The sequence below is a fragment of the Varanus komodoensis genome, unplaced genomic scaffold (assembly GCF_004798865.1).
Source record: "Varanus komodoensis strain SLA01 unplaced genomic scaffold, ASM479886v1 scaffold39, whole genome shotgun sequence".
Taxonomy (NCBI): domain Eukaryota; kingdom Metazoa; phylum Chordata; class Lepidosauria; order Squamata; family Varanidae; genus Varanus; species Varanus komodoensis.
Genome location: NW_025335922.1, coordinates 2,829,978 through 2,901,408, shown reverse-complemented (window position 1 = coordinate 2,901,408; position 71,431 = coordinate 2,829,978). Strand labels below are relative to the sequence as shown.

At 43.5% G+C, this 71,431-nt stretch overlaps 2 protein-coding genes and 1 non-coding gene across 3 annotated transcripts; 2 read left to right on the top strand and 1 right to left on the bottom strand.

Annotated features, from left to right (window-relative positions):
* Positions 1-2,543: 2,543 nt before the first annotated feature.
* On the top strand, positions 2,544-12,268 carry HMOX1 (heme oxygenase 1). Its single transcript, XM_044441282.1, has 5 exons — positions 2,544-2,690; positions 2,963-3,083; positions 8,415-8,906; positions 10,200-10,308; positions 11,668-12,268. Exons 1-5 carry the CDS (start codon positions 2,671-2,673, stop codon positions 11,793-11,795), a joined length of 870 nt encoding a protein of 289 aa, XP_044297217.1. The 5' UTR covers positions 2,544-2,670; the 3' UTR covers positions 11,796-12,268.
* A 3,883-nt stretch (positions 12,269-16,151) lies between these two features.
* Positions 16,152-38,776, top strand: MCM5 (minichromosome maintenance complex component 5). Its single transcript, XM_044441306.1, has 17 exons — positions 16,152-16,250; positions 17,031-17,206; positions 17,381-17,507; positions 17,881-18,009; positions 18,666-18,838; positions 20,194-20,349; positions 21,064-21,230; positions 21,890-22,061; positions 23,015-23,126; positions 26,203-26,346; positions 28,533-28,598; positions 28,943-29,119; positions 29,933-30,045; positions 34,617-34,745; positions 35,978-36,120; positions 37,325-37,452; positions 38,363-38,776. The coding sequence occupies exons 2-17, from the start codon at positions 17,040-17,042 to the stop codon at positions 38,462-38,464; spliced, it is 2,205 nt and encodes a 734-aa protein (XP_044297241.1). The 5' UTR covers positions 16,152-16,250; positions 17,031-17,039; the 3' UTR covers positions 38,465-38,776.
* Positions 38,777-45,806: 7,030 nt separating this feature from the next.
* TRNAE-UUC lies at positions 45,807-45,878 on the bottom strand. Its single transcript has one exon. It is a non-coding gene; the product is annotated as a tRNA-Glu (tRNA).
* Between the last annotated feature and the right edge of the window lie 25,553 nt (positions 45,879-71,431).

The following is a 71,431-nucleotide window of genomic DNA, read 5'->3' as shown; positions in this document are numbered from 1 at the left end:
ATGGGTGACATCAGTGACATGATTGGGATAACATCGTCACTGCTTTCTATGAGGTAAATCAGGTTTTGGAGTGTGATTCAAGAGACTACTCTGTGGAAGACAGTCTCCTGAAGGATTTCATCTGTGCACCTTCGAAGAATTCCTTGGTAATAGACCTGCACCATGGTCATCACATGGAACAATTAAGCAGTCATCAGCATATCTGGTGCCTTGCTGTATCAGCTGATGAGAAGAAGATTCATCAGCCTGATGAAAGTACACACAGGTAACAGCTTTGTGTGATACATCAGAATAAAAATGGCATAAGTGCTGGCCTAGTACTGCAGTATTTATTCATTTATTTTACTTATTTATTTAAAACTTTTCTAGACTGTCCCATTACTGAAGTCTTGGGATGGTTTAGCACTACAAAATGTAAAAATAAAACACAGTGTCCTAAAAATTCAACTAACAATAAAACCCCAATTAACATAGTCAGGTCTTAAAACATTGGACAAATAAAAAGGTTTTGGCCGGGCACCAAAAAGAATAAAGTGATGGCATCAGGTGAACCTTCCTGGGAAGCGGATTCCACAATTGGGGAGCCACCTCAGAGAAGACCCTTCTCTGGGTCGTCACCCTCCTAATCTCCTTCAGGGAGGGCACCTGGAGAAGGGTGTCTGCCCCAGATCTTAGGGAAGGAGACGCTTCCATATGCGTAGTAGTAGAGAGCAGCAGAGTAAAGGACATTTGCAAGAGTGCTCTGGAACATTCTGGTGGCTTTGAGAGAAGAGAAGTGAACTTGAAAAAAAAACCAAACGCTAAGCTGAGTCAGTCACACTGGATGGGTGCTATTGCAATCATATGCTGCTTGTAGGCTTGCTGTTGCAGCAGCTGGTTGGCCACTATGGAGGAACATTGGATTGGACTAGAGAGCCTTTGACCTGATTCACTAGGACTCTTCTTATGTTTCTCCAGCTGACGTGTTATCTTTCCTGTATTTTCAGTCACTTAACATGTCTGCCTCTTTAAGATAAAACAAATGGAAATGATTGCAATCTACTAGCCATTGTCTCCGTGTATCTTTCTCATTCTGGCATGATTTTCTCTTTCTCATTTCTTGATATGAATTTTCTCCTACCTTCTTCCTTGCCCAATGGGCTACCAGAAGATGAGAGATTGCCCATGGCCAGAGGCTGGAGCTGACCACTTAAAAGTGGCTTTGGGGATTAGAGTGCAGGTCACAGGTTGCTCAGTCCTGTTGTAGATGAATTAATTTGTATCAGGATTCCTCTTACCACACTATTATTCCAATTATTGATTTTTGCCTTGCATTGCCAACTTTATTCACTGCCCGTGCTCTTGAGATTTCCACAGTAGTTTGTTCTGCCAATAGTGGTATATGATACTAATATGTCTATGTCAGGGAAAACTGTTGATGATTTCTAAGAGAAAGTTGAATGCAAAATAGCTGTGGTACAACAGATTCAAGGTCAATCTAGCACAATGTTCCATGTTCAACAGTTTCCCACCAAGTTCCTCCTAAAAGCCAACAAGAAGGTCATGAAGGCAACTGGTTTTTCCCTTGGATTGACTCCAGCATCTGCAGAGGTATCCTGCAACTAAACATGGAGGTTCTATTTAGCTATCATAAGTGCTATTTCTATAGATTTTCCCTGTTTCCATATGGGCTCCTAACACAACCCATCAAAGGACGTTGTACAGCTGTTCTATCTTTTCTTCCGTGGTAAGAAAGAAGATAAATGAAGCAGTGAGAAAACACAAAAGGATTATTAGTAGAAGACAGCTATGTCTCAACCTCCTGTAAAACTCCATGAATGAGGCATAGTGAAGGCACCATAAAATTCTCATCTGCAAGCACCCCAGACCGTAATAAAAAAGTTCAACTGATCATTTTATTCCTGGTCAGCTGACAACCCCAACCCTAACTTTTTCCAGAGGGTCAAATACAAGGTACCATTTTCAGATAGGGTTGCAGCTGGGGGCATTGAGGGTAATCCACAATAGGTACTTTCCCAGACAACCCCTGAGGGGGAATACCGAGGGGCCTCCATACTAGGGGGTCCTCCGGTGAAATGGTGTTGCCCCACCAGTTCAGTACCAACAACCAATATGGACGTTGTAGGGTCATTCAACTGGCTTTCAATCAGCAACGGGACTGTACTCTAAATCTATGAACAGTAGTGTAATAAACTTTCTCCTTCATCTGCTGCTTTTATAAAGCAAAGGCATATTCCAACCAGAGCTGCAATTTCAAATAATATCCCGTCCTCGAGATTATTCCTTGTTGCAAACCTCAGCCTAGGCACAATGTTCAGCATTCTTCACAAAGACGACTCTTGACCTCCTGTTGTGCTTAGTTGCCAAGCCGCGTCATGTGACTCCCCCTCCCTTCCCAGAAGAGGAAGAAGAGGGAAGGGCTGAGCTTTCTCAATGAGGGTAGGAGAGAGGAGAGGGAGGGGGGAAATCCATGCGTGTTGCAAGGCAATGGCACGGTGCGGTCAGATGTCTTTCTGGCACGGATCACGTGATCACAGGATAAAAGTATAAAGAAAGATGCAGAGCCGGAGCTGCCTAACTCAGAAGCTGGTCATTCTCAGGAGAGAAGGAAACGAGAGCGCGAAAGGGAGAAGAAAGATCGGCTGAAGTGCCGCAAGGAAAGAGGCAAGGATGGCACAGCGCTCGGAAGGGTGAGTGTGGCTTTGGAAACAATCATTCAAAGAAATCAAACCCTACTTTCTACTTTTCACGCCCGTTGAGCATCACTGTCTACGAGCTCTCTCTCTCTCTCTCTCTCTCTCTCTCTCTCTCTCTCTCTCTCTCTCTCTCTCTCTCTCTCTCAATCTCTCTAGTGTGTGTATGTGTGTTCCTACATACACACACACTTCTGCCACTTGAGGTGAATATGCGAGGCGCTGGTAAGGAGCCCCTGATGTTTACCTGCCGTCTCTGCTCCCAACAGGATGTCTCGGGACCTGTCCGAAGCCCTGAAGGAAAGCACCAAAGAGGTGCATGCGGAGGCAGAGAGCACAGAGTTCATGATGAGCTTCCAGAAAGGGAACGTGTCGCTTCATGAATTTAAGGTACCCAAGAGCTGGATTGAAGCAGAGGTGGAGGGAAGAGGGCTTTAAGATGCAATTCCGACACAGGACGCCGCCTTAAAGTCGTCCCAGTTTAATACCATGGAAACATTTGTCTCAGTCAGGCTTCACCAACTTGGCTCCCTCCAGATGTGCTGGACTACAACTCCTATCATCCCAGGCAGCATGGCTGTTGTAGTCCAATGCATGGGGGGGTAGGCTGGAGAAGGCTGATCAAATGTAATATAGTACTCATAAACAGACTTGGAATTTGTGCTTTAACTGTTTATCTGCACAGATATTATTCACCATTTCTACTAGGAGTGTAATATTCAGCTGATGGAAGTAGAGCAGCTTTCCCCAATCTGGTCCCCTCCAGAAGTTTTGGACTTCAACTCCTATTAGCCCTAGACAGTATGGTCAGGTGTATTGGGAACTGTTCAGATGGTCCAGGTCGGAGAAGGCTGAATTAGAGCCCATTACAGCCCATTTAAAATCACTTTGAAATAAACTAAAATGTTGCCACTAAAGAATTGGAATGCATTTTTTTAATTAATAAAAGCTGTGCATGATGAGTATATCTTATAAGGAGCTTTCCCCACTAAACAGGAAAGTATTATTATTTGCATTTATACTGCACCCTTTGTCCAAGGAGCTCAGGGTGGCATACATCCTTCACTCTCCCACACTTAACCTCACAACAACCCTGAGAGGTAGGTTAACTTGAGAGAGTATGGCTGGCCCAAGGCCACCTAGTTGGCATAGTAGCTGAGCAGGGATTTCAGCATGGTTCAAACTGTAGTCCTGGTTCAACAATCTAACCACAACACCACTTTGACACTCAAAACTACTTTTTTCCATTTAATGCATATGGAAATGCTTCAGTTATGACTGTTCTTCCATGCATCAACTAAAAGTAAATTGTGTAGATATTAGTATTGCTTTTACTTCTATACAACTTGCATTTTTAATTAATTGACTAAAACTGATACAATTAACTAAGATTTTGTTAAGTGGCTGATAATTCTAATTCTTATGCTCAATGAGTTAAAATTTTCATGGTAGGTAATTTCATGGTGATTTCCACTTACATGTGTCATCAAACAGGAAGATAAAAGGAGACATGGAGAAATTTGCACAAGCAAATTTATATGTCTAGATTGAGATTTAGAAAGAATTACTCTCATTTAAAAATAAATGCCATAAATCTCACCATAGAGGAGAAGACTACAAGCAGGTGACCTGTACTTCTCTTCAATCCACTGCTGTTCAGGCACTAATTCTTGGTGGGCAGCTTCAGGGCCCCTGCTGACTTTCTCCTCTGATAGCTCTTGATCTTTAAAATGAACTTGGCCAGGACAACCTTTCACACAGAGGGCTGTCCTCTATAACAGAAAATGCGGCCACCCTAATTCAGGACTTCCTGGTGACTGGGATCAAGAGAACAAGTTTGTAAGGTCTAGCCTGTGTCCTCTCTAAGTTTTGTCATTTAACTCCCAAATGGGCAGAAGGGATCAGGTCAGATCTCTAGGTGGTTTGCAGTTGGTCAGCAGGGGCTTTGAAGTCCCCATGGTTTAACAAGAGCAACAATGAAATGGTTCTCTCCATGCAAATTCATTCCAATGTGTAGGCTGCTGAAGTAAAAACCAAAAAGAACAAAACAAAACAAAAAATGCTTGGGAGGAACATCCGGCATAGATGTATGTGTGAAAAGACAGTGAGGTCAGTTTTGGATGTGAAATCAAATTCTTCGGCTGAATATATGTTCACAGGCACTCCTCTGAGCCACTCTTGCACCTGGTGTTCATTGGCAGACTTTGCTGTTTCCGCTCGTTTATCAGTCTGTTCTATTGTATTTTATTCTTTTAAATATTTGTATTCTGGTTTACATTTTAACTTGTATGAGGCATTTTAGATTCTTAACTGTTTGTAATCTGCCCAGAGCACATTACAAAAAAAATAGAAAAACAAAAACTGAACAAAATAAATAGATATGTAAGCCAGAAAACTTTCCACTTCTGACTTAGCTCCTCCTCTATATTATGATGGAAATAGACTTGATTCAACCAGTGTTCAATGTATTTAAATTCTACTGATTCCTAAGTGAGAGTTTCAGTCATGCGCTTTGTTTAACCCTACCTCAGGTATCAACAGAACTGGGATGTGAACCTTAAACATGTTTATTCAGAAGTAAATGGGAAAATAATAAATGCACTTAGCACTGGAGCCCTAGAAAGTTTAATGTTGCCTGGATTGTATTCATTATTTGTGACCCCAAAAAACACATAGCCCAAATCTATACAACCCTGAGGGCAGAATTAAGGGGCTTGCCAGGGCTGGTCACAAACTGGACTTTATATACTTAAGAAAAGTGAAAAGGGCAGGAATGAATAAAGATAATGCAGAATAAGTAATGACTACTATTTAAATAATAGTAATCAAATAATACCAACACAAGAGAAAGGAGCCGCATGATAAATGGGAGCAAACAGAAGATTCTGGTAGATGTAAGATTTCTTGAGAATCAGAGCTGCTGCTGCTCAGAGCCCCAAGTGTTAGAGTCATTCACACATTACACAATAGCAACCCTGGAATTACCACCAAGGGTTCATGTAACAAGGAGCCACAGTAAACCAAGGCTTTCTCACAGGTGCACCTATATAGCATTTGTGCTTTCAAATATGTGCTTGTTGCATTCATTTATTATATTTCAAAGGTACACTTAAAACAAGGGGCAGCACAATCCAATGCGGGTACCTGCACCCTCCAAACACAGCCGGTTATGGGCATCCTACTTGGGACAGATGCCTCTACACTTGCCTTGTACTGCAAAAAAAAAAAAAAAAAAAGCTTAGCTGAATGACTTTGGCCACCTATGTCTTTTGCCCCTGGAGATCAGGATGGGCTGAAGAGCTGCCTAGATGCCTTGTATCCTAGTGGGGTCTCACGCCTCTTCTCCCTAACCCCGCAACACCCCCTTTCCAACACCGGCCCTGAGATTGGTCTTTCAACCTCAAAGTCACAGCTGGGGCAGTACTTTCCATGCCAGCTGCAAGGGTGGAGGAAAGGTGCTCCAAATTTGGGGGACATTTCCGGTGTTGGGGTTCTGAACCTTCTAGTAGTTGTCAACACTATCTTGGAGCCATAGGATGCGCCCAAGTAGCTGTGGGGCAGGGTGGGTGGAATGTCTTCTTTTGTAATCTCAGAATTACATAACACTTCCTGTCAGAGGTGAAGCAAAATTCCTAGGTACAATTTTGGATTTTATCAATCACTGTCAGAACTGTGGCAGATCTGAAGGTAGCACCTAATTATGCAAATTAGCTGTGCATTTTTTGCTCCATCCCTGTAGAACCTGTTAGAAATAATGAATAGGTATAGGAATTGAATGGAAAATAGGGTGCATAGTAAGCAGGAACTTGCATCTAAGGAAGTCAACAGGAAAAGAAACAGAAAAAAAAGGATGTTGTTTTAGAGAGACTAGTTCAGGTGGTTAATATTTTACCAACCAAGCAAATGTTTAATATTGCTTGGAAATTGCTGTTTTGCTAATTGGCTGGAGAACAAAAGCACAATAAGTCATAATACTTAAAATTGGTTTAATAATCCGTTGCTGTCAGGAGCAGGGGAAAAGGAGGCAGATACTGAAGAGGAAGAATCAATATTTTTTAAGATAATGAAAATCTGGTTCAAAACAGACCACAGAGTTAATATATATATAAAAAGAGCCATGCTGAATTAGACCCTTCAGTTCACATGGTGGCCAACCATTGCTTGCAGGGAGTCTGCAAACAGGACAAGGGCAACAGGCCTTGTTTTCCCAGCAACTGATAAACAGCGGCATACTGCCTCTGGTACTAGAAGTAATATAGAGCCTTCCAATCACCTAGGCATTGATAGACTTAACTTCCATGAATGTGTGACTATTCCCCTTTCAAAGTCATCCAACTTGTTTGCTATCATGTGCTAGTGAATTCCATAGTTTACCTTTGTGCTGTGTGAAGGAGGGCTTCCTTAACCTGTCCTGATGCTCCCACCAACTAGCTTCCTGGGATGACCCCAGGTTCTAGTTCAGGAGAGTGGCAGTGATGGGAGTGGGGGACTTCTCCCTATCTCCAGTTTCCATACCATGCAAAATTTTGTACAGTCTGGTTATGTCTCTCCATGCTTGATTCACAGAAGATGGCAGCCTTCTCATTATGTGGGGCCAGACTGTTGATGCTGCATAAGTCAAATTGCATACCCATTTCTTCCCTGAGGGTATCATCACAGACAAATGCTGCCTGCACTGCCGGAATGCTGAAGTGCATGAAGGAATGAAGGGTGTGTCCAGGAAGCAGTTTTGGACAGGCTTAGATGTACTGTGTGCATTTGACTCACAAACAACACATACTGTTGTCCCACATCACTTGTGCTGCTCGCTTACCCAGCTGTCAGCCAACAACGTAAGGTGCAGTGATGTGACATGAGTTATAGTGGTCCAAACTGCTAAAACAGTGCCAGAATTAAGCTAAAGAAAAGGAAAAAGGTGGCTTAATCTTCTTGCTTGCACTGGTGCCAAGCTAAGGCCAACTGCTGTGAGGATATGCTATTAATCACAATTTAGATGGGATGGATGGAAATCATGCTGACATCTCCCTTCCTTGCCATCTTGCATATTGCAACAGTAGTCCAGTTCTATTACATTAGGTAAAAAATGTCTTTATTTCAGGGAAACTCTGTCCTATATGAGCACTTTGGATTGTGGGCCCATAATATATCCCTCAAATTGTTGAGCAATACCCTGGATGGTTCACTGCATGTAAACCGATTTCTCCTTGAACTCAGTTAATATTTAAAATGTATCCAGTTCTGTTTTCCTTGAGCAATGCAACACAGTTTGGGACAGAAAGTACTTTATTAGGGTGAGTGAAGTGGGCACATGTGGAAAGCAATGTTGAAGGGGAAAGGTCACCATGATTTGCAAAGCATATGCAGGACATACAGAGAGTCTCACACCTAACAAATCAAAAGGACCTAAGGCAGGAATGCCAGGAGATGCCTCTACCAGGTAGCTGTTGCCAGTCAGAGTAGACAAGGGGTTCCCAAACTGTTTGGGTCAGTGGGCACATTCAGAATGTTGTGAGTGTTGTGGGAACTCTCACAAAATGACTGTCATGATGGGGCACTATTGTTTGTTTGTTTTTTCAAAAAGAAGAGTGGGATATAAATCTCTGTAATAAATAAAATGTGCAGAAATAATTATGTGGGAATACAAGGGATAATATTACCTGGTGAAAAGGAGACCTGGGAACGAAGCTTTTATCTTTCTGCCTCTTCCATTGTTTGTTTCAGCTTTACTTGGCATCTCTGTACTACATCTATTTGGCTTTGGAGGAGGAATCTGAGCGGAATAAGGACAATTCAGTCTATGCCCCCGTTTATTTCCCAGCTGAGCTGAATCGCACGACTGCTTTGGAGGAAGACTTGGAGTATTTCTATGGCCCCACATGGAGGAAAGAGATCCAGTGCCATGAGGCAACTCAGAAGTATGTGGACAGGATTCACCATGTGGGCCAGTATGAACCTGAGCTTTTGGTGGCCCACGCTTACACCCGATACCTAGGAGATTTGTCTGGGGGGCAGATTCTGAAGAAGGTTGCCCAGAAGTCTCTCCATTTGCCCAGTACTGGAGAAGGACTATCTTTCTTCAATTTCCCTGGGGTCACCAACATCAGCAAGTTCAAGCAGCTTTATCGGGCCCGGATGAACAGTCTACCCATGGACTCTGCAACTGAGGAGAGAATCCTGCAAGAGGCCAAGACATCTTTTCTGCTGAACATAGAGGTGAGTAATTACTTGGCTATATCTTCCCACCATGCAGTCTACTTGAAAGTCAATATGATGTTTCTTTTGACAATCCTAGGAGATGACAAAGATTTATAATAGTTACCATGAACTTGGACACTCATTCTTGTATATTGAATCAGGGACATTGAAATAATACCTTGAAGTTCACTGGGGTGACTTTGGACCAGTTGCAGACTCCCAGCCTAACCTACTTCACAAGGTTGTTATAAGGATAAAATGGAGAGAAGGACCATGTAAGCTGCCTGGGGTCCTTACAATAGAAAAGTCAGGATACTAAACAAAAAAATAAACAAATGCAGGAGAGGAAATTCCTGGAAAGACAGCATGGCAGAAGTCAGTTGGCCATTTTTGAAAGGCTTAAGATGAAGTTCACCGAATGCAAATGGAGGAAACCATGTTGGTCAATTAGCAAGAAGCTCTAAACATATCTAATATCATACTGTTCTGTCTTAAGATGGAAATTCAGAAAACTCTTTGCATACACATTAGATTACTTCTTAAGACCAGATGACCACAGGTTGCATTAGGCATGAAGTATGTATAGCAAACAGATGCTGAGTGCAACTTCCATCAGACCTAACTAGTATAGCTGATGATGAGAGTTGCTGGGAATTGCAATCCAACAACATCTGGAAGGAGTTCTTCATCTCTAAGTTACTTTTGGGGGGTAAAAATGTGATGAACTCTCCTGTTGAAAATATAAAAGTCAGTCTGTTAAAACTGTTAAACTGATATTTGGACTTGGAATATCAGTTAAAACTGGTATTTCCTGTGATTTATTGACAGTCTGTCTACTTTTCTGTTTGTATTTAATTGAGCTTTGCTACCCTCTCAATCCTGATTTGTATCCAAAATCAACATTTGTTGGTGAACAAGCTTAAATACATATGTAACCAACATTTGTATAGTGGCCTATTTATTTTGAAGAAAGTTTAAATTGTATTGTTAAGAATAAAAGTGGGTGTAGCAGCTTGAACTGAAACCCTCTATGGACATGCACAAGGAAAAATATCCACACTCTTTGCTTACACACTAACAGATGTGCTTTGTTTCACACTTTTTGTCTTTACACTAGCAGATGCACAGTGCTTCCCTACTGGGTGTTGCATATTAATAACAGAAAGCAGATGTTCATGTGTCAAGATGAAGAGAATAGGAAGCTTGGCAGATGAAAGGACTTTCTAACTTGGTTTCTTAAGAAATAGTCCATACAAAATCCTAATGAAAATGCTCCTTAATGAGAAACTTCTCTGTGATCCATCTTCTTAGGTGTTCAAGGAGCTGCAGAGGTTGGTGAGTCAAGGACGACTCTTGGAGAATGGCCACCTTGACCAACACGAGCCAGAGCTTCACGCAAGAGCAGTCAACAGAACACACAGTAAGAACTTTTCATCAGAGCCACTCCTGCCGTTGTTTTCACTTTTCCCTTGGTTCATTAAATAATGGAAAGAGGGGCAAACCCTTAATTTCCCCTGAGCTTTTGTGATTTATGCTTTCGTTGACCAACACTCTGGGTATGCTGAGTAGGTTGCATCTGTGTGGCACATATAAGCTACCTTGAAACCAACTGTTTCAAGCATTTCTCCTAGTCAACCCCATCATATCCCATTTACGAAGTAGCCAAAGAACTGTCATTTAGTAAGGGTACACACAATTCCCTGGCTGACATCCCATCTCCCTCTCCCTCTCAAAACTATAATACTGATGGCTCTTTGGGTAAGAGACATGACAGATAAACAGAAACTTGTGTGTAGTATACAGCAGTTCCTTTTACCACACAGTTGCAACTGATACATGGAAAACTCTACCCATCACTTGTTAGATGATAAAAATGGCCCAGATCAAGAGCTCACTAAGGTGTAATTTGGTCTGTTGGGTTGCACCCAATGTTTATTTAACATAAGCCCATTCATTTCAAAGGATCAGCTCCAAGTAGGATTAACATTGGATATTATGTGAGCTCACAGAGGCATTAAAAGACAGGAACATTGTAGAGCAAGAGAGGGAAATTAGTGGCCCTCCAGATGGATTAGCCTACTGCACCCATCCTCCCTCACCATTGGATATGCTGGCTAGGACTGATGGGAATTGTCCAAAATATCTGGAGGACAGCAAGTTGTGGGAGGCAAGTTGTCCCTAGTGTGACAGATACAGGAACTGTTTGTAAAGACCTACGCATCTGTCCATGCTCACAATATGAGGCATTGCACACAGGTGTGTATTGTGTATGGAGGGTGGGAAGATTATGAAAGGGAGTAGAAAGGGGTGCCACTTTAAGCAAAGGATTTGCAGAGCTTCCTGTTCAGCTTGTTAGCACAATCCTATACATGTTTAAATGGATTTAAGCTCTGCAGAGTTCAGTGAGATTTATGGTCCTATGTGTGAGTGCATAATATTGTGGCTTTGTAGATCTGAATGAAGCTAAATCTGGGTGGTGAACCTTTTATGGAATCTATTGCTTTCTAGTAACCTCCCAATTTTAAGCCTTTGACCACCAAAAAGTTTTTCATGGCACAGCCTCAAGCATGCAGTTAGGCTGTAAAATTATCTTCCTATATCAGTTGACAACGTCAGCGTCATTAAACTTGGCCAGCTGCTCTGGTCAGAGTGTACTCCTGGCATCCAGGGATGTTATTGCTGTGACTGGAACATCAGTTAATGTTCTATATACAAAATCTCTCCCCCCTCCCCCCGCCCCCAGTTTCCAGCCTGATGAGTTTCTTTTTTCTGCATACAGGTCCAAAGAAAACTGACCGGGCACAGATGAAGCATAACAACATGCTGCCCAGCACACCACTCCTGCGTTGGACTCTTGCCCTTTTATTCTTAGCAACCACAATTGCTGTGGGCTTGTACACCATGTGACCAGAAGGGACCTTAAGCTTCTTTTGCCAGCACCTGCCTATTCCTAAACTAGCAGGTCTTTCCCTAATGAAGGAAGACCTGCACAGACTCTGCGACCTGATCTGATCTTCATGTTCTGACATTACTAACAACATAAACAAAATGAATGGTTGAAAAATTAACATTTGCACAAAGATCCACAAAAAGGAAAAAGCCACAAAAAGAAAAGACTGATAACTTGCCACCTGGGATGCCTGAAGAATAAATGTTGCTGCTGGTGCTTTGTACAGTGTTTATATTGTCCAGCTGTCTAATGTTAATGTTGCTTGCTTCTCCATATACTGTAACTGTTACATTTCTTAAACAATGATTTTATGTAAGATGTTTCTATTTTTGAAATATTTTTGTCCCTCTGCAACAAACTTTAGAAAACAATGAAAGAGATCCTCTTGTATTTTCAATTTGCTTTTATAAATTATATGCACGACTATTAACATTGCCTGTGTGTTGACTGAATCATGTGACTTCTGATTTTTGTGCTTTATCAGATTGGGGTTGAGAGTGTTTTTCTTTTCCTGCCAATTATATTAACTGTTGTTAGTTGGAAGATGGCTGAGAGCTCCCAGAACTAACTTCTAAATTTCCAGCCAAGACAAATTAAAGAATTTGTCAGTGTTGCAATTTCAATATTTAAGCTGCAACAACCCAGATTCAGGCTAGATATCGGAAAAACTTCCTCACTGTCCTCAATACAAAAGTGAACCCAACTGCCTAGAGAGGTAGTGGGCTCTCCCACACTAGAGAAATACAAAAAGAAACTGCGTGGGGTGAGGTAAATTGGTATCCTGCAGTAGCAGGGGGTTGGACCCGATGGCTTTCATGGCCCCTTTCAACTCTAGTATTCTATTATTCAATATTTGGGGGGTGGGGAGGCAGTAGCTGCTCATCCCTGCAAAATTCTTAGAAATCCAGGACTGATAATGGTCCTATATAGGAACAGTGTGTTGAGTATGTTGCTTTACAACACTTGTGATCTTAAAAGAAATTTGTTTGGCAGTCAAAAAATAGCATTTACATCTTCCAAGTCCACGAATTCATGACTATTGAGAATGTACCCATGTTCTATTATTTGCTAACTTGGCAACATTTATTTATCATAGTTCAGGCAAGACCAAGGAAAACATGTTGTTGTTGTTGTTGTTGCTATTATTAGAACATTTCTATGCCGCCCCTTGCCGAAGCCTCGGGGCAGCTTACAAACACAATAAAATACAATAAAATACAAAAATAACAATATAAAATTAAAATTAACAATATAAAATAAATAAAAATATAAAATATAAAAGAAGTCGCCCTGGCCAGATAAATAAGCAAATATTGTTAACAATTAAAGTGACGTTTAAATAAAAAGGTCTTCACCTGGCGCCGAAAAACAAGTAACGACGGTGCCAGGCGGTTGTGTTCTAAAATCAAAAAGCTGAAGTTACTGAAATTCTCTACAATGTCAGTGATTACACAGATAAGACAAGAGGTACATCAAACAAGAGCACCTGGCTAACTGTATAAACACATTGATAACTGATTTTGCTGTTCTGTGCCATCAAGTTGTGCCTGAGTCATGGTGACCCTATGAAAGGGTACCCTCCAAAATGTCCTGTCCTTGACAACCCTGCTCAGCTCATGTAAACGCTAGGCTGTGGTTTCCCTTATGTTTTCGATCAATCTCATATTTGGTCTTCCCCTGCTTCTGCCTTCAACTTTCCCTGGCATTGTCTTCTCTAGTGAATTTTGCCTTCTCAACAGCCTCAGTTTTGTCATATTTGCTTCCAGGGGAAGGCAGAAGAGGATACTGATTTGCATAAAACTTGCACATCCAAATATATATAATTTACAGATCCAAATTTAGAAAGAATTGTTATAACTGAAATAGGAATACGATACATGCCAACATTGTGGGGAAGGGAGTGAGGAGGTGACTTGTACACCCACCCAGTATTACCTGGCAACTTTTAGACCCTTGCTTTCTCCCTCCTGGTTATCTTTAAACTGAACTTGGACTAGGCAGCTCTCAAAAAATAAAATTCCTTCAAATAGAGGACTGTCCTCTGTGATGTAGAATATATGCCCACACTACAATAATTACAAATGGCTCTATAATCCAAGCTTCATAGCTCTTTCACACACAAGAATGCAAGTTAGGTAAAATGGAAAGAGCCCCATCTATGGACAATACCATAACATTACATGGATGATGATGTAATACTTGGCATCTGCAAAGCACTTCTTGGTGTTCAAAGTGCTTCCATACATTATTTTACTATAACCTTTACCACAACTCTTCTGGGCAGGCCAGTAGTTGTCTGTCCCAAAACTGTACATTCTCACTGATTGTATACTTCTCCAAGTTCCCAGACAGATGACTTTTCTGCCTCTTTTTACAAAACGTTAAGATGCCAAAGACTGAACTTGGGTCCTTTTGCATACAAAACATCTGCTTTATCAATGAGATAGTGGTTGCACTCAATCAGGCACAAACAAAAACCAAATAAAAATAGTTCTCCCTTGCAACTCCTCTAGCATTAGAGAGACTATCAGCATTTGGAAGAACTGTGATTACACACAACAGAGAAAAGGTGTGGTTTTTCCTTTCAGGATCTCCTCCATACCAGATGCTGCTCCATGTAGAATTTGACTTTACTACATGTGGCTTCTTTATTGTCATGGAATGGGAGACTGGTATCCCTTTCCCACATCCTAGTATAACCTTGCCCAAGCTGGTGCCTTCCAGATACCTTGGACTGCAAGTCCCATGGCTTCAAGGGCATGTAATTAGTTACTGGGGACTGCTGGTAGTTAAGACAGGGATTAACAGGGTCTTTTAAACATAAAATTTAGTTTTTCTGTTTTAATTTGGTTTTAAATTTTGTATTGCTAACTTTTAGGATGTTTTAACTGGTACATTTTATATTGTTTTTAAATATGCTGCTGTGAACTGCCCAAAGGGCTTCAGCTGTTGGGCAGTACAGAAATTAATTAAATTAAACATTTAAATAACGAAATAGTGTATTTCTCTGTTTGCTCATTCAGTCTGCAGATGTCCAGGTCCTATATATTGATGAGCAACTTCAAAGCCCCTGCTGCTTTCTCTTGTTTCCTGAACTTGAAACCAGGCTTGGACCAGGAAGCACTTCACAGGGACAACCATCCTCCTTAAGTAGGGCAGAGGTGGCGGATCACTCCTATTTGGTTCAGCAATGCCTGGGTAGGTCTGTGTATGTGGGATGGAGGCTCCCCACTTTTCCTACACCAGATGCTATTTATTTATTTATTTATTTATTTATTTATTTATTTATTTATTTATTAAAACAGTTTTATGCCGCCCCATTCGCCGAAGCCTCGGGGCGGCTTACAGCATAGATAAAACAATCAGTTAAAATATCCATATAAAATAATCTTAATTAAAACCCACATTATAAAATAAGCCACCCTGGCCAGATAAAATTCAATTGTATTTAGCATTTAAAATGTTGCTTAAATAAAAAGGTCTTAGCCTGGCGCCGAAAAATAAATAACGACGGCGCCAGGCGGACCTCTCTGGGGAGCGCATTCCATAACTTAGGCGCCACCGCTGAGAAAGCCCTTCTCCGAGTAGCCACCCTCCTAATTTCTCTCCCGGAGGGCTCCCGGAGAAGGGCCTCTCCCGCCGATCTCAGGGGGCGACTGGGCAAATATGTAGTGATGCAAAAGGATACACCTCTGAAATGCCTGTCCTTTACAGCTTTACCGCATGGAGAGGAAAATGCAAATTCTGCTGCACAGTCCCACCATATTAGAAATATTCCATGCTGGATTTATCAATTCCAATTAATAAATATGAAGTGTCTGTGCTTTTTTATATACTCTTTTTCAATCCTGTTTATGGTTCTGTTGAAATTTACAATACCACCTAAACAAACAACATTGTACTGGGAAAGCGCCCTCTATTTTCCCTGCTAGCTCATCCCGCTGCTCTTTCAACTGATAGGGGAAAATGCTAGCGAACTACAAGGCACAGGACGAAAACAGAAATCACAGAAACTGAGGTCAGGTCAACTGCTCCCGCTTCCAGCCACCATCTTAGTTTGTTCTTTCCTTTTCGTCTTTTCCGTCCTGTGCAAGAATTTTTGGCGCCAAAACGCCCCTCTACGTCCGCCTTTATTTCAATGGCTTTTTTCAAACGTCAGGGAAGAGGTGGGCTCTCATTTCTATCTTCTCCAATCGACTTCGTCGCCTGAGGTCGTCCTCGCGCGCGCCTTAGGTGTGGCCCAATCAGTGAATGCTAAAGTTTCTTTGGTCCAATGGGAGTGAGCGATGCGTGACAGAAGGCGGGCGGAGGAGTTTTTTTGCTACCTTTTGCCGCGAAAATTCCTCGCGTCCCGCTGGCTTGAGGGGCGGAAGTCTGTTTCCGGGAGTTCCAACCTGAGCTTGAGCGGGCAGGTGAGCGGCGCTGGGGGGTTTTGCCGGGGGCGGTTCGCCACTCCTGTTGTTTGGCTTTGCTGGAGTAAGTGGGGCTCTGATAGCTTCTTTTCTGCGTGTCTGTGGCGAGGGGATGACCGTCGCTCCTTAGCGGGAGGCCCTTTTGTTAATGGCATAGATTCGTCCTGGTAACCTCTCTTTCTGGCTTGGGAGCCTTTTCTTATTATCCTAAGAACAGCCTTCTTCCAGATATTTTGGGGTTTCAAGTCCCATCTGCCCCAACCAGCAGATTCCATGGTCAGGGATGCTGGAAATTGCAGCCTATAATATCTGGAGAGGATCAGGTTGGGAAAGGTAGTCCTAGAACCTTCCCTAGATGGTGCCGTCCAGATATATTGGGCTATAACTTTCAACATTCCTAGTTAGCTGGGCCAGGGATCATGGGAATTGTATGGAAGGTGCCAAGTGGGAAAAGCTGCTCATAAAAAAAACTTATAAAAATCTGGTGTTAGATAGGTTTTCACACATTTATTGTGTGAAAAAGCCATCACTGTAAGGAAAGGAGAAAGGTACCAAAAAGGAGGAGAAGCAGTTGGTTTTTGCTGGCGTTGGATGGTAATTAGTGATAAGAGGGCTAGCTTTTGCATTTGTTTAGATGCACGGCTCATCTTGGACTTGAAGCCATTTTGGGCCTTGGTTCAATTTAGGTCCTAGGTAATAGCCATAGTGTAATTTGTGGTTTGTTTATCGTTTGTATGTTTGTTTTTGTCTTTTTTTCTGCTGCTTTCTTTTTTTGCACAGTGAGTCATCATGTCTGGTTTTGATGACCCTGGGATCTTCTACAGTGACAGCTTTGGTGGAGACCCATTGGTAGATGAGGGACAGGTCAGAAAGTCCCAACTGCAGAAACGTTTCAAAGAGTTCTTAAGACAATATCGGGTTGGAACAGACCGGACAGGCTTCACCTTCAAATACAGGTGATCTTTGACTCCAGTATAAAGTTGAATTTCTTGGTTTACTTTATAACTGTTTGACTTTAAACATACTACCTGTTTAGATTAATATAGTTCTGTTGGATAGCTTGGGATAAAGTTCAAGCAAAGGTGTACCCACACATCTTCACTTGCTGTCTTTTTCTTATTGCATCCCAGAGATGAACTCAAACGCCATTACAATTTGGGGGAATACTGGATTGAAGTGGAGATGGAGGACCTGGCAAGCTTTGATGAAGACCTAGCAGATTATCTGTACAAGCAGCCTGCTGAGCACCTCCAGCTGGTATGTGCAGGGTGGGAAGAGAAAGGCTGAGAAAAAGATGTGGGATGCTGTTGGATGAACTTGGATTTTCATGCTGGAACTGGGCTTGCAACAGAATGTTGCCTTTCAGTAATGCTTCATTCCATAGCTTCTCCAACCACTCTGGGGGCGTTTTGGTATTCTCTTCCAACTGACTCTTAACTTTCTATGGCTCTCAAGTCTTCTTGAAGTTGTTTTTCTCTAATGGGTTTTAAAAATCATTTAATACTTATACATACTTCAGGGTTCACATGAAGATGTTGATACATTCTGCAGTGGATCTGTTTCCACCTGAGTTTGAGGGGATGCTGATCAGTGATTTTTGATATCCTCAGCAGTGTTATTCCTTTTCCAGCTAGAGGAAGCAGCAAAGGAGGTGGCTGATGAAGTAACACGACCTCGTCCCATGGGAGATGAGGATCTTCAAGATATTCAGGTTATGCTGAAATCAGATGCCAATCCATCTAACATCCGCAACCTCAAGGTGAGCTGAATCCACTATGGGAGAAGGAAGAGAAGAAGCTATTTTCACAGCATTTAAAAGTGGAGTAAAATTGTTAAAAAGTACAAAGCTTGCATGATGCCTGGCAATGAGTCAATAAAGACAGGAGACATAGCATAGTTCTATAAAACCAATGTGGGCTTCCCTCTGTATCCATAAGGCTTATTTTCATTGTGAAGTATGACATGACATTTATTGTTTGCTTTGTTTGGCCTGAAAAGTTTGATTTACCTTCCTTGTTTGGATAGGGGGAAAATAAAAACACGAATTGTTTAGTAACTATACACATAGAAAGTTACCCCAAGGAATCGTCATGTCCATGGCCAAATATTCTAGAATGCTGAGCTTAATGAACAAGAAGGCAACAATGTAAAAGCAGAATTTTGATGCTGGAGCAAATTATGTAAACCAGGGACATCTGTGATTTTTTACTTTGCTTTCCTTTTTTATGTTCTTTCCGCATCCCTGTTTCTAGAAATTTGGACACTGCTTTTAACAATATTAGTTATGTAATGGAGAAGTGAAGTTAGGATTTGTGAAGCTGTTGCATGTGGCATTAAGATGCTCTATGCATAGATGTGTCAGGAATGCCTTTGTGGTTTCATTACAGCTGTGGTTTCCTCCTGATTCTTTTGCAGTCTGAGCAGATGTCTCATCTTGTGAAGATCCCTGGAATTATCATTGCTGCAACTGCAGTGAGAGCCAAAGCAACCAGAATCACTATCCAGTGCCGCAGCTGCAGGAATGTTATTCCCAATATTGTCTTACGTCCTGGCTTGGAAGGATATGCTCTCCCTCGGAAGTGCAGCACGTAAGACTCGAAAGTTCCTTTTTCAGCTGCACTAGCTATGTTACTCATTCAACCCATTCTCTGTATGAATGATGTTCTCTCTGGCTGCAGTCCTGTGCCAACTTAACTAAGAGTAAGCCCCACTGAATGCAATGAAACTTATGGACAGGCAGAGGAATTTTTTGGTTTGCATCACAGTTCTTTGCATCATTACTGAGAAACAAAACCTAAGTGCACATGAAGTTTATTCTCTACTAAACAGGCATACAATTGTTGTCTTTTAAAGATATAGCTAACATTTCATCTAACAGTCTATAAATCTTTAGATCCATAATCCCTCCAAACAATCAAAGAAAAATGGGCAATTTAAGCCATCATTAAAGTCAGTGCAGATCACTTAAAATCATTGTGACTAGAATTCTGTCAGATTTCTGAATAGATCTTAGTCTCTTCCAACCATCCTTCTCTGGGTGCAAGTAACCTATTCACCAGAGCATATGCCAGCATCAGTCACTAGCATACTAGCGACACAGAAAGGCCCTTTTCATTTAAGTGATGAACAAGACTTCAGTGCAGCTTTTTCTGGAATAAGCACCAGAGGATTGTTTTCAGAGTGATTTATTTATGTGCAGTGAATTTCAGAACAAAATTCTTTCTGTGGGATAATTTTTCTCATTAGCAGCCCGCAGAGGTGATCTTTGTGGTGTTCTGTCTCACTAAGAGAACCATGAATCAATAAAGAAGGGAGCCATAAGGGTTTGTCTTTGCTGCTTACTGAGGAAAAGAATTTCTCCTAAGGAACGAATTCTGTATTGGCAGAAAATCATTCAGATACATTGAACTGGGCATAAATTCATGCTGACGGGTGAAAGCTGGCAGTTATGTTACTCTGTCTAACCATGCATAGGACTGTACCCTTAACACACAATTCCTATGCCTCTAGGTTCTGATGACTCATCTCCAACACAGCACAGGTCAAACCTGGGATCATTCTTGTGAGGGTGTGTGGTTCCTGATGGACTTACAAACTCCACATGAGCTTGAGATGATGGGCTTTGTCACGTTTGCCCTTTGGTCACATTTTCTCAATCTGCAAACCAGATACTTACATGTCTAAGATATAGGTTAGCTTTCCCCAACTTGATGCCCTCTTGGCGTGTTGGTCTGCACCTCCCAGCATTTGGCCAGCCATGCTAGCTGAGGCATGCTGGGAATTGTAGTCCAGCAAATCTGAAGGGCATCAGGTTGGGGAAAGCTAAATTGTTATGAGGATGAACTAGACAAGAAAGGCAAGGTATTCTGTTGCCCCTTTTTAATGTACGGTTGGCTCCTATCTTACCTGTAGTCACCCTCTTCCCCCCCTTTCTTTCTTTCAGGGAGCAGAATGTCCTAGCAAAGTGCCCTTTGGACCCATACTTCATTGTCCCAGACAAGTGCAAATGTGTGGATTTCCAGACCCTAAAGCTCCAGGAGTCGCCAGATGCTGTCCCTCATGGGGAGATGCCCCGGCATATGCAGTTGTACTGTGACAGGTGATTTCTCTCTGACCATCCTTTTCATCACCTGATTTTGGCAAGGGAACTTGATTAAGGAGAAGAGGTCTGCAGCTCAGCGCTGAATCTTGTTCTTCATCCCAAGTTCCATCCCTGGCCATCTTCAGCCATAAGGATTGGGTAGCGGAGGATGGGAAAGAGCTCAGAGTGTGAATTCTGAGAGAGGCACAGCTCTTTCCAGACCGGTACCCTTCATAGCCAGTGGCTGTGGTGGCTGGAAAGCATAGGCGTTGCAGTCCAGCACATATCAGGTTGGAGAAAGCTGACCTGGTTGGATGAGAGGGCAAAGACTGTTCTGCATTATTTATGCTGATAGTATTGAACATAATTGGAAGGAAACTAAGCACCATCTTCTAGTCCAGTTCTCCACTAGGGTTGTGGGTTCTCCACTGGCCAGCAGCACAATGGAAGTGTATATGTCTTGAACTTTCTTGTTGTAATACTAACAGTTGGACAATTGTTCCTATTGCGTTTGCTGTTTTCAGCATTTTTGATACATGAGAAGGAGGGTGGGGTAAAAATAAATGAAAATACCATTTCTAATTTGCTTCTCCTGTCCTGATCCCCTTTGAGAGCTCCCAAATCACAAAGTTATCCCTTTGTATTTTAGGAGTCTTAAAGAGTCTGCTATTTTATTTTGCTTTTTTGCTCCTGCTGCTTTCCACTTAACGTATGCTCACAACTTGTTTGTAGATATTTATGTGACAAGGTGGTTCCTGGGAACAGAGTAACTATCATGGGTATCTACTCCATCAAGAAGACTGGACTTACTAAGAAGAAAGGCAGGGACAATGTTGGAGTGGGCATCCGAAGCTCTTACATTCGTGTGGTGGGAATCCAGGTAGACACTGAAGGCTCAGGTAAGGCGATTCTTGAAAGGCTCTGTGCCTTATTGGTTGTTTTGAATAATCTGGTACCTTTGTGCATTCTTGTTAACTTTGACTACCTGCCCTGCCAGGTGGGTGGCACGCATCCTGTGGGCCACATGTGGTCCTCCAAGGCATATTTTGTGGCTCCCACTGCTACCAAAAATCAGCAATACAATGAGGCTAAAAATGCTATTTACATTTTTTGGACACACTATTAAACTAGAACTGCAAACTACTCTTTTTGCTGCACCACTGATTTTCTGTTGGTTCTGGAGATTTGAAGAGTGGAGTTTTGGTACTGTAGCTGAAAGGCAACTTGTCTCAAGCTGACCTAGTCCACCACTTAACACGCTTGTCCACTATGGTAGCTTATTAATGGGGCATATAATAATTAAAGATAGCCCCTGGACTTCTGACTATTTAACATGATTAACTTGATAGGGTAAATAGAAGCAATCATGCTATCTGACATCATTGTCAGTTGTACTAAAAATAGCATTTGGATTCTTCACTTGGGGATAGGAGTTCCCTTGCTTGAACGTGTATAATGCAGGCTAACATGACATCACAGCCACTGGTAGCAGTGCTTAAAACAGTGTCCTGTTACAGTTCTGAAAATTCAGAATTTCTGTATCTCTGTTTTTCTTTAGGGCTCAGTGTCAGTGGTTCAGTGACTCCTCAGGAAGAAGAGGAGTTCCGACGTCTTGCTTCCATGCCAAATATTTATGAGACAATTGCCAAAAGTATTGCTCCCTCCATCTATGGCAGTAGTGATATCAAGAAGGCTATTGCATGCATGCTCTTTGGAGGCTCCCGAAAGAGGTATCAATGCTTGGTGTAAACAAAGTGCTGGAGTTGGGAAGGAACCTCTTACCTGCTCTTGTCTTCCATCTTTACAGATCTGTCATACTATAACTTCCCTTTGTCTTCAAAGTGAGCCGTGACCACTTCTGTTACGTAGGGTATGACTGTTTACACAGAAAAATAAAAGTCGTGTTCGTCATGTTCCTTCTTTATTGAGCTAGAGTAGAAAGCAAAGGGGTGTTTGTTTGTTTTTAGTGCTTGTAAAATCCATGGGACTTAAATTAGACCATCTGTTCTATGGTGCTAACATTGGCTAAAACCCCAGAAGTCTTGGGAAAAAATCCTGAATAAGACAGAAAGACTCCCCGTCTCTCCGTGCCCCGAAGAACAGCCCAGTGAGGACTAATTATTCACACTAGCAACTGAATATTGAATGCCAGTTAGCAAGTGTATAATGTAGTTACTTAAAGCATGTTTAATCTTACCTCTCAGCCAAAAGGTCTCCCAGAACAGCTGACATGCAGTCGGCAAAAAAGCTGACCCTTGTCTGAAGCCTTACAATCTCAAAAGTCATGGCACAAAAAGGGATGGAGAGGGGAAAACAGTCACGTAGTCTTCCATTTCCCTTCTTATTCCTGCATTATTCTTTCAAAACGCAAATAGTAGACCAATCTGGGCTAGGACACTTCTTGCTTGTAGTATCCTAGAGGAGGGCATGGCTGGTTGAAACTCTGGACAGGAGCGCTGTTAGGGGATAAGGAGTATATACTGCAACATTTTGTTTCAGGTCCCACTTCTGTGAAGTAACTTGCCCAAAGTTCTTTGAGCAGATGAGATCTTGATGAAGAATGTAGAACTCGAGTCTCTAAAGCTCAAGCCTACTTCCTAAAGCTCTTAATGATCATGTTCTGGGGCATGCGGGGAGGTGCTTTCTTAACAGGTAATTCATCTTTGCTCATATTTATCTGCAGACTTCCTGATGGGTTAACCCGTAGAGGGGATATTAATCTGCTCATGATGGGAGATCCTGGCACAGCCAAGTCCCAACTCCTAAAGTTTGTAGAAAGATGTTCTCCCATTGGGGTAAGTATCCCAGGAATTAGTTGCATTCCACCATTCTGAGGCTTTTAAAACCAATCAATATTTCTTTATTGCTGGGCAAGAAATGTCCTTACAATATATCATAAATATACATATGAATCTATCAATATATCAAAAACTCAATTTTCACAATTTCCAATTTGAATTCTAGTTGGATTTCCTATGAATAACACTGATTTCTCATATTACACCGTCTAATAATGATTACAGTTTGCTGTACAGTACAAAACTAGCCATGAGCTAGTTTTGTACTGTTCAGTTTACTATAAGCAGGAGAGAAAACAGAATGGCATGGGAGGGAGAGGTAAGCAACAGGCTAGCTTTCCTGGGAAGGTTTACTTCAGCCTTGCTATTAAAAATGCTCCAAACCATGTGTACGTTTGAGTCTGTGTTTATTTTGTGTGTGTGTGTTTGCAGCTTGAAAGAAGAAAAAAAGCAAGTTTCCTTGCCTGGTTTTCTGGAAGCAATTCTTATTCAAACTTTTGCCTAATTGTCTGTGCTATTTACAAGCTGTTGTATGTGAGCTGACTCCTGTTTTTAACACATGGAGTTGCTAAAATAATCTTTATGCCACAGTAGTAATTGTAGTCACGTCCTTCAGGTAACTTTGCACAATGTGATTGGCATGAATCACATTTGTCAATAGGATGCTTTTAGGTTGAATCAAGCTGAACAGTGAGCTTAAGCAAGCAAGCTGTTTGTTCTCTGGTATAATGACTTTCGCAGTTGTCATAATAGTTAGAATTACATTTAAAATAGTAGCTGCATTTGCGTGACGTGCAAAGCTACCGTGTGAATAAGCTTCATGGTGTGGCTCGTTAGCAGAGCAACTCGCAGGTCTCTTGATAGACATTTGGACTCACTGTGGCTTTTTGTCCCCATCCTTCTCCCCCAGTCCTCTAGCTGGTAAGCCAGTGTTCTTAGCTTCCTCCTCCTCCCTGCTTAGATTGCTGCTTTTGCTGTTGTTTCTGAGCCTCAGACAAGCACAGCTGGGGATACTTTTTCAGCTTCTGAAATTTAAGCAACTGTGTTCATGTTTTTTAAAATTACTTTTGTTGGTCTTTTACAAGTGCAGTCTTGCTGTTCTCTGATATGAGAAGTCTTGCCTGGTCGATTTCCTTGTCTGTCTCAGCTGTCAAAGGGAGCAGCAAAGAGGACTCGGTAACCTACCTGAAAACTGACAAGGCAAGACTACGTATGGGCGAATCGGCACAGTTGCCATGGACCAGTTGCCTTGCTGAAAAGCTTCAATACTGGGAGAAAAGCAGCAAAAGAAGTTGGAGCAGGGCACAATATCTCTCCCTGGGCAATGCAGTGCTCTTGTTTTTGAGTGTTGAACTGACACTCCAAAGTGTCATCCATCATTTCAACCCTTGTCTGAGTGTCTACCTGCTTCAGAAAGAGGAGTTACTAATTTCCCCTGCCTTTCGTGGCTGCTTTTTAGAGCACTTACTGCTGCAATAACTGCAGTTCCCTGTCAGTCTGAAAAGAATGCAGAAATATATGCAAAGTCAATGACTGGGAAGTAAATAGAGGAGAAATGTGTGACTCTGTCAGGGAACTGCCATAACCAGAGGAGTAAGTACACAAATTGGCCTGTCTGAAAAGCTGCTGTCCACAAAGTAGCCCGTCTGTGGTCTTGCCTTGCCAGTCCGTTACTCCATTCCACTCTGATAGCTAAACAAACAAGGAAATGGAAATTGACCAGCTAACACCATGCATGTCTCACAGCTTGACAGAGTGGCAAGCCAGGGATGGTGGCGTCAAAGTGCTGCTTGGGCATTGGTGGAGGGGCTCTCACGGGCAGCGACAAGGGAGAGATCAGGAAGAGTGGCCAGGCGCTTTTGCTGCCCTTGCTGGGCGGCTCACTAGCCAGTTCCTACAACTCATGATGAAATTACCCTCACTAATTAAGGCAATGTGACAACCTTTCATGAGTTAAACAACCCCTATAATAAGCTGCAGGATTTCAGGGTGACTTGCCAAAAAATACATCACCCTGCAGGAGGGAGTTCAGATGACGCAGCAACCCACTCTGGCTTGTTACCAACTGTGGATTATCATTTTGTGTGAATCCAGACATTCACCCTGAATTCACACAACCCAGTAAGGCACATTCAAGGGTTGAGTGTGGGTTGTCATTGAAACCTGGCTTGTTGTTGAAACGTGAGTTGTTGGATTGAACCACAATAACAAACTGATTTGTTCAGCATGAATAACCCATAGAAAGAATCATGGTTTGTGAACTATGGCTTGCTTGTGGTTAATAACCAATAATTTGTTGTTGCTGCTGGGTTCAGATTACACATTTCAATAACAACCAATGGTTCAGTCCCTGAGTATGGGTTGTTATGTTGTGTGAACCTAGCTACAGTCTTACCCCTGAATTTAAGGATTCCTTGACTGATTGGGTAAACACACTACTCACCACTTATAATTCAGTTTTGCTACACCATTACATTTTGTTTTGAGTTCAGTGTCTTATGTCAATATTTGAAGCTGGCCTTCTAGAGTGGACACCTTATAAGTGGTACACCCTGACCACTCTTGGTCACCTACACTTGAGGTGGAGTCTCACAAGTTATGGAACACTCAACAGACGTCTCTGTTGCAGTTATCCTCTCTGGGAAAGCCTGTTAAAAGCTGAGATGAACCATCTACTGAGCTTGTGGAAGAATTCATAGGACTTAATTTTTAACTTCATTGTAGCATCCATAATTTGTCCTCCTCTGCTCAGTGGCAGGGATTTAAATTAATGGACCTGTCGTCCTGTCATCCTCTCATCTCCTTTCTGGCCTCTGGACATGATCTAAGGTGATCTGCTCTTGAACTGAGCTGGATCCAGCTCTGCACTGCTCTTTTCCCAATTCTTCTCCATTCCGGTGCTTTTTCTCTTGTTCTGTGTAGGCAGATTTGCTCAGAATTAAGCTTCTATTCTATAGCTGCCAGTCAGGCTTGTTTTGACAGCTGTGTTATACAGTGTTTCCCTTAATTTGCTACAGAATATGACATGCAGCATGTGACAAGATAACAGGTTCTCCCTCCCTTTTCCTCTCAGGTGTACACCTCTGGGAAAGGCAGTAGTGCAGCTGGCCTGACAGCCTCGGTGATCCGAGATCCATCCTCACGAAGCTTCTTCATGGAAGGAGGGGCTATGGTGCTGGCTGACGGGGGAGTGGTTTGCATCGATGAATTTGACAAGGTGCAGAAAGGACGGCCCAGCAGAAGCCTGTGTTGTAATGTTGCTAAGAGATGGTGATTGATCGTGGGGATCTGCCAGGCCGGAGACCCTAATACCTCCACCTAGGCTTTGCAGAGGGCATGCAAAAGGGGAAGGATCTGGACCATGTATTAACATAAACATCCAGTAACAGCTGAAAGTTGCTGTCAGCAGGAAATAGGCAGATGTCTACTTCAGAAACTAACTGGTCAACGAAACTTTATTAAGCATGAGGAGAAATAGTTGAAGTCCCGGGCTAAATGTTTTTCAGAATCTTAGTCAACCTCTGGAGGCAAACCGCTAACTTTTTAAGGTCAGAATCATAACTGTTCATGTAACACAAGCTTTAACAGGACACATTCTGAATTACATATCTGAATATTCTTTGACAAATGTTTATTTCAGAAATTCAGTGATTTCTGCACTTGTCCAATAGAGGAGTCACAAAGAAGATACACAGTACTTTGCATCAGATTGGGCATTAGCTGAGGGCAGAGTGTGCAGCTGCAGAGAGAGATGTAGCTATGCATGTTGAGAGAGCCCCAGTCTGCAGTTTGTAATAACCTTGCTGTTGTTACTTTAGGATGTCTCTAAAATGAAAGGCTGTTTCAGTCTATTGCAGCATGAACTTTCTTAGGCAATTACTGCCTTCCATCAGGTTCATGAATTAGGCATGGATGATAATTGGTATCTCAGTGCAGGAGTTGGAAGCCAGATTATCCAGGTTAGAATGAAAGAGAACAGACAATGGAAGTTCAAACATACCATGATTTCTGCACAGCCAGACAGAGGGGCACTTAACTTTGTGCACAGAGAAAAATCACCCATATTTGCTGCGCAAGCCCTGAAAAGGGAAGGTAGGCAACTGCTGGCGCCTAGGTCAAGTAAGACTAAGGACAAGAGAATATCTAATTTGACTGTTCTGCTCCATGTTGTGCCATCATAAAAAACAATGTTCGATGCTAAAGGTGGACTCCTATGCATCTGCCTGCCAGCCGCATTCATAGTGTGCCCTATTGTCTCCTGGAGCCCTAGGACAGTGCAGGTATCCCTCATGCAGAACTCCTTCCTGTGACTGGATTGTCTTGACCTCTGCTGGCTTTTCTGGGGAAGGTGAAAACATCTTTATTTCCCCAGCTCTTTGATTTGAGTTTTGTTTGATTTTTATACCCGCTACACACAGATAAACTAAGCAGGCTCTTCTTTTACTTTTTTAATGTTCTTGTTACATTTATGTTTTATACTGAATTGTATTTAAATTTTAAATGGTTGTAAGCCCTCTTGAGACTTCTTTCAGCAGACAGCTAGCGATTCCATGTGTTAAATAAATGAACTGGAGGTTCAAGCGTTAGACCTGATGCTTGTGTTACATGTTCCACTTCCTGTAGAGCTGCAGTTGATAGGTTTGGAGTCTTTTCTGTGGCAGCACCCCTTATTTGGAACTCTGTTCTCAGGAAGATCCCCCCTTTTATTGTCCCTTATTGAGCTGGGGGAGACAACATAGTTCTGCTGAGCTTTTTGTTGTTAGTACTGCTTTCTATGAATCCCTTGGTTTTATTTAAAGTATGGCTCAGCTTCTTGCAGTGTGCACATTTCATTCATTGTGTATGTACATTAGTGTGACTGCTCACTGAGCAGAGCAGTCATCTGAAAACATTATAAACGAATGTGTCTGGAGCATCTTAAGGGCAGACAAGTGGGGATACTAAGTGGTAGAGCATATGCTTTGCATACAGAAAGTCCTAGGTTTTATCTCTGGCATCTCCACATAGGGCAGGCAGACCTCCTGCCGGAAGCTCCAGAGAGTTGCTGCCAGTCAGTGGTGGCAATACTGAGCTAAATGATTCAGTATAAGGGCCTGATTCAGTATAAGGGCAGCTTCTTATGTTCCAAATGTCTACTGTGATGAGTACCTTCTTGACATGTGTTCTGAGAACTTGTGAGTCTTCCTACCATGAAGTGTCAGTGTTAAAAGTATTTTTAAATTGGACAGAATGGTGTGAACTTAATTTTTTTTATACCTTTGATGAGCATTAACATGCTGCAGGTTTTGCAGCAGCAGAAGCCTGGGGAAAGTTAGCAGCTTGCAGTATCTTGTCTGGTAGAGCTGAAGGAAGAGTAGTAATTTTTTTTTTTTAATTCTCTTCCCTACCACCACCATTGGACAGATGCGTGAGGATGACAGAGTGGCTATCCATGAAGCTATGGAGCAGCAGACCATCTCCATTGCCAAGGTGAGTTGTGGGGCAGCACCAGCCTCTGAGAAGAACATTCCACATTTCTACTTTAAGCATCTTCAGCACATGGGCCTCATGCTTGTGACCTGTGTTCTTGTGTGGCTTTAAAATGTAAGACATTAATGTGGCAGGCTTTATTTCTCCTTAATGGCATGTGGCAAGAGCTGGTGGGTTTCCAGGGTGACTTCAAGCATCCTGTAACCTGAACCTGTACACCCAATCTCTGTTCAAGCAAGAGTCCAGAAAGTGACTTGCATATGGGGCTAGCAGCCCACCTATTTCTCTGTCCTTACTGCCATGCTTCCAACTCTTATTCACATCTGCCTCTTTTCCCCATGCAGGCTGGTATCACGACCACCCTAAATTCACGCTGCTCTGTGTTGGCAGCTGCCAACTCTGTGTTTGGACGCTGGGATGAAACAAAAGGCGAAGAGAACATAGACTTCATGCCAACGATCTTGTCCCGATTTGACATGATCTTCATCGTCAAAGATGAGCACAACGAGGAAAGGGACGTGGTAGGTGGGCTGGATAGCACGGGGCAGGGGCTGGCCCAAGGGGTAGCCTGCTAAGTGATAAAATGGGAGAAGAAAGACTGTATCTTTTGACCTCAACTTCATCCATTTGGTAGGGCACTAGGGATGTCAGAAAAAACTGCGACGGATTCCAATGAGTAAGGATTTCTAGGAATGCAGCCTATGGATTTTGAGGCAGAGTGGGTTTCCCTGAGTCACATGGATTCCGCAGATTAGTGGACCAGTTTTTTACTTTTCAGATTTTTTTGTGAGCACACTCATAAAAAATACAAATGTGCATTCACCACATAAGCTAATGCCCATAATGCCAGGACATGCAGTTCTCACTGCTGGATTAAACTGTTGGCTTTTGATCTGGGATATCTTGTGTTGAACTCCCACTTCTTCCTTGGAACATATTGCTACTTGTCAAAGCCATAGAACCTCTCTGCCTCAGAAGAGCGTAGTCAAGCGCACCATTATTTGTTTATGTCTTTATTTAATTTTGAATTTGTATACTGCCCACTAATCCAGATGGATTCTCTAAGCATCTTACAGTAAAATATTAAAAAAATGATAAAATCAGTCAAAATCACAATAAGCTAACTAAATAGCACAACTGCACCAAGAAAGTATTTGCTGTAAGAGCAGCATCATGAAGTATCATAATACTAGGGTAATGGAAAACTAAGCCATTGCTTTAAAAAAAGAGCTTGTCAACACCGTTCTCTTGCAAGTTAAGAGCCATGGCATGTCTGAGCACGTGTTCCTCGTGCTTCCTGCTTCCAAAACTTCTGCTCTGTGCTGCATCCTCAGACGCTGGCCAAGCACGTGATGTCTCTGCACGTGAGTGCCCTGACACAGACCCAGGCTGTTGAAGGCGAGATTGAGCTGAACAAACTGAAGAAGCTGATTGCTTACTGCCGCATGTGAGTCACCTGGAGGAATACTACCTGGGAAGGACAATGGGAGCTCTTAAGCAGGCTGCGGGTGGGGGAAGGGGGAGGCTTAACCAGGTGTGAGACGTGCTTTCATGTATCCTGACCATTCTCACTCTTACCCTTCTCAGCAAAAGCATCCTACAGAGGCTGAGAATTTCAGCAAAGGATCAGGAAAATGGAGAAGGGCTGCTTAGGCTTTTCCCTCTGGTTGTTTTCATCTCCTTCCTCTTTATCCCTCCCAGCTGCCATTGTGACTGCTAGGGAAAAAGAATGGATTTTCCAGTCCTCACCTGCAGATAGGAAAACAGCAGGGTGGGCAGAAGTGACTTCCGTTCTCTCTGTCTCTACATCAACCCTTTGCTCCTTTACTGAAATTTGGAGCAGGGGGGCTTAAGTGAAAGTGGGGGGAGGTTCATGCAGCTGCAGGGGAAGCTGGACAGGAGGGTGCTCTTGTGCTGAAGTTCTGGCCGTGGGCTTGCCATAGGCATCTGGGTGGCTGCTGTGGGAAGCTGGCTGCTGGACTAGATAGGCCTTTGGACTGCTCCATCCAGGGGTGTTACTTCTTTCGTTCCTATACAGCACAATAGCTGAAGCTTTCTGGGCATTTCAGAACAATTCTCAGAAATTACAAGCCATGGTATAAAATGGTATAAACATGGTGTAAAATGTTTAGCATAAAAAGTTAAAGCAATTTAAACAGCTTAACTGCCTGAGAGTAGAGGGCATTCATAGTCTAGTGCTGAAACAGTGACCAGGTGGGCCTCAGTGGAGAGCTGGTTGCACAATCAGAGCCAATACCGAGAAGTGCCTCTGCCTCCTTGTCCCTTTTGGCCCCTCTTTCGGGGACCTCAGATGTTGGTCATGGCGTCTGAACAGGCTAATGTTCAGAGATGTTCTAAATGTGCATAATGTCTAGCTTGGAACTTAGTTTTGCAGAAGCCTCCTGCTAGTTGCTGTGTTTGGGCTTACCAAAGGAAGGGTACCTTGTTCTTGAGCAAAGTCAAATTTGTAGAAGACTTTCTGAACACAATTTCCAATGGATTAGTATATGGGATATTGCTTAAAGCAGGCATGTCCGAAGCCCAGCCCGGGGGCCAATTGCAGCCCGTTTTCAAATTTCAAGCGGCCCGCAGCCTCTTCTCCTCACCGGCTCAGCCTGTCACTCATCCCCACTGGCTGGCATTTTTCCCTTCACCGCACAGCAGTTCCTGCAGCTGTCCCCTGCTGCCTCCTGCTCCTTCAAGGCTGGTGGTTATATTTCACCAGAAGATGGCAGTAGACCTGAGTCAGCACTCTCACTGCGTGACCCTTGTGACACAAGGCTTGTGTGCCCATTTCTAAAATGGCTACTGTAACTAAAAAAAGGAAAGTTGACAGTGAGGGCCACCGCTTCCAGGACAAGTGGAAATTGGAGTATTTTTTTTTCACTGAAATGCAAAACAACTGTATCTGCCTAGTTTGCCAAGAGACTGTGGCTGTTTTCAAGGAATTCAATATCAAGAGGCACTACCAGACGAAACATGCTAACTACAACAAGCTAACTGGGAACGAACGCGGCGAAAAATTGAAGGAACTGGAAGCTGCTTTAATGGCACAGCAGCGCTTTTTCACAAGAGCCTGTGAGTCAAATGAAATTGCCACAAAGACAAGCTACAAGGTGGCAATGCTGATTGCCAAGCACTGCAAACCTTTTACTGAGGTGAATTTATTAAAGACTGCGTGATGAAAATGGTGGAGAAAATTTGTCCTGAGAAGAAGCAAGAGTTTGCCAATGTTTGCCTGGCTCGTAACACTGTGGTACGGAGAACTGAAGACATTTCATCTGATATTAAGAGACAGAGGCAAAAGGAGTGGAGTTTGACTTTTTTCGTTAGCCTGCAACGAAAGCACGGATGCATCTGACACCGCTCAGTTATTGATTTTTTTGAGAGGAGTGGACAATGACATGAACGTGAGTGAAGAGCTACTTGACCTCCAGAGCCTTATGGACCAAAGAAGAGGAACAGGTTTTTTTGTTTCTGTTTGTTCCGCTGTAGATGACATGAAACTACTGTGGAATAAAGTCACTGGGATTATTACGGATGGCACACCTGCCATGGCTGGCGAGCGAAGTGGATTAACCCTAGTCTGTGACAAAGTCAGTGAAGAAGGAGGCAAAGCTATAAAACTCCACTGTATTATTCACCAACAAGTTCTCTGTGCCAAACATCTGAAATATGATCATGTTATGAAACCGGTGATGAAGGCTATTAATTATATTTGCTCCAAAGCCCTGTGCCACCACCAGTTTCAACAGTTTCTACTCGACATCCAGGCTGAATACGGAGATGTTGTGTATCACAACGAGGTAAGATGGCTCAGTCAAGGGTCTGCACTGCAGTGTTTCTACTCTCTTAGGGAGGAAATCGGACAATTCTTGGCAAAAAAGGAACAACCAATGCCAGAGCTATCCGATCCTGTTTGGCTGACTGATTTTGGATTTTTAGTTGACATAACACGACATCTGAACGTGCTGAACACGAGCCTTCAGGGGCAAAATGCAGTGGTAAGCCAACGGTATTCACATATCAAAGCCTTTGGGACCAAGCTGCTACTTTTCCATAGGCACCTGTCACAACCGCAGCCCAATACCACACATTTCCCATCGCTGCAGGAAATAATGACCAGTTTTCCACAGAACAATATGAGTGCGCAAATAAGGAGGTATGAAGCAGACATCTCATCTCTGGCTGAGGAGTTTCAACAGTGCTTTCGGGATTTTGCAGCTATTGAAAAGGAGATCACGCTTTTTTCATCTCCTTTCTCTGTGGACCCTGATGACGCTCCAGACCACCTGCAGCTGGAGCTCATTGAGCTGCAGTGTGACGCCGAGAGTCACAGTTGGCACCAACAGCTCCCTCTTGTCAACTTTTACCGCCAGCTGGATAAAGACAGGTTCCAAGAGATTCGAACATTTGCTAAGAAAATGCTGAGCTTGTTTGGTTCGACATACTTGTGCGAGAAGACATTCTCAGTTATGAAGATTAACAAGAACCGCGTGAGGACGAGACTAAGTGACTTTCACCTGCGTGACATCTTGCGCATCAAAACCACTTTTTGAGCCAGAACTGGCCTATATAATGCAGTCGAGATCTCAGTATCACCCTTCACATTAGTGCAGTTAAGTTATTTGTTTAGTCTTTCATAAAATAGTTCATTTGCATTTAATGTTAATGGTTCAAAGAATGTCAGGCTGAATGGTCAGCCCCCACACATTTTCACCTCACCAAATCTGGCCCTCCTTGCAAAAAGTTTGGACACCCCTGGCTTAAAGGAAGGAAGAAGTGGAAAGGAAACACCGGCACTCCTGTGAAATGTGATCTGCCTTTTTTAATACTGACCATGCTAGACTTTTAGGGGAAAGATCACCCTTCATTGGAGATGCCAGTGTTTCACAAGGTTTGGTGGACCCTGAATTTAGGCATTGAAGTTACTTTGAGGATTTTCAGAATATTCCATTAGGGCCCCTATTTGTATAATAGTGAAGTCCATTGTAGCTTGTCAGTTTGAATGAACTGGCATTATTGCATTAAATTGTATTTTATTTGCAAGTTCCTACATTCTTTTTAGGATACACTCTGAATTTGTATTGTATTCCTTTGCCCACTTACAGTGCTATATAGCTAGTTATTGATCTCAGATGTTAGCTTTTAAAGGCTATTCATGTACATGTTCTGGCCATAATAGAAATAAATGGCAACTCTGACATTTTGCTGACTGTTTCTGGGATGTAGTGAGCAGCATGTGAATTTGAAACTTTACATGATTTACCAGGTGTCGCTAAAGAGTGTTTTGCCATTTTACTGTTTTTATATAGTAGTAGTGATAGTTTTGCTACAGCAGATAGCCATGTAACAGTTCAAAAATAATGAATTGAACCATAACCTTTTGAAAACCAGAACCCCAAGTTGTTAAATGCATGAAATGGTTATGTATGTAAGTGTATATGCAGATGGAAGCTAACCAAACATGTTTGCTGCAGTTTCTCCACATAAACCTTCATGCTAAACACATTGCTCACTTTGGCTTTAAAATTTCACCATGGGCTCATTTTGTTTCTCTAAGGCAAACTGAGAAGAACAAATCTTTACCCAGCCCTCTTCCAGTCTGAGCCCTCTAAGCATTTTCCATAGCTTTGTTTTCTACAGTTGCAGCCATACTCCAGAAACCACAGTACAGTGTCTTCCAGAACAATATGGAAGCACATCATTTTTGTAACTTTTTTGTAACCTGCCTTCCCAACTTGGTTTGGACTTCCAATAGTGCTATCCAGTTAAATGGACAAGATTTTTTTTTAATAACAGAGAGCTCTCAGAGGCTATGGGAAAAGTCAAATTACATATTTAAATATCTGTTAAGAAGTAGAAAGCAACGTACAGTTTGAAAAAAAAACATGCTTTTCCATGGTGGGTTTGATTTAAGATCTGTGAGGGATCTGGTTGAACAGAGGGATCTCTAGATTTGTGCAAGAGCTTGATAATGCCTTCTGGTTTTGCTAAGTTCTGCAATGCCTCCTATAGGAAATGCGGCCCTCGTCTTTCTGCAGAGGCTGCAGAGAAGTTGAAGAACCGCTACATTCTCATGCGCAGCGGAGCTCGCCAGCATGAAAGGGAAAGTGACCATCGATCCAACATTCCCATTACAGTCAGGTAAGTGTGCAGCTTGTTTCTGGGTGGTGAACAGAAAAATGATGCTGCAGGGGACTATGGCCTTGAGCAAGTCCAAGGTTCAACTCATTCTGTGGACAAGATGGTTCACTCCTTTTCCCCCCTTTGGGTGGTTGGGGAACAGGTGCATTTGCATCTGGCTGCTTGGAGATAGTGGGGACATGGATGCTGCATGAAATGTAGGTGTCTAGGTGATAGTGTTTAGCCTCATCTCAAGAAATAGAGAAATGCTCCATAGAAATGCGAGCAGATAAGGGAGGAAAAGAGCCGTGACAATGTGTGTGCAAACCCACACCTCCTTCTCAGCCAGAGGGGCTCTTGGCACACACTCTGTAAAACAAGACAGGCCCTGCGATCAGGCTTACAGTCTTAAAAGTCATGACACAAAAGGACAAAGAGATGGAGAAGGAAGAGGGAAAAATTAAACATGCAATCTCATGCCTGTTTAGATTGAAAAAGACCTGTAACTCCCAGCATGCTTCAACCAGCATTTTTTCTGTAAGTCTAAACATGCAGAGGATTGTGCTCTAAGCAGTGTTTAGCAGGGTTAGTGCAATGGCCCTGCTCTCCTCAGCTCAGCCTGCTTGACTGGCTCCTGGTAATAACAGTGAGGAACCAAGAGCCGCCTTGGACAAGGCTTTTCAGCAGAGCCAGTTGAAACCATTGCCTTCTTTTGATGCTGCAGGTACGCAGGGTGCTTCTGGAGATGACACTTACCGCTCAGCTGCAAGTTTATCTTACCTAGTTCTTACCAAGGCGTTAAGCGATCCCTTCCAGCAGTTTGAGGATGCCATGTGAATTATTTCTCCCCCACCACTTCAAATAGCAGCAGACTAGAGGAGGAAAAGCCTCTTTTTAGTTACAAAGTCCTCCACTGTACTTTGGCTCACACTTGTACAACCAAGGCTGCATCCGGCCCTTTAAACTGTCTAATGGTTCATCCTCTCTTTAATCCTCTGTATGGTCTACACCTTTGCTCTGGCATGCAGCTAATGTTGCATTTGCCTCCTGTTGGCTCGGTCCATTTCTGGTGTTTTGGGAAGGTTTCAGATGCTTCTCTGAAGCTGTTTTCTGAGGCAGACAGCTGAGGCTTCAAGGCTGGGTCAGAACCAGTAAAATCTGTCGACTTCTCTGCCCCAGATGGAATTCTCACACAGCCCTAGTTCTTTCACCTGCTGATTTTTTTCAAGAATCTTTATGTACACGTCATGCAGGCAGCTGGAGGCCATTGTGCGAATTGCAGAATCCCTGAGCAAGATGAAACTCCAGCCATTTGCTACTGAGGCAGATGTTGAGGAAGCCTTGCGGCTTTTCCAGGTGTCAACGCTTGATGCTGCCATGTCGGGCAACCTCTCAGGTGAGTCAGGCTGTGGGAAATGCAGTATTTTTAGAGGATCGGTGTTCTTGGTATTCATAGTGATGCTGGGGGATGAAAACACACTGCTCTCAAAGGAAGTGACAATAGGTTGTCAGCGCTTTTTCAGGTTTTGGCTGGTCTTGTCCCTCTGGGGAGCATGTTCTCTTCTGACTATAAAATGTCTACCTGTGCTTCAGAATATAAAATGACAGCATGGCTTAAGAGGATTGCTGAGATCCTGCAACTTTCTCCAACCTGATGGCCTCCACAGGTGTTGAAATACAGCCCTCATGATCTCCATAAGTGTTGGACTACAACCCCCATCGGTTGGCAGTCATAGTCCAAGACATCTTGTCTCTGCCATGAACTGAGCAAGTGGCTTTAGGCCAGCCTTCCCCACCCTATAGCTGGGCACCTGCTTTTCATGTAGAAGGTCTCATGTTCGGTCCCCAGAATCTCCAGCTAGGGCTTGAAAAACCCCTGCCTGAAACCTTGGAGAGCCAGTGTCAACCGTACTGGGCTAGATGGTCCAGTGGTCTAATTCAATTTGAGACACCTTCCTAAGATCCTAACCTGGCATTCTCTAGGTATGTTGGAGTGTGTCTTCCAGCCACTGGCTAGCTTGCTGAAAGCTGCTTTAAGCAAAACATTTTCTTTCACACTCACTCCTATGTGCAATATGGTGATAAAGCAGACCTTATCTTACAGGGTTGCTTTAAGCATAACACTAAGAAAATGCATACAGAGGGGTTTGGACACTACTGCATGAGCCATAAAGTCTCAATCCACTAAAGAAATAGTCAGGAATGAGATCTGTTCTTCTTGGCAATGCCCTTTATTCAGACAGGCATGGTCCAACAGGATTTACAGGTGCCTGTGATTCTAGAATTCTAATATCCATGTTACTTTTACCTGCTTGAATTAATCAAGGTTGCCCCTAAGAATGAAAGGCCATGCTACTTTAACAGTTGGTCAACTTTAACAAGCCCTACTATGCTTCCTCATTTGGTAAAGTTGTGTTAAACCAGATCTCCTCTGACATTTTGTGTATATGAACATGTTCCTGAAGGTCAGAGACAAACTGCACGTTTTGAGCACAAAATGTACCAAGCATTGAATTGGGAGGCGCAGTGGGGTCCAGAATACTGTCTAGTCTGTTTCTGCTGAAAATGTGTGGGTGTTAAATGTAGCATCCCTTCCCTAGGAGTGGAGGGTTTCACTACCCAGGAGGACCAGGAGATGCTGTCTCGCATTGAGAAACAGCTCAAGCGTCGCTTTGCCATCGGCTCCCAAGTATCTGAGCACAGCATCATCCAGGATTTTGTGAAGCAAGTGAGTTAATTGAGTTAGGCAACTGGGGGATGGGAAGGGCTCAATGGAACCTTAGGTTAGGCTCACAAAACTTGTGACTGTTTAGGCCAACACAACCTACCAGACATTGACAAATGCACCTGAGTCCCTCGTCCCAGGTAGGCAGCAAAAATGAAGCTGTTTGCCCAAGCGAGAGGTTGAATTATCAGGAGATACACAACTCCCTTGTGTTGTGTGCTTCACACATTCCAAAGTTTATTTAAACCATTTTGATCCTGTTTCTCTGCCATGTATGGTCCCAGAGGGACTCGTACACAATCAGTAAAACACAGCAGTCCCTGGCCGCAAACTTAGAATCTAAAAAGACACAAAACTCAAGGAAGAAAGTGGGGAAGGGGAAAGGGGGAGAAGTCAAACATCTTCCTTCATATTCCAGGATTTTCGAGCTATGTAAGTCCCAGACTCGCTTTTTCACAGTTTCAGGTTGATATAAAGCAAGCTTAGAAATAACTTCTAAAAAAAACATAGTTACTTAACCCAAGATCCCTCTTATTATTCAACACCTGTCTGCTCACTCCCACCTGCTTCTGAGTGTGATGCAGTCCTGTTTGTGCAAGTCATACCAGAAGCAGTTTAAGGTGGATGCTATCTTAGTTTCTGAACATGCGCATTTCTGCACTGGCACGTTTTTCTGGCCTTGGGTAGCAAAAGTAGCCCCTCTGTCCCCTTTTGACCCTCAGTCCAGGCCACCAGTGGATTTTGTATTGTAACCCTGTTGTATTTTAAACTGACTCTGCAGAGCAAAGAGTAGTCAAAATTACACAGGTGTTGGCATTTTACCATGCCTAGCACTCTCTTCCAGGTTCAGTTGTTGCTTTTCAGTATCACACACTTTGTTTGAATGCCTTCTACCTGCTTGCCTCCCTCCCAGAAATATCCTGAGCATGCAGTCTACAGGGTGCTGCAGCTTATGATGCGTCGAGGTGAGATCCAGCATCGCATGCAGCGCAAGGTCCTTTACCGAATCAAGTAAAATAGAACCTTCTCCTGTAACCTTAAAGTTGGTTAGCTCTCCAGGCAGTCGGCATCAGAGTTTAAGGACGTCTCCCATACTCCCTGCCTCCATCCCTGCCTTGTGAAACAGACCTTCAGAGTGAAGAAAGAGGAAGTTGGAACACCTGCACCCTCAAGTACAGACATTCTTCCAGGCATGAAAGTCAACAGGGGCCAGATGATTATCAGAGCTCTAGCTTTTTAAATTTGTTTCAGCATCTTCACCTGGATGTTTTGCCATAACATTAAACGCCTTTTTAACTGCACTGAATAATAAAAAATGAGTTACGCATTTGTAACAAGCTGTGTGAAAGGGGAGGTGCGGGAGGCTGGGTTGTCACTTAGGCAGAGCTTATTTCTGTGAACTCCTTCCATTCATGCACTCTGGCAGGTGAGTTGTTTCGTGTTGTCAGTGATCATTGTGATCTCAGGTGACTCACACTGAGGTCACTGAGAGCACCCAGTGGCAAAAGGTTTGCACAAAACAAAGATGCTTCCCTTGAGAGGAGTGAGTTACAAGGCATGTCTATGCAACCTGACTCTCTTGTGTAAAGCACTGACAATCGGCAAGTAATTAGCCAGTACTTGTTCAAGTAATTCATGTGCGTCATCCAGTGGTACAGACGGAGTGCTGCTGTTTGTAACAAGGGTACTAGAATTAATCTTTCCCTTTCTGGATGAGCCACTTTGGTTAATTACATGGCATTTTAGATTGCTACAAATGCCATAGCAGAGGCAGTGGTGAGTTGACCCATGAATGCACCAAAGCAAATCAGTTAAGCTGCCTTCTGACCTTTGGCTACAGGAGAGCAGGGCATATATGTGCAGGCCTGTTCCATTTTAGGAAAAAAGTGGTGCCTGCCCGTGGCAGTGCCCTTCCAGAAAAAATGTCTGTCTTGGGCTCTTACAGGAAAAAACCTGTTGCATTTCATCATGTTAATTTTTCCACAAGGGGGCACAAAATAACAATAACGAGCAATTTACAAAAGGCATCACAAAAATAGTAATAGGAACAATGAGCATATTTAACAATCTAACATTTAAATCAGCAGCACATGAAAGCTTCCAGTACTGCAGCTTGGAAACCAATATCAGGCCAGTGCAGTATCAGTTACAGGTAATCCTTTCCAACCTACCTGGTCACTGAGGTCATGGGGTGGCAGTCCTTGGTGGTGCTGTATGGACTTGTGGCCCAGTTGGAGCCCCCCTGAAGAAGAACCTCCGGTATAGCAGCTCCACCTCTTTGGAATGCCCTGCCTTGTGTCTGCAGCTCAGACCGGTGCCAACAATGTTTTCAGTACCTCCTGAAAATACATATATTATACCACCTACCATGGTTTTATTGATCTTGGTTTTTAACATAGTTTATCTGTTCACCTGTGTTATCTTCCATTCTAGTATGGAATATAACTTATCCTAGTTATATTCCATACTAGAATATGGATTTATGGCTCTGTAAGATGTTAATAACTCCCTCCAAGGCCTCCCTCGACAGTCTTCACTAGTTAACTCGTGGTATATAGCAGGGAGCACATCACAGCAAAACAGCACTGCTGCCAAGAAAGGCCCAGTTCTACCCATGGCCATAGAAGGGAAGGGTCAGATATTAAACTGCTTGGCATGCAAGAGGCATCCCTGGGTAGTGCTTGGAATTATTGCTGTCTAAAACCCTAGAAAACCAGTGCCAGACTGGGTTTGCACATTACTGAAAGCCATAGTGTATGATAACCATGGTTTGTTGCATTAGCCATGAATTGTCTTTCAGACAAGCATACACTGCAATTTGTTCTCCTCGTTTCTGCTTTGTTTCTCTTTCACCCATTCTGTCAGCCTTCTTCAAAGTTTTATATTCAGGCTGTGCTTGCTGGGCATCTCTGTTTCAGGCAGACAGTAGCGCAAGCATGTTATGACTCATCCCAGCAATACTATTCTTTTTCAAGCAACAGTTGCTAAGTGCGCATTGTGAAGGTATTTGAATTTTGCTAACTCAGATGGCCAGTAGAGGGTGCTCGCAATTTGGGAACAACCGGCGTGCTCTAAGCCTCTGGCTGCAATGGGTTAAGTGGCTTTATGGAAAGAAAAAGGGATGAACTGGCTTCTGATCAGAAAGTGCTTCTGCTGCCCTCAGCTGGAAGGATACTGATTGAGCGCTGCGTGAGATCTGCAAACCACCCGTTCCACTTCGAAGAACATAAAAGCCCTGCTGGGTCAGACCAAGGGTCCTCCTAGTGCAGCTTTCAGTTTGCACTGCGGCCAACTAAATGCCAGCGGCAAGCTCACAAGCAGAATAGGAGTGCGCTAAGACCCTCCAGCCCAGGCTCCCCAGCAACTGGCAAACGGACGCACACTCTGGTACTGGAGGATGCCATCAGGGCCGGCATGGGTGGTGTTCGGCCTGGAGAGATCCAGGGCTCTGGCCCACAAGACTTCCAAACTGCAGGCATTTGCATGTGGTAATTTACATGTACTCTGCAATGTCTGTGTTCTGTCCTTTTCTCTTCAAGGAACTCAAGGTGGCTTGCCTAATCTTCCACCTCTCGATCTGCTCACAACAACCCTGTGAGGTAGAGGTTTGTCTCCTAAGGGCACCCCATTTGTTAAGGGATGTAAGGGCAGGGGAGAAGAGGGACTCTGATTGCATCAAGAACCAAAAGGAAGAAAAAATCAAAGTGGGGCAGCAGGAGGTGAAGCGCACATAGGCGAAAGGCCAGCTCATCTGGGGAGAACCGATGCAGCAGAAATGCACAGGGCCCCTGTAACTTCCTTTCAGCAAGTGCTCCTGGAGAGCAGGGTGGTGGGGCAGACAGCTGCAGATGAGGGAGGAAAGGCTGCAGTCCTGGTGGGCTGCTTCTGTCTCTGCTTCTGAGAGCTAGTCTTGGTAATGAAAGCTTTGGGTACTTTCAGAGTAGACAGCGGCATGCTTCAAAAGTGGACTACGAGTAGGGGTTCAAATGCCGTCATCTTCAGCCTGCAATCCCCTCATGTATTCCTGCTATAGTTTTAAGTAGTGCAGCGAAGCAATTTGCAGTCGTGGCCTTAACAGTCTTCCGATGGTCATCTGCTTTGCTTCAGTCACGAAACACACAAGTTACGTTTCACTTGCCTCTGCCAAGTGCTGTCACATACTTTAAAGCTGCCTCTCCATTACTGATGCGTTGGAACATCAACAACAGTATGATAATCAAGGCTGGCAAACAATTTATCATGGTTTTTATCAGGGTTTCAAACCCTGTGGGAGGAAAAAAACCCCCAGAGCATTTTCAGTTTTGTATTTTAAGCTCAGTTAAATCATAGCAACATTGTGACTGATGGAATATAATGAATAAAATGGCTTTTTCTGCCCTGATACACTCACCACCTGCAGCTCTCTTAGATGGTCCTTCAGGCCTCCCCAGGGCTGCAAACCTCCCAGTGCCCAGTTCTAGCTGCACAACTGGCTGCTTTCCTTCTTCAAAAAAAGGGAAATGGGGATGAAGAAACAGAATGCACAATATCACCATCACCAATACACAAATCCTTTTAATAAGGTGAGAGGTAATGCAGTGCTTATTGATCAAGCAGCTACAGGACTGTGTGCCCACTTTGGGGCTGATCCATCGCGACAGGGCCAACACTTGACACAAGGATGGAATGAATGCCTATCCCTAAGCTTGAGTGGACTCCGGGGGATGGTGGAGGACAGGAAGGCCTGGAGGAATGTTGCCCATGGGGTCCGGATGGGTCGGACACGACTTCGAGACTAACAACAACAACAGCAACAAAGTGTGGAATATCTACAGTTCACTGCAGTGAACTCCAGATACCCCACTGAATCTTACTGACTTGGGAGCTGCCCTTTTGTTCCTTCTCAGGTTTCTGTAGTTTTACATGAGTCCCTGGCCCTGATTTAGATGATACAAAATGATCGGGCCCCAAAAGCAAACTTTTTCAACACATTGTTTGAACTTGAGGAAGGAGCCCTCAATGAAATCCACAAGCCCTATCCTCATTTTAGCTAATTGTGTCTCTTCCTATCACCATGTAAAATATTGTGCTTGGAATAGAAGAGGATCAGATGTGGTCTGGACCACACTGTCACTTTAAGCACTATTGCATCAGCCCATGCTGTGGTTAGGATTGTGCCCTTTTAACTAGATGGAATTTCTAGCAAGATCTAGCTAGATTTGTAGAGATACAGACTTTTTGCTGGACAGAAACGCTTTGGCAATTTAATTAAGCCCAGACTCTGCCAGAGTGCCTGCCTGGTGTTGCGGTTAGTGGTGCAGAATGGTGCTTATACTAGTTTTGCCTTTGGCAATTACTTTGTTTAAAGGGTTGCTGCACCTCTACCAGAATGTAAGAAGAAATGAAGCCATGCTGTAAGAATTACTAGCAAGTCAAAAAGAAAGGCTGTGATTGGGTTCACAGGTCACAACAACCCATTGGGAGTTCTTCCCCATGATGGGTTCTTGTGTCTTGCAAACTCAGACCAATTTTCCTAGGGTGGCTTGTTCATACGCAGCAACCCACCCTGACAGCATGTGCTGTTACGGGGGTTGTCGTACTCACAAGGACTCATCATGCCTTCTGAGCCCAGATAATCAACTCCATAAAGGGTTCAGGGAATTGGCTACTGAGTCCCTTGGCAAGAACAACAAAAAGTCCTTGCTGTTCTTGGCAAGTGGCTTCCACATGACCACCAGTAGCAGCTGTCTCAACACCAATGCAAAAGCAACACCTGGGGACAGCTGGCACTGGCTTTCCACACTCTTGAGCTGTTGAACAATTGTGAGCTGTTTCAGGCTTACAATGGATTTTTTCCTGTTGTTCTGTCATTGCTGTTGTTATTTTCTAAAGACTGCTGAAAGCTGGCTGTTGAACTTACTTTTCTGATGCATGCTTTGATAGATATGGACAATCCATTCAAAATGCCCTCATAGCACCTTTGGTTTACCCAACCCTTTCCAGAATTTTCTTTTGCAGTAATTTTTGCAAATATTGTCCAAAAAAATTAATAATAGTTTACCTGCACGGCTACAAACACTTTCAGTTGGATGGCGACGGGAACCTTAAACGTGATACAAGCAAGAGTGCCTGCTGACAAAGTCCAGCAGATTCCCACCCTGGGTTCAACAAACCATTCCATGTATGCGCAGAGATTCTGTCTGGGTGACTTGCAGTGGAAGCAATAAAGAACATTTTTAAGGAAACAGACTGTGGCTGGCCTTTGCTCGAAGAAGGAACCTCGACTCATGACAATAATAGGTTGGTAACAAGGGTTTAGATTCCTCAGATGGATTCCAAACCACATCAACCCCAGCCAGCAGTCATGGAGTACAGGAGTTGTACTCCAAAACACCTGGATGGCACCAGCTTGTCTACCCCTGGCCAAGAATGTCACCCTGGCAACTTCTCAATGATGCAAGGACACCTTATGAGTAGGTTTGCTAAAAGTACAGGCAAAGCACCACAGCTAACACTGCAGGACTCTGAGCAATATAAAACTGAGCCTCAGAAAACCAAACTTCCAGCAACTCACCCCCAGCGCTTTCATCTGCCCCTCCATGCAGACGCACATGCGCCATGTTCCTTTCAGTCCCAATTTAGACTAGCTGGATGCAGCATCACCTGGATCCCGGGTCCAATGGCAGTGGCAGGGAGGTTGCCACACTCTGCAGCTGCTTTGGTAGGTTAGCATCACTTTGCCCCAGACTGCTCTGGTCCTCTTGCATTCGGCCACCAGGAGTCACAGTGCTGCTTTTCGCTTTGCACTTGCAAGTGCTTTTCTTGCTTATGCAAAATTCTGATGCACGGAGGAATTAATATCCTCAGCCTTCAGAAGAGCTGTGTGTGCTCCTTTGCTTTCAGAGGCCTCATTTCTATCCATCAGAAGAGGGCCTGGACCACCGCCTGCCAGCCATGGTGTTGCCTTCATGTCCTCTCTGCAACAGGTACCACCTCGCATCCCTTTGCTCCCTCCTCTTGAAATTAGGCCCAAGTTTCCGGATAATCTTCCCAAAGCTGAAGCCAGCCCTTCCACTGTCACCCCTTGCTTCTCCTTTGTGTTTCTTTAGCAGGGCAAATGATCCAGTATAAACTTCATGCCCTGTCTTCTGTGAGCGAGGCCAGAGGAGGTATTTGGTATTCAGAGGTACACCTGATAACAGTGCTAAGAGAAGGGAATGAACTGGCAATATTTTTCTCCAGGGGCCTTTCATCCAAGCAAGAGCCAGTCTGCTGTTTCTCACCAAAATAAAACCTCTCCTAAGAAAGGACCAAGGGAAAACAAAACAAGCACATAGTACGTATTAAAGTGTTTGTCTGGAACTGTCCTTACCCATAACAAGAACAAAAGGGGCAACAGTAGCTATGCTGATCATTAAGAAAAAAATATCCAAAACTATATTAGTGTAGCTAGGACACTGATACCAGTCTGGAGAGCTAGTGTATCACAGTGGTGAGAGTGTTGGACTGGGACCTGGGAATTTGGGTTCTATCAGATATGAGACTCACTGGGTGTTATTGGGCCAGTCACGGACTCTCAGCCTAACCTACCTCACAGGGTTGTTGTGAAAATAAAATGAAGAGTAGGATCATGTAAACTGTCTTGGGATCCTTGCAGGAAAAAGGCATCACATGCACATGCATATACTGTCTTTATCAGGGCAACAAATTGTCACAAAATGTGCAATGGAGTTCAGTATTCCATTGTTCTTCAGTTTTCTCTTTCATTTTTCTAGCTATTATTCTTTGAGCATTTCCTGCATGTTGTTTCCAGGTTGCAGAATTTTGGGCATGAGGAAGGAGAGGATCCTTTTAAAACTGCTGACCTGACACACGCAGAGTGGGCACATGCCATGTTTTTTGGTCCTTTGTTTGAAGGGTTGTCCAGCTGAAAGATAAAGAACCGCTATCAGAATGGAAAACCAGGAGAGACCATCAACTCACCCATCCACAGTGAGTGCCTGGGCTAAACAGGCGGACGCTCAGGTCATCTGGTTACCATCTTTCTCACTCAGTGAGATGGAGAGCCTTGCTATTTCAATTGTATTTTTCCCTACATTTAAACCTATGCATATGTATGAACAAATGGAAATTTTATGCAAAGCTGAATCCCCTTTTCTACTCTTAATTAGTAATGGATTTATGTTTTTTTCTGTAATGTTTAAAAAATATGATTGAGCAGTAAGCAGGTTTAGGGTATAATCCTATGCCATGTTTAGACAGAAAAACCTAGAAACAGAGCAAGTCAGAAGCGGTCTCCCGGGCCATCTAGTCTGACCCCCGGCTCCAGTCGGCTCTGCTCACAACATGCCCACCATGTGCATGTCAAAACAAACTTTTTCCCATACCGGGAGTTGAACCCGGGCCGCCTGGGTGAAAACCAGGAATCCTAACCGCTAGACCATATGGGAAGGGAACATCCTACAGTACCTGGCATACGTGCCCTAGCTTGTTCAGTCTAAGCAGGAGTAGGATTGTACTCCTAGCTTTTACTAAAAGAAAAGTTACAACATGATCCATTTGGACTCAATGGGATCTACTTGAGTAAACAGCCATTGGATCATTCCCAGGTAATTGTGCATAGCATAACAGGCAATGTGAACAGCTGGACAAGAATAGTGAATGAACCATTAGTCTTCCACATTTCAGAAGGGAAGAAAAGAAAGGAAAAGAAAGGAAAGGAAAGGTAATTTATTTTAAAGATATTTACCTTTATTTTCATTTATTTTAAAGGTATTCATTCATTTAAAGAAATGAATTTAAATAAACGAATACCTTTAACCAGAAAAAACAAAGGAAAAGAAGCACTGCTACTTCAAGAGAGATGCAGGCCTTAAAGACATAATGCTGGTGTGGGGGACCAGTTGTGCACCAGATGATGTTGGACTACAGTTCCATGTTCCCTGGTCATTGGCCTGTTGACTGGGGCTAGTGAGAGTCCAGCAACACCTGGAGAACTGCTGGCTGCCTATCTCTAGTTTTCAAGCAAATCTGTATCCTTTTAAAGAGACATAAGCTTTCATACAAAAAATAAAAATAAAAATCATCTGACAACCAATGGTGACAGATTCCAGGAAGCAACGTGGGGAGTGTCCTTTCCTTATGTAAGTAGCAGCTCCCAGATTGCACTGGGGTGGCAGCGGTGGGGGGGGGGGGGCACACAGCTTGGCAACATGAACCTCATAAGATGTCACCGATTGCAGACTCAGCAGGTAGGTTTGGAGCAAGGCCTCTCCGTCTGCTGAGGGATCGATAACCAGTATGAGGCAGTTTTGTCCTCTCCATCGCAAGGCCCGGTGTCGTTTCCCTGCGGGTTCACCAACCGGCAGCCCTCCCCGCCACCCATCCTGGGAGTCAGCACGCATGTTGCTTCACCCAATTACACATGCCTGAGTCCTGCTGACATTTCCCAAATGGCAAGCTGTGTGCATGTGTTTTTGGTTCCGCGAAGGGAAAGAGACATGGTTAATTGGGCTGACATTCACCGAGCGTGCATGTAACTGATACAATTAAAGAGGCCCAACTGCTTCTCTCTCCCATTCTACATGGCGGTGAGAGGTCAAGTGTAGTCAAAGTCCAGCCAGGCATTCGCAGCTTTGTTTGCCTTCCGGGAATAGGCAGGACTGTGGCAGCAGAGTGAGGACGGCGGAGACGCAGAGGGCAGAGAAGCTGACAATGACGGGGGACTGTGTGTCTGGTCTTCCAAGCAACAAGGAAACTACTGAATTGTTTTCTCTTAGCCCCACCCTACAAATGCTAGGACCGAAATGTTTCAGGTGGGACAGTCCTGCTTGGACTGCATGCCTCTGGCAAGTTATGTCCGAGTATGTCAAATCTCACAACCTGAATGAAGCTAGCAAGTCGGGAAGAAGGGTTCTAACCTAGCTGTTCCCTGATGAACTAGTTTTCTGCATACAGGGGTGCTTTTCCTTTCTTGTTTAAGATAGAGAACATCCAGCTTTCCCACATGGGTTCTGATGCAGCATGCTTCCGGGAGCTCAGCCATTTTTGCAGGCCAGCTTTAAGACAGTAATGCTCTGATGAAAGAATTGATTGATTTAACTTGTCATAGGTTGAATATAGGAGTCAAGAAGGATATTTATTTCATCCACCCAACCCTGTTTATCCCTCTGGGCTCTCAGAGATGTCATGACCCTTAAAAGTCATACAGCTGATTCTACACACTGTAAGAGATGTCACTCCATCCCAGTGACACACAACAAAAGAATTCCAAAGAGGATTCCAAGCACAGTTTGTGATGGGAAATGATTCTGTCTTGTTTAGCAGTGCTTTCCAGCTCCTACCCAGGGTATGGAGTAAAAAGGTTCTCCCTCTAGTTTCTGAATATTGGCATTTCTGATATCAGATTTGTATCTGATAGTTTTTTTTCTGGAGATAATCCCTCTTGGTTCTATGCAGAATGCGGAAGAGCATCAATGATAGAAAATGTGCATCTTGTCTTAGAGGATGAGCACACGAATGAGCTCCTAATGTTCCGAGTGGCATTCTTAGGGCCTGAAACAGTGTTTCCAGAGAGGACCCTCATGAGTAGACCCTCCAGTGGGTGCCCAGCAATGCCAGCCCTGATGTCTGAGCTACCTGGAGCAGTGGTCCCCAACCTTCTGGGATATGGGGGGCCACACTTGTATCCAATGCCTAAAGAGGGCCATATCTTAAATCAAAATGTAACAGACTTATTAATCTACCAATTTAGATGAAAAGTGAACATTCAGTAGTCAATGAAGAAATGTTAACTTGAATGCAATCCATTCTGGAAGAATATTTTACTGTGGATTCCTTTTATCTGACTGCACATACTCATCTCATTGGTGTGTTTTTATGGCTGTTTTCTGCTAGCCAAGGCATTCATGTCCAAGTCAAGGTTTGTGACAGACACCCTTAAAATGTCATGAAAATGTTCATCTGTAAGTCTTGACCTATACTTGGATTTCATCTCAGAAAAAGTTTGTTCGTAGATGTATGTGGTGCCAAAGACTGTGAACATTCCTGCAGCAAATTTCCTGAGGTTGATAAATATATCAGGTAGACCACAATAGAAATAATCTAACAGCAGTTTTGGTTTTGGTTTTGTTTTTTTGGTTTTTGGTGTGCTCGTGTTTTGTTTTTGTGTAATTGTATCTGAGATGATCACTGGTTTGCAAATCAATTAGTTCCATCTGACAAAAAGGTACTTGCACCTTCTGGTGCTATGTCAAATGGGTTCTGAAACATACTTATTTTCTTTCCATGCTTATGGCAGTGAATCTATTCTGGAATTCCACCTGCAATAGGTTCAGTGCTTTGATGTGACTTTCAACATTGAATTGAAAATTCCCATCCTTCTCAAATTTTAGTTCATTGCAGCATGAGACGTTTAAAAGGTTACTTTCCCTAAGTTGTGTCACAAAAATGTTTAGCTTTGCTTCAAAAGCTTTCAGTTTAGAATGCATGTCACACACAAGTTTTCCTTTTTCCTGCAATCTTAGATTCACTGTGTTCAGCTGCTTTGTGATATCAGTTAGAAAGCCAAATCAAAAATCCATCCAGGGTCAAAAAGTTCTTCTCTCCTTGAGAAAGACCTCAACTTCAGGTTGATGAAGACTGAAAAAAAAAAAATGTTTGAGGACTTTGCCTTTGCTAAGCCGCCTAACTTTTGCATGGTACAATACACCTCCATATTCTGCATCTATCTCTAGAGACAATTTAAAAACTGATGATGGGTAAGGCCATGATGCCTGGTGTAATTATATGCATCACATTTTCCCACTGAGGAATCTTACTACACAAGGCTTACTGATGAATGATGCAGTGAAATTTCATGGGAAGTATAGCTTTTAATTTCATTATCTCTTCATTGATTCCTGCTACTACACCAGTTTTACTTCCCACCATATATTTTGCACCATTAGTTGTGATGCTTTTCCAACTCGGTCATGCTTTTCCATCTTGGTCTGAACTACATCTCCACTCAGGCCTAGATTTTCTACTGATTCACATACCTTCAAGAATATGTTTTCTGCAGTTGTAGTGCCTTTCAAACTCTGCAGTACATGCAGTTCTTCTGTAATTCTGAAGCTGGACTCTATTCCCCAGTAAATGTTAGCAGTTGAGCAGAATCTTTAATGTCATTACTCTCATCTGATGCCAAAGGGAAAAAAACCAAAACTTTTTGCCTTGACAATCAGTGTCATATGCATCTCTTCTCCCAGTTCTTCAGTGCACCTGGTGATTGTAGATGCAGATAAACTGACACAACCAATGCAAGATACCGTATCAGGGCACATCTCCTCCATTACTTTAACCACGGACTTCTTAACTAATTCACCATCAGCGACTGGCCTACAACTCTCAGCAATACATTTAGCAATACATTTAGCAACGTGATAGCTGGCCCTCACAGGTTCTCATCAAGTGCTTTCTAAAATATGTTGCTGCAAAAACATTGATTTTTTTTAAAGATAACTTATCTTGTTCAATTGCACCTCTGCTTGATATATTGAATACCTTCAAAGTGTCATTGTACTCCTTTTAATACCAAGATAGTTTCAGGACATATTAGGCAAACTGCTTTATCCTTGCTTAAAACAAAGAAGTTCTCAGTAGTCCATTTGTCATTAAAGACACAGTGATCATTGCAATTTTTTGTTTCTTTGAAACAGCACTTTCTTTTGCAGATATCTTCTTACAGAATTTTTAATAAAGCAACAGTTGCAGTTTCAATATTATCCTTGAATAAATAAAAACACGCAAAGTATAGTGTTAGGAATCTAACTCTTCCCTTTCCCATCAAATCCATCTCACCCTGGCTGCTGTTAGCTGAGGATTCTCATTTTGACCATGGCAAAGAAGAGAAGAGACCCTTCCCTCTACACTTCTAAGGAATATTGGGCCATATGCACAGGATAGGAAGAATTTTTTAAAAAATGGATTATGAATCTGACCTACCAAGTGGCAGAGTTGCAATCCTAAGTACATTGAATACTATGAGATTTATTTCTTAATAAACACACTGCCTTGAAGTGTGCTAATACTTTTTTTAAAAAAGGGCAGGTAGAGAGAAAGAGTAAAGAAAGGGCAGCCTATGCCATTAAGTTGCCTTCAGATTGTATGCAGGTGCACAGATACACATCGCCAGCCAGGCCTCAATCATGGGAAGCCAAATGGCAGCCAGGAGGAAGGGAACTTGACTGGAGGAAGATGTGAGAAGGGGAATGCCATAAGCTTCCCTGCTAAGAGAGTCCTCCTTCCCTCTCAAGCCAAGGGGCCACTCGCCAGCTCCTGCATTCACCGATGCATGAGAAGACTCCTAACTGGAGTGGGTGGGGGAAGAGAGGCAAAAGCAAGCAAGGCAAAACCAACAGCGCTTGCTAAGGAAGGAAGAATGCTTTTGCGTGAAGCAGCCGCCTCACCAGTAACCTTGGAAGCCACTTGGAGGAGCCTTGGAGGAGCCTCTAGCAATGTTCAGTACAGAAAACACTTTGGATCCTTTTGGAAAAACCACCAGGTCTTTTTCTCTCCTTTCCCCACCTTTTTTGCATAAGTAGACCACATGGCTCCTGTACCCATCCACAAAGCTCCTTTATCTTCCTTGCACACCTGAATCACCTTCAGCAGGGTAATGCTTAGCAAAGGGGAATGAAAAAGCTGAGTGGTATGGATACCTGAGCAATGCTGGTCAGTCAAGCACCCAGAATGGCCAAAATGCTGGTAGGGAGGATAAGGCCAAGAGGGGGCTGACAGATGGAAACATGGAGACCAGGAGAAGCAATGTTGCTATTATGTTTCTGGTAAGAAAGGGACAGAAAAACAGCAGTAGATGGTGCTGCCTGAAGCAGGAAGAGCAATTTGGGTATGAGGGAAAATGTCTTGAGGGTGATGGCAGTAAACAAGCAGGTTGGAAGGCCGCAGGTTGGGGTGTCTCTGAGCTTAGTGCCAGGAGCTTGTAGTCCTTCCACACACAAATCCACACTGGGCTACTCCTAGTCTGGGAGTACTGGAACCTGGCATTCCAGATATTGTCAGATTGCAGCTCCCACCAATCCCAGCCAGCATGGCCAATGGTGAAGAAAGATGGAACTTGCAAACCAACATCATTTGGAGGGATGCATATGCTGCTGTAGGCTTTCTCCATTTCCGCTATCCAATTTGGGAACACTCACTCACTCACTCACTCACTCACTCCTGCGGCCCCTGTTGTCAAACAAGAGGGAGTCAGCATCCTCCTTGTGCTGTGGAGCCGTATCTACCTTCTGCCTACCCTGGGCTAGATGATTTTAGGGTACCGCTTGGTCCCTGCTCCTTTGACGTAGCCAGAGACAACGGTATTGTCAGCCAGCTGTCATCAGGCATTATAAGTATTGCCTTGTCTCCGGGTGAGTCAAGTGGGTTGTGGCGACGGGCGCACAGAGCCTGTGGCAAGCTCCACACGTGTGGGAGAATGGCTGGACTCGATGTGGCACTAAGAGTTCAACTGCACAATGGAGTTTTTGGTGCCAATTTGGCGGTTGTCATGGGGACCTGGAGGTGCTTTTGCTCTTGAATTCTCTCCATTCTCTTCCCTTCTTGTCAAATTTCAAATTCATCCGAGTCTTCCAAGCTTCTCACTTTTAATCCTTCTGTTGGTTTGTACTGTTCTTGGCTTTTGGAAACTGCTGGTTGGGTCCTTTTAACTACAGGCTACATCAAGACAGTGTGTGCTTTGTGAAAGAAAAAAAATAAATCTCATGAAAAACAATTATTGTGATTACTGTAAATAGAAGTTGAATTATTATTCCAACCCACCTGAGTGATCACAATCTTATCTTCATAATGCATTGGAATGAAAGAGAAGGAAAGTGAAGGGAAACGTGTCGGTGAAAGAGTAGGGGGAGATCAGTAACAATAAAGATGAAGAAGAATAGGGTTTGGGGACTGGAATGATGAACTGGGAACTAACTTGGTAGGCCCTCCAGGTTTAGGTGAACTAATCATTGTAGGAACTTACTTACACATCTCCAAAACAGAGGAGAGCAGAGGGCACAAATTTATGCACAGTGCATCTGTGCATGCACAGATATCCAAGCAATTCCCAAATTGGTGCCCTTCAGATGTTTTGAACTTCAACTTCCATTAGTCCTAGCCTACATGGCTAACTTTAGGAATGGTGGGCATTGTAGTTCTAAGCATCCAAAGGGACCAGGTTGCAGACAGGTGATACACACACACATGCACAAGAGAAGGCTGCATAGATGTTAATATTGGCATTCCAGCCTTCTGAATCTAATGGCCAAGCCCCTGCCTTGCCCTACTCACAGACAGCACAGAAAGATCCTCTCCAAGACAGGGCTGAACCTTGGAAAGGGAGAAGGGGGTGTTTGTGGGGAATGAGAGAAAAAGCTGCCTCTATCTACCCATGCCGATTCCTGTCAGCACCCCAGTCTCTCTCCCTCCCATTCCCCAATGCTTTATCTAGATGACCAAACCAACTCTCTAGCTAAAATGCACAGCCTACGGCATGGAGAACAGGAACATGGTAAGATGACAGCACGGCATACAGTAGGTCTATGGCAAAGCAGCACTTCCCAGTTCATTCTGGAAGAAAACAAAAAGCAAGCTGGCTTTCATCATCTCCAAGTCCTGCTCTTGTTAGGAGTCTGCTTTGGTGAGAAAGATTACAGTCGTAGGAAGTGAGCCACTTCACACAAATGCCTCACCCTCCTCTTGCTGGAGGTTGTCCAAGTCCCTTAATTTAGATGCGCTGGTTAGATATGTGCTATTGTTTGTTTCTTTGTGTACTGCCTCTGGCAGCCACGTCTTGAGCAGAGGGAAGCACAAGAAGAAGCAGGCGCCCAGGCTGACTGACTGCTGACGTGAGCTTGCTGGAACCAGCCATCGTCTTTACTCTGTGCAAGGTCTCTAGGGAGTGATGGGGGCACGGTGTGTGTGGTGGATGAAGCTTAATGCAGTAGATTGCTTTGCTCTCCTGCCGCTTTGGCAGTGAGTTAAATGATGGCCAGTGATCTATGCTTTGCTAAATGTTCCTTCTGTGGATTCCCTCCGTAGGCTATTGCTTTTGCAGCATGGTTGATGATGTCAGCACTGTCCAAAGAGGGAAAGGAGAGAGAAAAATGAATGTTCTGCTGAGAAATGAATACTCTGAGGAAAGAACAACGTTTGCTTCTATACTAGAGTCCTTTCATACTGTTGTGGCACTGGTTTTCTACTGGAAGTGGGATTACAAAAGTGCTTTTCCATTATCCAGGAGTGTCCTTTCTCATGGCAAATTCCTTCTCTAATGTTTATTCATCTTATTTAGCAAAGCTCCCCTGCAATGTTAATTAAAATGTTCCTCCTTTCAGGATTCAGCCCATTGGATTGCTTCCTGTGGAGCCCAGCTGGTGATTATTGATGAATTGCCCTGTAATTAGTCAACTCCAATTTCCTATGGAAGGGTTGATCAATTATAGGTTTCCTTTCATTATTGCTTTTTCTCCCTCCACCCCATTCCCCACACACACCTCCTACCATGGTTACATTTATTTCTTTCAAGAAAAGCATGGGTGCACTATAAAATTATGCATCATGTGGTAGAGAAAATGAGTACAGGGAACCCTCCTTTGCTTCATTTGTTATACAGGCTCATATGATGAAGCTGAAGGTTCAAAAATGCAGGAAAGAGGGAAATAGGTACTTCTTCACACAGAGCTTCCATCCAGTTATTGATTGTCCCCTCCAGAATGGTTAGTGCTGAATAGGTAGCTAGCAAGACCTTCCCTCCCTGTTCTAATGGAAAGTACATGAGATTAGAGATGTGCATGTTTTAAAAATTCCCCGCCGCAGTGTTTACAGAGGGTTGGATATTGACAGAATCCAATTTTAAACCATTTGTGTTCCATTTGTGCTAGTTCCTATTAATGAAAGGCACATTGGTGCTAATGTGCACATGTACCAAATACATGAGTGCCCATTAGTCCATGCCAATTAGCACTAGGAGGTATTAGGACAACCACCCCGCCCCCCAGGAAAAAACGGAATACATATCTGCTCAATCCATGTGGCTTGAAAAAGCCACACTGCTGCTGAATTGGTCAGTCAGATTCACAGAAAACCAATCCTATTTTAGTCTACTTCAGATTTCTCTAGCATCTTTACATGCTGGCTGCGCGGTTATAAGTGGAACTGTGGCACTAGGATGTGCAAACCCTCAAAACCTGAACATATCACTCATTCCAACTAATACACCAATTAGATATTGAGTCTTGTTTTTCCCTTCTTGAATGTTCCTTGAAAGTACACTTATTGTGTATACTTTGAAACACACATTTTTCTCTGATTAGTTAGAGCATGTTGCTGATCACTTTCCAAAAGTGCATAGCTTTTCATGCACACTTAAAATGTACTCGCATTTGTTCCACAAATGACAGCACAAACTTGGGAAGGTGTGGACATTGCTTGCCGGATACTTTCTGGTCCTCATCTGGCTTCAGGAGATGCAAAGTAGGTAAATCATGAAACACAGGAGTCTGGATTCATAAGCCCTCCACACACCATACTCCTAACCCTACTCAACTCTTTCTCCTTTTCTACAGTCGCTCTTCATAAAGGGGTTGACTGATGGGAAAGCAGACACACAATGCAGATTCCCACATTGAATGTCACATCTGGTTTGGTCATAACAAAGCAATCAGAAGCAATGTGCTCTCCATCCCAGCTCTCTTATTTTGGATGCAAGATGCTGGGGGCAACACTTTGCATCACTAAATAAGGTTGCCCTTTTGGGATTATCTTTATTTAATTACCTCCGCCTTCTCCCCACCATCATCCAACCTCCTTCCACACCCATTCTACACATCAGCTTTGTATTCTGCCCTGAAAAAGGTAAGTTTGTGGCATTTCCCCCCTTTAAACAGAGGAACTTGGTGGCAGCAGGGAGTCAGGAGAAAGACTGTGAACTTCTTCAGAATTAGTGTAAGTTTTACCACCATGGTGTGTTGGCAAAGGGGACTGACAATTAGAGACAGGATGATTGACGTCTTTTGGCAGTGCAACATACATTGATTATATGCTGCAGGACATTACATTAGCATGTGTAACACTTACAAATGAATGGCATTGTTTAGAGGCTAATGTATGCAGCTGAGCTGTATCCAGAGAGATTCTAGTATTATATGTGAGAAATAAAAGAGTCTTGGAAACAGGACTGAATAACATACCAGCTTGTGAACGGAACCCTTGCATTTACTAGTCATAGGGAGCTTGATTTGGCAGTTAGTTACATGTAATTAAATTTTAAACCACAAAACACAATAAAACAATGAGGAAAGGTTTATAAGCCACCTTTTAGAGTAAACCCTCCCAAGGCAACATAAAACCAAAATTAAAACAATAAAGCAATGACATAGCAAAGAGTAAAAACAGTGATAATTTTTAAAAAATCAAAATGAAATAACACCATAAACACAAGGGCACTTAGTGACATCCGCATAGGCCCATGTCAGCTAAGCAGGGAATTCCTTAGGGCCAGTTGTAGGACTGAAATAATGGGACCTGATAGACATCCACTGGGACAAAGTTGCACAGGTTGGGGCTCACTACTGGAAGGGTCCTTTCCCTCATGCCCACCCAGCTAACTCCTTTGACATGGTGGCACACATGCAGGGCCTCCAGGGCTGATGTTAGAGTACAGGTGGAGCACATTAGCACTCTGTGGATCCATGTGCTAGCTGAAGCCAAACTCAAGTGCCTAAAATTCTACAAGCAAGATTTCCAAATGCTGAGTTTTATGGATGTCTCCATCTCTTGATGTCCAACTGAGCCCTGTTAAATGATCTTGCTTTCATGGAGAGGCTGCTGGTTCTGTCTCTAGTATTTCCAAGAATGCTGTACAGATATAAAGTGCTGTACAGATATATAAAATACTCCAGGCCATAATCTTGACCTCTGATCAAGTAGAGAGATGGACATTGAGCAGTTCTCATAGGGTTTCAGGTTAACTTAGTATTCCCATTATCCTGTCTCCCTGCTCTTCATCACACTCCTAACAAGTTCCTTCCAGCCACGATCCTCTTGCGTTAACCTTCCTGACCCTGGGCCTAATCTGGTCCACAGAGCTTTCTCACCTAGTCTGTGGAGGTTTGAATTCTAACTGCTCCCCACACTGGATCTGCCCCCTCTCCAGGCCTGGCTTGACCTGACCTGAGTTGGTGTAACTGTGCTCTGGGTTGGGTTTCTTCACTGGCCAGATACACAGAGATACAAACCCAGCCTCCATGAACAAACTGCTCAAAGGCATGGTCTGGGTGGACATACCTGTCAGTCTCAATATCTCCCTCACTCTTAAAATAATATTTTTAAAAATCTCCAATTTGTTCCATCCTGATTATAAAGCAATTGTGAATTTTGGTAATACTTATAAAAATGAACTGAAATGAAATTGGCATCTTTCCAGAGTGGGGACCTATAATAAAGAGTTGATAGTGCTAGGCCAAAAACATGTCCCATTTTCCCCATTTCCATTAAATTTGATAGCAAAGAAATTGCTTTCAAAAAGAAATCCAATGGTGAAAAAAATGCTGTTGATTTTTTGATGTATTCTGTTATTGTTGTGAGTTTAACCATATTTTAATGCATTTGTTTTATTCAAGTTTTATTATAAACTGCCTTGCGGGCCATTCTTCTTGAAAGAAAAGGAGGGTGCTAATCAAAGAAATAAATTGCAGGTCCAATATATTGTACAATCGTCTGTATAGCAGGGTGTACGTAGGTTCCTTAGCTTTCCATGCATCTGTTAAAGCCCTGGTGAAGGCATCGAGAGGTGATTCCTCCCATAAAGCTCCTTGAAATGAAGTGTGGGTAGCCAGGAAGGCTGCAAAGCAACAGAGGGATGTGAAAGAACACAGACCTGGCCACCTTGCAGTGGTTAGGTTTTCATGGAGCAGGAAAACTTCCAGCCATTGGAGGACAAATCTAGACCAAGCACTGGCACATCCTTCACTGTCCTCATACCTGCATTGTGACAGACGGAAAACTGGGACATCCTACCAACAAAATTGATGCTACCAACATAAAAGCACAAGCCACAAGAAAAATGAAACAGTACTACCAAACCCTGCCAGTAGGGAGTCCTGTCTGATAGAAGGCGTTGAAAATTCTTATTCTCATGAAGACATTTGGTGAAATTGTCCCCCACACACTCAGTTTCCTTGCCCCAAATAGGATGGAAGATTCCAAGAGGTCATTTGCATATAGCTCTAACTGTTGCTGTGGGTTATGGCACCCTTCAAATCCTCCCTTCTCAGAGGGGGAGGCTGCCCAAGTGGGAAGCCCCCAGGCCTGGAGAAAGACAAGCTTTGAGTGTGCAGATTGGCATGTTCAACCAGATCTTCCATGCAACCCGTTCCCCCCACCCCTCCAGAACAGTCCTGCAACTTTAGCACACCCTTAAATATATACCACAGGAAAAGGGAGCGTATCGGAATATCGCTGGCCTGAAGAAATCCAGGATATGCTGGCAGAAATAGTGTGAGGGAGCTGGGTTGGGGGAGGTCACATGTGACACCCCAGTGAGTCAGGCGTTACAATGCCCATAAAAATCCCTTCTGGAGCTCCCCTTTGGTGCCTAGTGCTTGCACTCGTACTCTCCTCTTGTGCATGGCTGGGGTCATTTTGGCTGCACCTCCACAGGAGAGGAGAGGGAGGAAGAAAGGGGGGCCTGAAACAAACTCTTGCCCCCAAGTGCATGGCAGGGTGTTCTTCAAAGCTCTCCCTGCCTCCTTGGCCTTCTCTGCTTCTTCATCTGTTTGTCTCTCCCTTTTTCAGGAGTCTCACCCCAAGACATTCTGCTGCCTGAGCAAAGGACTTGGTGGCACCTCCTCCCATTCCATGGACAAACTCCGTGCAGGCTGCCTGTTGGGAATTCTGCAGACAGCCTGAATGGCCCGCCCCTTCTGCCCAGCCAGCCCTGCCGTTCACATCCCAGCTGGCCCAGCTCTCCTCATTTCTCTTGACTCCCAACCCACTCTCTTTTCCTTCTGCTCTGCAGCCCTCCTGCTTCTCACAGGTGGCCCTTCAAGGCCCTTAGCAGCACCTGTATGGCTTACAGGTGTCCAAACTCTCCCTGTTTTACCAGAGAGGGGACCATTCTGTCTCCCTTGCCAGACTCCAGGGGGGGGTCTTTCACCCCCCTCTGCTGCAACGGGAAGGGGTATCTCATTATCCTGAGGAAAGGAGTGGCTGGACAACAGGCTGATGTTGAAGCTGAGAAGGAATCACTCAAGCCCTTGTCCAGGGATGACTACTGGTCGTCTGACTCTCTGATGTGGTGATCGTGAGTCACTTTGGATTGTTGTGAAATAACTGATGGAGCCTTTAGATAATTGCTGTCAACTTTATGTTTGTAGCAATGAAGAATGTCAGAATTATGCTTTTACCAAGAGGTTTGCTAGAATAAAAGAGCCTCACTGATCTGGGGAATTCTGTGCCAGAATGCCAGGAGATATGTTTGAAGCGTCAGCTGAGGAGGAAGATGGTCTCTGGTGAAGCAGAACTCTCTCCCCTTCTTCTCCACCTTCTGCCAAAGGGAAGAAGCTGTGGAGAGAGGTGGAAAAACTAGGGCTAGACTTGGGGGTCACCACCCCCAGGGGCCCTCAACCGCAACTGACCACACAGAGAGCAGCGCTTGCAGAAGGAGACTTCCTTTATTCCTGCTGCTGTGGTGGTGCTATGAAGTTAGTGCACTTAGAATGCAAAACTGCACATTCAGAGCTGTTTTTGCTTCTTCTAAGAACAATTAGTAATCCATTGTTATTGTTTCAAAAGGCAGAAACTGTTTTAAAGCATGGAATGGTGGTGGGAGAAGGGAAAGAGAAACATTAGTGGTGCAATTTGCCAATGAAGTAATGCACACAGCCACTTAAAGGGGGCACCCATAAAGTCACTAAGTTCAGGGTGAAAAAAAACTACATAGCTGCCCCTTGGAAGAAAGATGCAGAAAGGCCTTGCTTGAATGAGGATCTAATCCTTGATACTGAAAGACGATGGAACATATTCCAGTTGTAAGCCCAGAACTGCACACTTGAAGCAGGCAGTTCTTTGTAATTCTTTTTGGGGGACAGACTTGATAACACCTTCTGGATTGTTTCCCACACCAGATGGTTTCTTCCACATAACCTGGAGCTATGAGTAAACCCCAATGTGCATAGTTCTCCCTCTTGTTTGTGAGTGGTCCCCTTTCGGCTACATAAGCATCAGCACTTAAGAGGCCAAAGACTGGAAATAGAATATCAAATGATTAGCAGTAGAAAGAAGTGGCCTCCACTTTCGGGTACTTTAAAGGGCACTGTGATGGTGTACATGCAAGAATCCTTCATGACTGACACATTCCCATTCTATATTGAATGCAATGTGGAATTCTGTTCAAGCACAGCAATGTGTTTCGTTACTTTATGCTGATTAAAATAAGGTTGAATGGATGATGCCAAGAATGCAAAGAAGACATTTCTTTATCTTTGTCATTGGACTAAGAATGCAGGGAGAAATTAATTTCATTCATATTTTAATATGAATCAGCCTCATTCGCACTCCTAAACTTACATGGAAGAAAGTTATTATGCTATGGTTTTTGCACTTCTCCCATTATTGTGATGCATGCTTCAATGAAGAAAAATGCGTGTAGAATTTAATACACTACGAGGAAATGTGCAAAACGCACATACCAATGAAAAGTGATTGCAAAAATTTATATTGGAAAATTGCATACAAACATTATATGAATGCTTATGCAGAGTAAAATGCACACAAAAAGTTTTGTGCAAGACTTTTTAAAAATCCCAAAGTAATATGGAAACAGAATGGAACAAACTTGTGCTTTAAAAAATGCAAATATTAAAGAAAGTGGGAAATTTCTTCATCTCTGCACAAAGACCGCTTCATGAACAGATTATATGCACATGAAGCACAGTGTCTGTGCATAATGGTTTGTTGTTATGTGCATTAGCCGTTAAAGTCACATCCAACCCAGCATATGTATAAAAACTGCTGCTCCTTTGTCTGTTCCAGAGGCCAGAGTTTGTTCCAGAGACCAAATTAAACCCTTTTGGAGTTCCCTATATGGCCACCCCTGCTTCTTCCCCAGCTGTCAGTTAGTTCTTTTGTACAACTTTTCCTTCATTCTAAAAGGGTTTAGTTCCCAGCCCTCTCCTAAACCTTAGTTCCTAGTAGTAAGAGCTCTAAAGTGTGTCCAGAAAGTAATGAGAATGATATTTTTTAAATTCTTTTATTGAAAAATTTTGCATTGTTTCCTTCAAAGTATGCACCTTGTGAGTGTACAGAACACTCCTAGTGATTTTTCCATTCTTCATAGCATCCCTGGAAGTCTTCAAGTGGGATGGCATTCAGAGCTTGCGTAGGGGTTTTTGGACGTTATCCACACTGCCAAAATGGTGTCCTTTCAGATCATTCTTCATCTTGGGGAGTATGAAAAAGTCACAAGGAGCCAAGTCGGATCTGTAGGGTGGATGAGGAAGCACCATGATATGTTTTTCAGCCAAAAACTCTCTGACAGCCAAAGCACTGTGGCTTGGTGTGACCGAGAACTTCTAGGTAAAATCTCTGATTCACAGTTTGACCAGCTTCTGAGATTTAGTTCTCCTAAACAGCCAAGGGTATGGTAAAACCCTTCCTGGAATATACCATTCCAGCCTGCAAGATGGCAGGAACCACATGGTTACCTTGTTCCCAATGCACAGAAAAAGAGCAACAACCCCCATCCCCGGAGAAGACCAGGGCAGAACATCCAGTTGACCTACCTCTGTCTAGCTCATAAACCAGAGAGGCTACAGGAAGGAAAGTGGAGGCAATTAGAGAATTGCCAAAGTTTTAGGTTACCAAGCAACCTGCCAAAGTTTTAGGTTACCCCTAAAATCAGTGGCAGAGCAGAGGCAAGGATGTGAGCATGCTGAACCTCAGCCTACCCATCCTTGTTGTGAAGTTAATGTTGCTGTGGAAACCCTAAAGATAAATTTGCTTGAGTTCTTGTGCCTGTAATTTCTGAAGTCAGCCAATTCAGACCTCATGGTTTCCACAGCAACATTAACATCAACATGTTGCACCCTCTGGTAACCTACTGTTCTGCACTCCAACACAAGGAAAGTGCTATATAAAGTAACCTGGAAACAAGGTACCAACTCTCCCAAGGAATGGCTTAACTGTGATGCTGACTTTACAGAGAGAAAGATGAATTGCAAACTGGGAACAGCCAAAGAGGCTTCAAAGGCACCAAAACCAACAAAGCTTCAGGGATCTCTGGCACATTTAGAGCTGGCTTTGTACAGCAAAGTCCTGGACAAGGGCTAGTTACTCTGGTCTGTGCATAGGAAAGACTTCACCAAAAAAAGTGGACAAAGGGGGATACCGATTTTCATATGGGCATTTATACAAATTCCTTTGCAGCAAAGCCACCAGTTTGGATGGCTTTAAAGGGGATTGGACAGATTCTTGGAGAAGACGGCTCTCAGTGGCTCCTGGTCCTGCTGGGTCTGTGCAAGCGTCGGTCGCACAGGCAGGGTGCCCATAAGCACTGGGGGCTGGCCATCGTAGTTGGGAGGTGCTGCTGCTCTCAAAACCTGCCTGTTGGCCACAGTGTGAACACAATGATGGACAGGGATGACCCTTGGGTTGAACCAGCACAGCACTAACAATTAAAGTACTACAGTGGAAAATACACTATGACCAGATGACTTCTGTGTTACTATATCTGCTGCTACTGACCCCGTTTCTAGAGCTAGGGATAAGGATGAGCTGGGCAGGGGAAAAAATGAGAAAGAGGACATTCTGAAGACCGTCTATGTCACTGGTCAATGATGCCTTTGCTAGAGCTAAGCGTCAGAACCAGGCTAGGGTTAGGATTAAGAAAACCAGATTTTTTTCTGCACCGCTCATGCTTTCTGCGATGTGCGCACATATTTCTGGAATCAGGGTGCCCAGGGGGAGGCTGGTTTTCATAACCCTAACCTTATCTGGGGGCTTAACCCTAGCTCTAAAATAGGGGTAAAGTACCAGTGGCATAGGAGATTTTCAAAATGTCCTCTTTCTTGGGATTTTTCTGTGCAGCTGATCCTTTCAGCTGTGTATGCTCTCATTTCTGACATCAGGAGGGCTAGAAAAAGGCTGCATTATGTAAACCTAACCCCAGACTGGTGCTTAACCCTAGCTCTAAAATAAGGGTCAAGTAGTAGTGGCATAGGCAATTTTCAAACTGTCGGTGTTCTCAGACTTTTTTCTGCATAGCTCTTCCTTTCAGCCCAGTGCAAACACATTACTGGCATCAGGATGGCCAGGGGGAGGCTGGTTTTTTGAACCCTAATCCTACCTGGGTGCTTAACCCTAGCTCCAGAACAATGATGGCGAACCTTTTAGAGACTGAGTGCCCAAACTGCAAACCAAAACCAGCTTATTTGTCGCAAAGTGCCAACACTGCAATAAAACCTGAAAACTAGGGTTTTAGTTTAGAAAAAACAACTCATAGCCAGTCCAAGCAAATATATATATATATCCATGGCAGCGCACTGACCAGCCATGTGAAAACTAGGACGAGTTATGGCTAATGAGTCACGACACATGACATCATCACCTGGAGCTGCTACTACTTTCTGAGCATGCGCATAGTCTCTATGTGCGCTGTTATCTGATGCTCAGCTGCTGGGGAGATGCTGGGGAAACCTGGCTTGCATGGTGTCAGAGAGGGCTCTGCGTGCCTGCTGTGGCATGCATGCCATAGGTTCACCACCACTGGCCTAACCCTACCCCACTGCACTCCCTTAACCCAAATATAGGGGTAAAATACCATTGAAAATAGGGCAGTTTTGAAAAAACCCTTCCTTGAGTAGCTTTTTCTGCACAGCTCATTCTTCTAAACACATTCCAGCCATCAAAACCAGGCCAGGACACTTCATTTTTGTAACCATAACCCCACAATGACGCACACCCCAACCCTAATAGAGGGGTAAAGTTGCATTGAAAATAATGTGATTTTGAGAAAACCTTCCTCGAGTAGCATTTTCTGCACAGCTCATCATTTCTGCCCATTCTAAACACATTCCAACCATCAAAACCATGCCAGGACACCTCATTTTTCTAACCCTAACCCACTGATAGTGAACCTTTTAGAGACCGAGTGCCCAAACTGCAACCCAAAACCCACTTATTTATCTCAAAGTGCCAATAATGCAATAAAACCTGAAAACAGCCAGTCCAAACAAATATATATATTTTCTTGGTAGCACACTGACCAGCCATGTGAAAGCTCGGTCAAGTCATGGCTAATATGTTGTGGCCTTAATGTGATCGCCTGGCACCACTACTCCTTTCTGAGCATGCACATGGCCCCTATGTGCGCTGTTATCTGATGCTTGGCTGCTGGGGTGATGCTGGCATGACTTGGCTCGCGTGCCGACAGAGAGGGCTCTGCGTGCCTGCTGTGGCACACTTGCCAGAGGTTCGCCAGCACTGCTCTAGAATGTGGGTCAAGTACCAGTGGCATAGGAGATTTTCAAAATGTCATCTTTCTCAGGTTTATTCTACACAGCTCATCCTTTCAACCCAGTGCAAACACATTTCTGCCATCAATATTCCCAGGTAGAGGCTGGGTTTCGTATCCCCAACCCTATCTGTGTGTTTAACCCTAGCTCTAGAATGTGGGTCAAGTACCAGTGGCATAGGAAATTTTCAAAATGTCCTCTTTCTTCGGTTTATTCTGCGCAGATATTCTGGAAATATTGATGGCAGAAATCTTTTTGCATGGGACTGAACTCATGAACTGTGCAGAAAAATACCAAGAAAGCGGACAGTTTGAAGATCCCTTCTTCTACTCGTACTTGACCCCTATTGTAGAGCTGGGTTAGTCTATGGTCAGGGTTATGAAAACTTGCCTCCCCCTGGGCAACCTGATTCCAGAAAGTCATTCCTTCAACTAGGGTATCCATTCCATTAATGCCAAGGAATAGAAATGTATCATCAAAATGGTGATGAAAGACACAGGTTTACAGAGAATCTCTATGTGCTATTTTCTCTGTGTGGAAGAAAAACTGGAGATTACTGCAGTGTTTTATACAGGAATGCAGTGCATCACACCATCGTGGGAAAGACAGTGATTGACTCACCCATGTACCTGCGCAGTTTGTCTTGCAGGTGCCATGTGCCAATGGGCAACCTCTTTTTTTCATATCGTTTCTCACTGCCTTGGCAGGGGCACCTTCTCCTGTCTGCAATTTCTCACCAATGTATTCTAGCCTCCTTTTGTCCTCCTGTGTATATCCTGCTCCCAACCCAAATTGCATAGAACTTTCAGAAGGCCTTTAAGGACCATCATCCTCTGACGAATATATATCCTTTTCATCTGAATCATCACTTAATAATGCTGTGTTGCAAATATGCAATTATTCAATAATGGTTTTTTTTTGCCATTTGAATTTCCGTTTTCTCAGCCGATATTGGACATTTCAAGCCATCTCCAAGAAACTTGCATAGATTGGCAGGTGTTTTTCTGACTTTTCCTCCACCTTGAAATGTTGAAAGCAGAAAATGCCCAGATCAAAATGGTAACATGTAATTCATGGTGATGCCTCACCTAGGAAAGGTAAATATATCCAAACTCTGTGAATCACCCCTTCCCATTATAGCTCTTTAGACTGCATTTTAAAACTACATTATATTGAGGAAGCAAGCCATTTTTGTTATGCAAGAATGTGAGAGTCATGCAGCAAATTATCTGAAAGACTTTGATAACCAAAAAAGGAGCCCGATGTGCTGAAAGATACCAGAGTAAGATTATCATCTCAAGAACATGATAATGTATTAGGATCTTCTGGCCCAAACTAGTTTTGCCTGCCCTGAAGAAGTCAGTAGTATGTAGTGTTCCTATATGAGCCTGTGTAGCCATGAAAAGTATCTCTGCTTTGCTGTCCTTGTTGCAAAACAGAGACTTGTTTGGCTTTGCCAGACCTCCTGACCATGCACATACTCCTTTCTCAATAAAGTTTTCTTACTTTTTTCAAAGAAGGTGTTTCCAGCTTCACTTTTCTTTATCAATATATGGCATGTCCTTTCTCATTTCTCACTCTGTCTTTAGACATCCCAGGCTTCTCAGTGAAACCTACTTTCTTCCTAATATTTATTTCATTATTACCTAACTGTGCGTTAAGATCTCCCAGCACTATAAAAGAGCCTATTCCTCCCAACTTTTTATTAGCTGCATGCTAAGGGCATCCTATTTTTTAACATTAGAAGATTTCTTATCCACATTGCTAATCTGCCTCTACACTGCTCCCTTTTTGTAAGTGCCAAGCTTGAAAAAGCAGTATATCCATATAGGTCCGGGGTGCAGCAGCTCTTTCGATGTGAAGGCTGAATTCTATTGTAGAGGCACTTTGGGGGCTGCATTCTACCGGTGGGTGAGGCCAAAGGCAAAAGAGGGCAGGGCCAAAGGCAATAAGGTGACAAAATAGCAGGATAATTTCATTTAGTGCTGGTAGCTAAGCCTTAGGAGAGGCATTTCAGTCTTTAGGACAGAGGGGCAAAGCTGGACAAAATCAAGATACCAAAAGTGATCAGGTGGTAGGAGGAAAGGGGGTGAGGCCAGGTGAAAGGATGCGGCCATCTGGGGAACTCAATTTGGCCCATGAGCTGGAAGTTCAGCACAACTGCTGTAGCTGGATCTGCTTCGTGCAGGCCTCTCTGCAAACAAATAATGTGGAAATGTAATAATCCTTTGAAAAGCCACTTATTTATCAATGAAATAAAGCAACTGTTCATGTAATATCTCTCACTATAAGCATTACAGGGTTAAGAACAGCGCGGCCATTTTCTTCTAATCAGTCAGGAACTCTTTGCTGTATATCTTTCAAGACACTTATGACCCTTAAGGCATCCTCATTTCATTACATCGTTCAATTTCGGCCCACAGTATTGAGATTATATTTATCTTCCTCTGCTCTTACAGTGTGGAGATGAAACATCATACCCCTTCTAGCAGTGCTGACAATTGCGGATTGATTGGAATTGGATGAGTTATGATAGGCCTCTCAGCAATTCCACCACCCACATGGATTTTTCAACTATTCCCCTTGAATCCTTAGGATGTTTTCAAGCATTCACCAGGAACACTTGGAAAATCTGAGAGCTTGTTGAGTTGGGTAGAAACTTGGAGGCTGCATTATACAGAATCAAGCAATTGGCTTATGTAGTTCTGAAGAAAGGAGTCAAATTCATGGGAGGACAGGTCTACCCATAAGGGATGGCTATTGTCTTCATACCCTGCTTGTGGGTTTCCCAGAGGAAGAATCTGGCTGGACATTGTTGGAAGAAGGTTATTCTAGGTGAACTCTGTAGGGTTCTTCTGATATTCTCCAACAATTATGAAGGTTTCTAGGCAGCTGGACTGGAAGCAAACGCAGGGAAATGTATGAAGGAAACTGTTTTACCCGGGCACCTACTGCCAATCCTTGTTTCACTGAAGCTTATGAAGAGAATCACAGCAGACAGAGACACCACAGTACAGGCACTGTAAGAAGGACCTGCAGGAAAAGGTGCCAACCAACCACCCTCTTCCAGGATATTCTGGTCTGTGGCTCACCCCCACCCAGTGGTAACCAACATTCCACAAAAAATGAGCATAATCAGCCCTCATTAAACTAATTTGGGGTAAACCACCCTCACCCCCACACACACACCTTCAGGACTTTTCCTAGTTTTTTATTCATTTCAAGCTTAGGAAATCTCACAGACCTATCAGTCCTTTCCTGTTGTGTGTGGGAGATACCCTTTTTGGCGACATAAGGATCCACACTCACCCACGAACTTTGGAAATAGAGGAGGTAAGAAGGCATTTCCCAGAAATCCTTTGGCTGGGTTAGCCTCCTCCAGGTCATACGGAAGCTCCTTTTTTCCTCAATGATTGCTCTATGAAGAGCTCTTCCCTTTTCAATATTCATGTGCCTACGTATTTTCAACAGACAAGTGATCAAGGCTATGGGAATGCACAGCAGCCCTTTTTAATTTTAGACTCACAACTTGTGAGAAAGCAAGCAAACTGGATCTGGCTCACATGGGTAAAGTCTGAAGAGCTGACTCTTTAACCGCTTTGCTCCTCGGAGAATAAAGGCAGCTTCCTGTTTATTCACGGGGCGAGGGCTGCTGCTACTGCTGCTGTCACTGGTTAGTATTGGTCGCAGGATCTGCAGCAAATTTCTGTGCATGGCCATCAAGCAGCTAGTCCAATCCATCCCTCTGAGAATTAGAAAACTCTCTGGCTTCCCTCCAGAGCCTCACTCTGGGAAAGTGTCCTTCATCCACATTGGCCGTTTCCTCAGACTGACCTCATTCATCCACTCCATCATGGCAAGGAATCCAAACTACGCTCTTCCCACTCCACTGCCAAGCTGGTGCATTCCAACATCTCCTGTTGTACCTCTTGCCCTTTTAATGCTCTGGTTTAGGGCAATTCAATCTCACTGCCCATCTTTCGGTGCTGATCACATCAACAGCCTTGGGTGGACCTGCAAAGTGCTCTTCACTGATGCACCCCATGTTTATGAGGAAGTTGGTGCTGATCCAGAAGTTTTGGACTTTGGTTCAGTCAGCCCCCGCAAGCAAGGTCAACAGTTAGGAATGCTGGGAGTTGCAGTCCAAAAAATCTAGAAGGAGCCCACATGGTGAAGGCTGGACAGGAGCCATAGATGCAAGGATGGTCAACAGAGCTGCAGCAGCAGCAAGTGCCCCAAAGTGGCCTTCATTGCCCATCATGCGCTGACCCCCTGTAGCCCAGGTATCCCCTCCTCTTGGGAGGGGGGCTGCTTTCTGTGTCACACACTGTGTGGCCAAATGGGGGTACAGGGCTGATAGGCGAACTGTCTTACTCTGTTACACAGAAACAGAGACTGGCTGTATTATCCTTTTCTTTAAAGATGTTACTATTAACTTAAAGTAAACTTTAAAGTAAACTATTAACTTACTATTAACTTGGAACTACATTGCTGATGTTTGTGATTGTGATGGTTATGACATCATCATCATCCATTTCTCTTTATAGAGCTTTATAGTGCTTTACAGTGCCTGCATTATCTTTGCACCACTTACAACAGCCCTAGAAGGTGGGCTGACCAGTATTATTGTCATCATATTGCAAACAGTGTGTGGAAGATCAGTGACAGTCTCTTACAATATAATCCTATATGTGTCTATCTGAGAGGGCTTATTTCCAGGAAAATGGGTATAAAATTGTAGCTTTCGTGATTGAGATTAGGAGAGATTTGAATGAGAAGCTTTCCAGCCTAGGGTTTCATCCTATTCCTGTCTAAAAAAGCACCTAGTAATCTGAAGCTGAATGCCAGTAGTTCTGTATCTGGTCACAATGTTCTCACAACAGCTACTATATGCAGACTATGATTTCAGATTATGTAAGGGTTTTTTTCCCCCCAGAATACCAGTTGCTTCTGTGGATGGTGGTATTGACCTGGAGTAGACAGTTTGCTTCCTCTAGACTTCACTGACTTTGGGGAATCAGGAGGCAACCCTGCCTGTATCTAATTGGCAGTAAGCCCCATTAAGCTTGCTAGGACTTATTTCCTAGTCAACTTGAATAATATGCAATTGAACATGGATAAGATGATGCTGTAAGAAGTATATTTATTTTAAAGGAATATATTATGTGTATGCTTCTGAGAGCAACTGCTGGAGCATCTAAAATATCTGACAGTTAAAAAGAGTAGAATGTTGGGAAAAGTAAGAAAGAAGGAGAAGCAATACAGAGTTTTACAGACGAACAGTCTACTTTTCTCAGACATAATTGTACAAATAGACTGTCCGCACACTATGTAGTTTCTCTATTCATCAATGAGGTGACTTGATTCTATGTTTAGTCACTGCAATCTATGTGTATTCAACCAACCTTTCAAAAAGCAGAATGTCCAAATTGTTTTCTTCCTGAGAATGTCACTGGAAGAGAATAATAAAGGCACAGGACATAAATGAAATGAAATAATAAAATAAAATAATAAAATGAAGCTGTTTTCATCAGAGGATCTCTTTGCTTCTGATGTTATTTTGCCACTTCAGGGTGTCTCTAGCATCCGCAGTCATTATCTGAAAGCTCTACTTCTGGGTTTGCTTCGATTCATCTCTCATTTGTTTTATCAAATGCCACACTGACCTAGATTTTGGAATACGGGTGGTGGACTGTGCTGAAAGAGAATGCTTTTCTGAAAAGCTGTTTGCTCAAATGAAAGCAAAGCTTGGAGACAGACAATAACTGAGAGTGCTTGTGAACTCCATCTCCCTTCCATTTCCCCACTGGATCTGTCAACAGCCACAGATTTAATTTGAGACCATGGCAAAGGGAAGTTGACAATTCAAATGTGCATTGCTATATAAATGGCACTACTTTGGCTTGAAAGCAGTAAGCGAGCCTGTTTTACAATCTGTTAAGCAACTCTGCTCTTTCCAGCTCTTCTGTTCCTGTTTAGTTTCCCTCAAAATAGCATCTCATATCCTTTGGGATAGGGACAGATAGGTTATTAACTGACTCAGTCCAGAGTCAGATGGGCTACATGTCAGCTCTGTTTGATGCTGATTTGCTTAGCCACGTCAGCAGGTAGTGGGTTCAGTAAAATGGTCTGTGGAATCTGAAGTAGCTTTGTAGAGCTGTCAGCACGGTCTGGCCTTTCCCAAGCTGGTGGCATTCATATGGTTTGGACTCCAACTCCTGTCATCCCCAGACTGGGAAGGATGAAAGAAGCCTTAGAAAGTTCGGCAGAAGATATGAATGCAGCCCTAAAGGTATACATAAAGGGACTCCCATGCAGTTGGGAACCCAGTAAAAGTCAGGTACCCCATTATATGAGTATGGCGGGGGGTGGGGTCCTGCCATGCTTCCACCTGAGATGTGAAGGCTGGAACAGCAGGTAAATCATGCTTCCCTTTCCATGCATTCGGTGAACACAGTAGCCCTATTCAGCCAGTCTACAAGCAAATGGGCCATAACCCTTCCCTTTTTCATGTTTCTATTCTGGCAACATTCTGAATAGGAAAGCTTTCTCTGTTCATGGAGAGTTTCCATGCAATTTGAAACATCAGAAAATGAGTGTTCCAGATCTCACTGAGCGGCTCTGCATTCCAGATGTTGCCCTCCATGCAAAGAGGACAATGGCAAAGCACATGGGGGGGGGGGTTTAGCGCCTTCTCCCTCTTCTCATGTCTAGCTTACAGACTTGGTGAAAGCTTACATACTTTTTGAAGGGGTGAACAAAGCAGGGTGTTCAACAACCTGAATGGAGAGCTGACATCCGACCCTCCCCTTATTGCAGCAACAAGGAGGGTGCAGCACTTCAGGGCCTCTTGGATTCCAGCTTTCATCAGCTCCAGTCAGCATGGGCAAAGCCAGCTCCAGGACTTGGGGACTCCTCAGGCATGGCACCTTCACTGGTGCCACTTTAATCTGGAGCAGGCAAGTCATGCCAATGGGGATTTCGCCTTAGCTCCATCTGATCTTTGTGCATAGCTTAAGGGAAGCAGAAATGGCAGCACTGTAAGGGTACTGGGCCCTCTGCTTGTCCTAAGGCCCTGGCCGGAGCCACGCCATGATCTGGCACCAATCCTTCAAATGGTCAGAGATGATAGAAATTATGGTCCAGCAATATCTGGAGAACCTCAAGTTCCCCACACTGGTTCTAGTAACCTTCGAACCAGCATCTGAGTCTGGAATAAGAAATAAATAGCCAAACAATTTATCTTGAGTTGAAAATGTCCCAGTAAATCACCAGTTTTATAAAATTACCTTGTCAGTTATATGAAAAACATATTCTCTGCGCCCCTGTTGCATAAGATGTAGTCATATGCAGAGTAGTGCCCAGGCTTCCAAGCACAGGCCTGCATACATTGCCCCCCCCCCCAAAAAAAAGCATAATCAAAAAAGAGGATAAAAGAACAACCAGATTTG

Excerpts from the sequence above, each read along its gene's own strand:
- HMOX1 (XM_044441282.1), top strand. The coding sequence starts at position 2,671 with ATGGCACAGCGCTCGGAAGG. Across the intron at positions 3,084-8,414 it reads TGTCGCTTCATGAATTTAAG|CTTTACTTGGCATCTCTGTA; the intron begins GTACCCAAGAGC and ends TGTTTGTTTCAG. Across the intron at positions 8,907-10,199 it reads CTTTTCTGCTGAACATAGAG|GTGTTCAAGGAGCTGCAGAG; the intron begins GTGAGTAATTAC and ends CCATCTTCTTAG.
- MCM5 (XM_044441306.1), top strand. The coding sequence starts at position 17,040 with ATGTCTGGTTTTGATGACCCTGGGATCTTCTACAGTGACAGCTTTGGT. Across the intron at positions 30,046-34,616 it reads CTGATTGCTTACTGCCGCAT|GAAATGCGGCCCTCGTCTTT; the intron begins GTGAGTCACCTG and ends TGCCTCCTATAG. Across the intron at positions 34,746-35,977 it reads AACATTCCCATTACAGTCAG|GCAGCTGGAGGCCATTGTGC; the intron begins GTAAGTGTGCAG and ends CACGTCATGCAG.